Source organism: Chenopodium album, chromosome 23 (genome assembly GCF_948465745.1).
Source record: "Chenopodium album chromosome 23, dcCheAlbu1.1, whole genome shotgun sequence".
NCBI classification, from domain to species: domain Eukaryota; kingdom Viridiplantae; phylum Streptophyta; class Magnoliopsida; order Caryophyllales; family Amaranthaceae; genus Chenopodium; species Chenopodium album.
In genome coordinates this window covers 4,769,225-4,830,172 of record NC_137856.1, presented here as the reverse complement: position 1 = coordinate 4,830,172, position 60,948 = coordinate 4,769,225, and the positions used below count along the sequence as shown (strand labels likewise).

The window sequence follows — 60,948 nt, the reverse complement described above, 5'->3', positions numbered from 1 at the left end:
TGAGATCTCTAGTTTTAGGGTTAGTTTAGGGGTAGATATAGAGAGAGAAAGTGAGAGATTTCATTGGTGATTTGAGAGATTGAAGATTCAAGGTGACAATTGTATTGAATATCTCCAATATCAACCAATGAGGATTCCTAACTCAATCTCATTTTATTGCTTTGTTTAGATTCATGTTTGTTTGATTTGATTTTGATGATTGTTTCTTGATTAGTGTAGTTCCTCTTCAATATTTGTTGATGTTCGATTTTATTTGGTTGCTTGTTGATTTGATGATGGATTGTAGTGAGTAGTTCCTTGCTAGGGAAATGGTGAAGCATGTATGAATGATAGATCATAGCTAATTGGAGGACTTTGATTGATTTGATGTTGTTATTAAATTGGTTGATAGAATTATTGTGCATGTGGTTGAATTGTTAAGGAGTTACTAACCTTGATTTTCAAGCTAGATTGCATTATGATCTCTAATGGCACGAACCATTGATTATTTGAGGATTACATCTATTGATTGAATTTGATTTGTGATTCTTCTTGTTAGTCATTCATATATAGTGAACCCTAGTTTGACTTCTATGAGATAACCTATTGGATTCTCTTGATTGCAATTACTATTTTCCCTTTACAACTCTTGGTTGATTGATTTTCCCTCAATTAGCATAACTATCATGATTGTACGTGGATCCCCATTCAATTCCCTAGTGTTCCATTTATTTGATTGTTTATTTTGATAGTTGTTAGTATTGGTTACCTTACTCTTCACCTTTGAGTTTTACCTAGCTTAGGCATTGATTGAAAGCATTTGAACATAACCATTCCCTAATGGTTCGATCCTCGACTTATCTCCATACTTGTATCTAGGTTTGTTAAGTGATAATAAATTTTGTTTGACACTAGGGAGGATTAGTCAACAACCTAATTCACCATACGTCACATGCCTATATATTCAAATTATTAATTATATACCGTTGAAGTGGAATCATGTTCATTTAGAGTATTATTTAGTTTTGTTCTATAGTAATTGATAGATGGAAACAATTTTTATTGATTTAAAGTCTTAAACAATACTAGCAAGATACATTAGTTTATAAAATTATTACAAAATGTGCCGTATTTCTTTTGAATTCGTACAATATCATCTATCATTTATTTCATTAGTTTCTATAGTCTTCCTCAATTATTGGTGCATTGTTGCAGAAACTATTAGAATGAGGGGTGTGCACATTAATTATTAACTAGTTAGTGACCCGGGCAATGCTCCGGGCTTGTTTATCTTCTTCATATTCAATTACGCATATAGAAAATAATTACATGTATTATATCCTTTTTTTTAAAAAAAAAGTAGTATTGTTTTCAAATTGGATGCACAAATGAATCATCAAACCAATATTCAACCACCGAGCATAAGTAGTGAATAATGAAAAAGTTTACACGCACTAACTTTGGGAGTTTTGAGTGAACTATAAAGAAAATCAACCAATGAAATCTCATATTATTTATATCAAATCCTAGTAATGTTACACCATCATCAAACCAATATGCTACTTATTGCTTAAAACATATATGGCCCATAATCAATTTTTGGGTGATTTATTAAAAGTGTAAATATATGAGTTAAGTATGCCATATATATCCATTGCATTCTGAGTAACGTGGAGTAAACAAATATATACTTACCTAACTCAATACTGGCCCAGTAAAATGTTTCTCCAAGAGGTTTAGATCGTTTAGTGTATCATTTCCTTAGATAGTTAATTTATAGGGATAAATATATTGAATACATATCGGTTACATATTTTACAAATTAAATGGGTCAAATCAATTTTAAAACATTTTAATTATTCATCTTCTCAATTGTGACCAAACTAAATACTAGTCTATTGGTTTGCAAGTAACTCCTTCTCTTTATTTAAATTTAGAATCAATATTTAATTGATCATTAATTCATTATTATAAGGTGTAAATCAAGCACATTTATGTACAATGATATAATTGCAAAAGTGACGTGGCAAAAAATTTATAGTGATGTGGCAAAATAACAAAAAAGAATTGACAAATGGCAAAACGACACTCTTGTCTTGGAGTTTTAATAATAATATAGATTTATACTCCGTAATAATCATGACTTGAAATATTTGCGAATCGCGACATGTGTTCCATATTAGTAGGTGGTTAATTTGGGATCAGTCTAGTAGTATACATATATAAGTTGTATTTTGATTAAAAAAATTTGGACTATTAACAATTTGTCAAACCAACCAATATAGTGAAACAGGGGCAGAGCCATAGGGGGTTGGTGGGGGCCTTGGCTGTTGGAACCCAATATAATGTACATCACTTGTGAGTGTCCCATATTGGAGAAGAAGAGACGTGCTTCCATTTTATAAGGTACATGAGTAACTCTTACTATTGCCCCAATTGGTTTAGTATGGAATCTCCAAAGCCTTATTTGTGGACCAAACTCTCTTTCTCATTGTTTGGGTTGCATAGGCCCATTTTCATATTGTCTCAAAATTTAACATTGACCTCCCTTTTGGCTCAAGATATTTATTAAATTTGCTATAAGAAATTCTGGCTCCGCCACTGTAGTGAAATAACTAACAACTGAGCTATTTAACAACCAAAGTCTGCGACTTACTGTAACACTCCAACCCCAAACAAATTAGGGAAGGGCCGGTTATTACACTTACCCATGGTACAAGAGTATAAGACACGAAAATAAATACTAGTGTCAAAGTATGGCTTTTAAAAAAAAAAAAAATTACTTCCTCCGTTTTATATCGGTAGTTCCATTTTGACTTAGTTTTTGCCACCTTATAATAAATATAATTTTATTTCACAATCTCAAATAACTATATTTTTTATTTAAATATTAATGTGAGTGTTTGGTCAATGTTTTACAATTTTGACTATAAAAAGTCAAAATGAGACTATTAAAATATTTGTCAAGAAAAAAAAAACGATTAAAATAAAACGGAGGAGAAGTACGTTAAATGCATATTTCCTACGATGTAATAATAATTATGAGAAGTTACCACAGTCCGGCTATAAGATTGTACATTCCTACATTATTATTACGTCATTACTACATAGTACATATTCCGCATGCAATAAACGAAATAACAAGTGCCCGTGTGTCCAAAACATAGAATTAACGAGCAGAAAATCTTGCGTGGACCTGATTCACAATAATATTATTGTGAATCTAAGGTTTATCCACACGTAACTGACATTATATTCAAACCCTTAATTTTAATATAGTAACCTTATTTTTAACATAGTAACCTTTTTTAAAACTTATGTGACCATTAATATTATCATGAACTTAAAGTACGAAATTATGTTGAATAGTGAACTAATTTTAATATAGTGATCTTTATTATTCATATTGACCATTATATTAAAAATATCATTAAAAAAATAACCTTTTATAGCTTTTAATGTCCCACTAACTTTTATTTCAACATAATAACCTTTATTTTAATATAGTGACTTTTTTTTATTAACAAAACACTCATATTATCTCTAATGATAGTGGTCTACAATAAATTAGTGTAAACTAGGTCCATTTAAGAATTTGTAATTAACGAGTACCCGAGTATTGAACAATGAGAGCTTAATAGTACATCAATTTCGGCTGTTTGCTTGTTAACACAGTAATGTCCGTGTGCACAACTCACATTTTGTCAAAGTTGATCTGTCAAACTCAATTGTGCTAATTTGCTAAACAAGTAAACTAAACTGGTTCAGTGTTTCAATTATGTGTCTTCACCAAAAAAAAAAAAAAAACGACTGGTTCAATTATGTAAATTTATTTAGCCTACCTTAATTGAACGCAAGATATTTTAAAAAAACGTGGTAATAATGACGTTAGCCGTTACATATTAAATATCTTTCATCGATAACTTACAAATTAGTACTCGTAACAAACCTACCTGCATATGCATGCGTCCAAAATCTAAGCACATACAGCTTACTACTTCTAAGTTCTAATCGTTGTCATTAGGTCCCACGCATATTTTTCTTCTTTTAGTACTCGTAGATTACTCGTAGTTAACAAGCAGAATTAGAACAATAGAAAATACCTATACTAATTCACGAGATATAATTTATGTGATTGATGAAAGGTATACTTTCAAAATATATGTGGCCAATGCCAGTGAGATGATGAAAGGCATCACTTTCCTAAAATAAAAGTATTAGTTGTATTCATTTTTTTAGTTACTAAACTCTCTCTATCTTTTCTCTCCTATTATATGAATCCGTTAAGAAATTATTAAAAATAGTAGAAACAAATCATCAAAACTCATACGACCATGTTTTTTGAGTTGTTTTATTCTGAAATGCTTTGTTGAAATCTGCTCTGCTCTGCTTAAGCTCAAAAATCAGATGCATATTTTACAATAGTTAAATAGGTAAGTGATGCGATTATTACGGACGGACGGAGGTCCCACACAAATATTAATTCATTCCCTTTTTATTAAGACATCAATTTCCCATGACTTTCCTAACAAGCCAACAAACCCACACTCTCTCCTTCTATAAATACCCCACACCCCCTTCATTTCCCAGATTCTCTCTCCTCTCCTCATTTCCCTTCTTCCCCAATTTCCACCCTAATTCCAAAAACACCCATCACACCAAATCCCCATTCTATTCATTTCAATCAAAAACAAACAAAAGATCAGATTTTGATTCTGGAAAACTTCTGGGATTTTCAATCAATTTGAGAAATGGGTGATGCGTTTTGCAGCGATTGCAAGAAACACACCGAGGTTGTGTTCGATCATTCTGCAGGTGACACAGTTTGTTCAGAGTGCGGACTCGTGTTAGAATCTCACTCAATCGATGAAACCTCCGAGTGGAGAACGTTCGCCAATGAATCAAATGATAACGACCCCGTCCGTGTTGGTGGACCCACCAACCCCTTGTTATCGGACGGTGGTTTGTCCACCGTTATATCAAAGCCAAATGGTACTACCGGTGATTATTTATCGTCTTCGCTTGGGCGGTGGCAGAATCGGGGTTCGAACCCCGATCGAGGTCTTATTCAAGCCTTCAAGACCATTGCCACTATGGCTGATAGGTCTGATTTTTATTGCCTTATTGTTATTTCAGCTCTTTGAATTGTTTATTGTGAAAGGGATTTCAAAAGTTGATTTTTTGATAAGATGGTGGGTATTTTTGTGGATGATACAATGAATTTTATTGATTGTTGTAGAATTATATACAGTATTTGTTTTTGAGGGTTAAAGTTGGAAAATTTATTGGGTGATTTGGTGTTAATCTGAGGGAAAAGTATGAAGTTGGGTGAATTTTTGGCTGGAAAAGACTAAACTATGGTGTTTTGGTGTAATGTTGGTTGGTCCATTTCCTTGCATTAATGTGAATTTATATTGGATTTAAAATATGCTGTCGGAAGAAGTGTTGGATTGTTGGTCATGAATTAATGATCCCAATGAATGTGTTCATTTGGGTTGTTCTGTGTTGTAGCGAAATGTAGGGAATTTGAGTATGATTACTTGCACAAGTACTGTTTGGAGTTGGGTGATTATAATGTTGTCGAGCCTAAGTCGTGGCGTATTGTAATATTGTTGGTTGTAGTGAAAATCTTATGCTTACTCTTAAAATGCACAGATAGGATTGAGGGAGGATTGTTGATAACTTTTTGTATAGAAATTGAAACTAAGTTGAGGAGTAGGGGTGAAATGGTTTCTAAATTTTAATTAAGAATGTCGCTGTTCTGTTTACTAATTTTATTTGGAAGGTGAAATTGTGTTTAAGCTGCATTATTTTCAAATGATCCTGGAGCAGGAAATGGTTGCTTGCTTTTGGCTTTCTTGTTTGAGGTTTGTGGTTTTGCAATAGAGAAGCAGACTTAAATAAATGTTGGCAGTCTGCTGAATACGATGAATGTTGAAGTTAATGTTATTTTAGGCCCTCTAGGGTTGCTCTGTGGATGTTTTCTTTAGGTCATACCCAAAAGAAGGGAGATTGTGGCTGGTGGTGTCGCTGATTAGTCCTTATGATTGATGAATGGTGTTTGGGCTATATTGCGACGTGAGAGAGAGAGAAAGAGTTGGTGGATCATATTGGTAACATGGAATTGGAGATGGGAGAATAGTGTTATACTCTAAATTATGTGGGAACAAGTTTATTGTTTGAAACAAATATCCACTTCCTTGTCTACAGAGTACTAATCTTATGCAAGCCTAAATTTCAAAAAGAAGGGACGGGCTATGTTTCTTAGGTTGCTTACATAAATCCTTCTGGGACCTGTCGTTTTTGATGTTTTGTTGTTAGAATTTAATGCTAAAGAAAGTGGGTTTATTTTGTAACTGAAAAGCTGTTTTACTGCTAGGCTTAATATGGTATTGTGTATTGTAGACTTACAACTCTGGCGAATTGTTTCTATGGTCTAATCTCTACCTTGGCTAACAAATTCATATGCTCCTTTTAAGCCTCCCTTTGATTACGTGCCTAACATGAGCACTTCATTGTGGCGAAAAGTGTCAAATTAAAGCATATTGTGCCCCCCTTTCTTTTTAAATCCTCCAAGCTATATACATCATTCATGGTAACATCCTCATGGATTAAGTTATTTATGTATGATTGCCTTGCCTTTTGTTTATTTATTTATTTGTTATTATTATTATTATTATTATTTTTTTCTTTTTGTGTAAGTCAAGGTTTTACTTTTTATTTGCTTTTGAACATTGAATCTGAAATTCTGAAGCTAAAAGCTAATGGGAATATTTTGTTATTTCAGGTTGGGTCTTGTTTCGACCATAAAGGTAATGACTTCAATTTTATCCGGTTAATATTTTTTGGAATTAATTTGCTTTTTAAACATGCTGGCTAGCCAAAGCAACCTTTATTTGTTGAAAATTCTATTGTTCCTTTTGTCTACTAATTTACTTTTTAGTCTTATGTTTTGATTGGCTTAAGTCATTGTTTGCTTGGGTGTAAATCTATCATAGAAGCAATTTGCTGAAAATTCTTCAATAAGACACCTCACAAACAACACTGTATGTTAGATGAATTAATATTACTCAAGAGTGAAGATGGCGGTCATGACTAGTGGTCTAGTGCCATCCCTTTCATTGAGCTATTACTGCACTTATTGCTGTGAGATAATTATTGATCTTTAACTGTAAATAGGGAGGTAATTTTTAAAAATTGTTTTGTGCTTCCACTAATATTAATTACATATCTTTTTGCTGCACTATACTGTACATACAAGGTCAATATTACCTTTGTGGCTGCTTTTGCATTTGACCTTTGTAAATTATTTGTAATTGTTTGTTTTATCTTTAACAGGACCGAGCTAGTGAGATATACAAAAAAGTAGAAGATCAGAAGTCTAGTAGAGGAAGAAATCAAGATGCTATTTTGGCTGCATGCCTATACATAGCTTGTCGGCAAGAGGACAAGCCTCGGACTGTAAAGGGTACAGCCTTAGAATCTTATAAAATATGGATCTTCAACCATTTATTTGTGTCTGAGCTTCATTGAACATGTGGATTTCATATAGAAATCTGTTCTGTCGCCAATGGAGCGTCAAAAAAAGACATTGGTCGTGCAAAAGAGTACATTGTGAAACAGCTGGAGGTCGAAATGGGACAAGCAGTGGGCATGGGAACTATACATGCTGGAGATTTTCTGGTAAGTATCTTGTCTCTCAATGACTATATAATGACTATATATATATACTCTCTCCGTTTCAAAAATCGCTACACTTCGACCGGCCCGATGCACTTTGACCATTAATATTTGAAATTTTGACATTTGCTATCAGGAAAAACGCCTCGATTCACATTCACTACCATTTAAAATTTTTATTTTGCTACCACCTAAATCAGAGTTGGTTAGAAATTACTACCGATGCCTTACACCAGAACAATTTCCGTCAGTGGGGCCCAACCATCGACCAGCCACCCCACTGCCGGCAGCTGCGCCGGCGACCCCACCCCCTCTCTTTCCCCCACCCACGAAGCCAATCTCCTTCCCTTTCCCCACCCACCGAAGCCAACCCCACCGCATTCAGCCTCCCTCCCCCCTCCCTATTCCCTCCATCGGAATCGACCCCCCCTTCTACCCTTTTCGGCCAACCCTAACCCTAAACCACCGTGGGAAAAGGGAGGAGGGGGGGTTGGCTTCGTGCGTGGGGAAAAGGGAGGGGGGTAAGGTTGCTGGCGTCGACCGCTGGCAGGGGGGATGGAGAGGGGGAGGAGGGGGGAAGGGTGGCAATTGGGGGGAAGGGGTGGCAGGGTTTTTTGTTCTTTCTTTTTTAATTTTTTTTTTAATTTTTAATAAACTTAACGGATTCCGTCAAGTGGTACTAATTTCTAACAAACTCTGATTTAGGTGGTAGCAATGTAAATTTTTTTTTTTAAAAACAATAGCAGATGTGAATCAAGGTGTTTTTCCTTGTAGCGAATGTCTAAATTTCCTACAGATTAATCAAAAAATATTTTACTTGGCAATATATGTATTTTATATATTGATAAAAAGTATAGCCAAAGTAAGCATATGAATAGTGCAAAAGTCAAAGTGTTGCGATTATTACCAAACGGAGAGAGTATTCAGTTTGATGTCGTGAGGTTAATTATATTCTTTTGACATGGGATTAAAACTTCTTACAGAGACGTTTTTGTTCAAATCTTGGTATGAACAATCAAGCCATGAAGGCTGCTCAAGAAGCTGTTCAGAAATCAGAAGAAATTGATATAAGGTGGTACTTTTAAATGTATTAGTTCAATTTTGTTTGCTTTGCTTACAAAAGGATATTTTATAGGAATAGAAATTGTTTCTAGCAAGTTAAAATATTTCTATTTGTCAAAAAAAAAAAAAAAAAAGAAAAAAAAAAGAAAAAGAAAAAGCAGCTTAAATATTTCTAAGTCAAGATACTGGTTTGAAACTATTGGAAGTATCATACAAAGAATTTCTGTATCAACAAGACCAAATGCTATTTTATAAAATTAAGTTGCATGAAGCTGGTTCAGATGTTGTCCCTTTATTTTCAGTATGCTATTACACCATACTGAGCCATTTTCTACTGAAGTGCTATATTGAGCTGTGAAAATGCATGTTTGTGTATATTCCATAAAACAAAGCAGAAGAGGTAGAGGATATAAATTATCTCCAGGAATACTTAGCCAGATAGATATACGTAAAATAATTATCTTTACTTTGAAATAAAATAATTATTGATGAAGGTTGTAAGAGTTAGTTTGTGGTGCACCATGTGTCCATGTTAATTCTGCTGCTTCATGGTTATAATATCTTGTTTTATAGACATGCAAGTCACTAAAGCTCTCTTGTGTTATACAAGGAAGAATGCATGTGCCTTTTGTTTTTTTATATTTTTTTTTTTGTAATAGGTACCACGCTACATAAATTTTTAAGCATCTATGTACTAACATGCTCTTTTTCTTGCAATCAATACAGGAGAAGTCCCATATCTATTGCTGCAGCAGTGATATATATTATTACCCAACTTTCTGAGGAAAAAAAACCCCTTCGAGGTTTGTCTTCTGTTATATCATTTTGAAGCTTTTGTTGCACATATAGGATTCTATTCAGATTCTTGTTTTATCAGGAAGATTATGACCTGCTATTGCTATTATGCAATTTCTGAAAATTGATGCACGTACACAATTGTTAAGACTCAATAATCTAAAGCTACCTGGATTTTTTATCCTGGGTTTGGATGTTAAATTTTGTTCACCTTCAAAATGCAGCTTATTTTAGATGTGGTAGATGCTTTTGTGTGTGTGTGTGTGTGTGTGTGTTTTTTTTTTTTTTTTTTTTTTTTTGGGGGGGGGGGGGGGGGGGATGTGTCATTGCTGTATGTATATTTTTCAAAAGAGACTTAAAGGTGTGTCGCAACCTTCTTCTCTAAAGGGTGGCTAGATGTCAATTGGTTAAGGATTAATGCTCTAGAGGGCAGAGACTATTCAAAAATTTGCGGGGACAAAAGCAATAAGGGGATAACATGTGCAAGCATTTAGTGAGAACATTTTGCAGTTTTGCTTCGTTGCCTATTTGTAAGTTGTAATATGGACAATTTCTAATTGTTACTATGTTTGGATAGAGAGAAATGAGGGAAAGGAAAAGGAGATAAAAGGAGGGATACACCATCCTTTTATTCGGATATTTAATGCAAGGAGGGAAGGGGAGGGTCGAGGGAGTTGGAAGGATCTATTTTCTCCCCTTTTAATAAATCAAATTCCTCCATTGTTGCAAGGAGGGAAGGGGAGGGTCGAGGGAGTTGGAAGGATCTATTTTCTCCCCTTTTAATAAATCAAATTCCTCCATTGTTGGAGAGGTTTCAAAATGGAAGATCACTTTCTTTGTTGTAGTGGTTGGAACTTGAGCTTTGGCTTACTTCTCTTTTAGTTATAGCGTTATTTCAATTTTCAGTACCACCAAGGATTTTGAACAGTATTCTGTTTCTATTGACTGTCCAGTTGCTTAAAGTGTTCGAGTTTGTCCATTATAGAGAGAAACTAGGTTGTGGATAGGGAATGGATTATCAACTATTGGCATTGATTCTTGATTTTTGGATTTTTCAGACTACTATATATGGGTGAAATTGTTAATGTTTGCAGTATAAGATTTAGTGGTTTGTTAAGGAAAAGAATGGTCTTGCATGCCGGACTGTTAAGTGGATTTCTCTGGATCGGGGTTTGATGAGAGGAAGAAATGAAAAGTGTAAACAATTCAAATTGAATGATGGTTATACAACCTTGTTTAGGAAGTAACTTTTTGGAGGAGAGCTTTTAGCTTTTTGAGGCCTGTTATAGGTTTGACCATTCCAAAAATGTTAATTTGAGATATGGTAAACAGCTAAACACAGATTTTTGAAAGAGCTTTTGAGCTCAAAAAGTTGTATTGTAAAGAGATCATAGAAGCTATTGAAATTAATTGAACACTTAGCTTTTTGGTTAGTGCTTACATAATGTGGATAACAATTATGTAGTGCTTACACTCAAGTAGTAATTACCAGCTACAAGCTATATTAAAACCAATCAGGGCCGTATTTTCCTTTAATTGCTACTTTCTTTATTAACAATTGTGGATTAGGCCTTCTCTGCTATCGTTGTAATTGAGGATTTTTCCTGTGTGATATTTACGCTGTATGTCGTAATGTAATGATCGTTTGTCCAATCCTTGGTAGTTTGGTTTTTTACTTGAATAGTACCAACGACTAAATGAGTCTCTGTGCTGAAAATGTGTCTGATTTCATGTTAATTTGAGATTGGATAGTAAGGTTGGTTTGCTCATCGTATTAAGAGCATGTTTGGTAAGAGTTTTTTTGGGTTGGAAAAGGATTCAATTTAACTATTACCGTTACCAAGTGTTTGGTTAGAAGATTTAGGTAACAATTACCATAGGGGTAATGGTTTCCACTTGTTTGTTACGTCTCTAAAACTTAAGGTAACAATTACCCTTATCCTCGGTAAACAAAAAGAAAGGGAGTTAGTGTAAGTGATTTCTTTCCATAGTTAAACCAAACAAATGAAAAGGTAAGAGTTAGATGATTCCTTTCTTCCCTCTTATATGTTTCCTTTCTACTTCGTTAACCAAACAGCCCCTAAGCACGAAAAACTTTCTTCTCTTGCAGATATCTCACTTTCTACTGGTGTTGCTGAAGGAACCATCAGAAATGCTTACAAGGACCTTTATCCTCATATTTCGAAGATAATACCCAATTGGTATGCCAAGGATGAGGACCTGAAAAACCTTTGCAGTCCTTAGAAGGAACGTGGGAGCTCTACGGACCGTCTTACAGATTTTTGCCTTTTTGGTGTGGGGAATACAAAATGGAAGTCTGCCCATTACCTTAAAGATATAACTCACATAAAAGTTGGCTTAACTCCTGATCGAATGTGCAATTGTTTTGTCTTAAACTTTAAAGAGGCGCACCCATCTTTGTTGGGGGGTGACATATCAACACACACTTCTCTGTTGCATTATTGTAGCAAATGTAGTATCTGAATGGGATAAATGACAGGCGCAGGTGAAGAGTTAGGGTGTTGGGTGTAACTGTAAACTCTTTGCTTGGAAGAGGGTGATATGAAATCGGAATTTAGATTTCTACACATTTATAAGTTATTTTTTTTTACGGGATTTATTAAAAATGAACGCTATGATTAGTGATGATTCTTAGAAGTTTTTTAGCATTTATATTTTCCCTTATTGATTGCTGATTTTTTTGGTTGTAACACTCTAGTACTCTATTAGTCTGAAAGGATGAGGGTGTTCTTGATTTTGACCTCGTTACAAGATGCAACCACCCTCAATGTCATTGCTGATCACCAGAACAGTTTCTCTTATTCTCAAGTCTCAACTTTTCAGGTTCCGGGGAAGATAGTAAAGAACCCAACTTCATATGGTTAGGGAATCTAGGGATCCCTTGTGTTCAGCGGTAGATCTAGAGAATAATAAACAAAAACATTTTTATGTTATTTGTAGTTCAAAAATGAAAACATGGAGGTTTTGTGTACATAATTGACGCGATGAGACCAGTGCTCCTAGTTAAGGCTTCTTTAAAACCGTATTAGTCTCACCTGAACAGCTAGAACACATCTATACCTAGTATTTAAAAACTCTAACCACAAATTCATACTAAGCCACATGTCACCAATCACTCATATGCCACATGTCACCTTCCTTAATTTTTCAATAGAGTAAAATAAATAATGTTTTAAGTCTTTATGCATTCCAAGACTTGCAAATTTAAGTAATAAGAAAATGAAGAGTTCCATTTCTATCATGATAAACTAAAGTTAAACTAATTACATAGACAATAAAATAATATTTTCATCTCCTAAACTTAAAATATAACTTAAATCAATAAGTCATTTCATACCACGCAATATCTATGTATATATATATACCTAACTAAAATCCAAAACAACATCGACACATATAACATAAATATATATGCAACACATTTCAACAAAAATAACTAGCCCGTGCATCGAACGGGCTAAAATACTAGTTGTGGCTAAGAAAGCGTATTCAAAGGCTATGTTGTGTGCACAAAAAAACAAATGATCGTAGAAAACAGGGAGGATGTGTACCATAATAAATTAAATCAATTATTAAAACCCAAGTTATTCCTGTGCACCAAAAAAGAATAATAAGGAGTATCACCCTTAAAACTTTGAAATCACAATAATCTCACTTGATTTTTTGCAAAAAATATTCTATTTTATAAACTTTATGAGCAATCACTGTTGACTTATCAAAGGTAGGCTGGAGCCATTTCAATTATTTTACAAAATTTATAAAGCAATATTGACTTATCAACTGTTGAATGGAGAAATTACATAAAAACAAATTAAGGGTATTTGTACTTGAGTTGCCTTAACCACTCATTTTTAGAGCACATATTAAGATCGAAGGGAATTACTACACTACTACAGTAGTACACCCTCACTCATCTTCACATGTTTTCTTCTCTTCTTATCTTGTTTTTCCCACCATTTTGAAGATGGCGGAAGCCATCATTTTGCCTATTGCTAAATCCATACTTGGTAAGATCGCTTCCTTTACCGGTGATCTTGCCATTTCCTCTGTTTCCGAAGAATTAAAAGCGGCCAAGTCAGCTAAGAAAGATCTCAATAAGATAGCTGATAAGCTCACTGCTATTTGTGCTGTCCTCCATGATGCTGAAAACAAGCAATACTCGAACGAAGCCATCAAAATTTGGCTAAGAGATCTCAAGCATCTTGTTTATGATATTGACGATCTCTTGGATGAAGTCGCCTTTGATGCTTTACAACGCCATGTCAATAAAGGTCGTTTTCGCCGCAAACTTAGGTACTATCTTTCCTCCTCAAACCCCATCATTTTTTCTTTTCATGTGAGTCACAAAATACGAGACCTCCGTGAACAGCTAGAAGACATTGTGGCTAAGAAAAATGATTTTGGTTTGACTGAGAATCCGGTTGAGTACTCAACTGCTGACATCAGGGATCCTTTTGATAGAAGCTCATATGTCCGTGTACCTGATGTTGTTGGAAGAGAAGAGGCTAAGCAAGATGTTATAAGAAGATTGGGTAGTGTAAGTGATGTTAGTGAGCTCTCAGTGCTTCCTATTGTTGGGATGGGTGGGATCGGAAAAACTACGTTAGCTAAGTTGGTGTATCATGATGCTAAACACTTTGATCTTAAGCTGTGGGTATGTGTTTCGGACACGTTTCACATACCCAAGATCATTGAAGACATTTTGAAAGATGGTACCGGTGACAGTACTCCTAACCAAGATATGAGTATATTGGTGAAAAAACTCCATAGTTTGTTGAGCGGGAAAAAGTACTTGCTAGTGTTGGATGATGTCTGGGTCGAGGATTTTGCAAAGTGGAAAGAGCTTAACGATGTGGTAGCTGTTGGTAATTCGGGGAGTGTAATTTTGATCACTACAAGAAACTCCAAGGTTGCTTCTATCACTCGAACATTTGAATCGTCTTATGATTTGGACAGTCTTCCAACGGAAGTTTGCTGGTCAATCTTCAAGCACCTGGCATTCAAGGATGGCGAGGAAGGCAAATATCCGAGTCTTTGTGAAATTGGCAAGTCTATTGTTAAAAAATGCCATGGCATCCCACTTGTTGTGAAGACTTTGGGGAGTGTATTAAGAAGTGTGAGGGAAGAACGAGAATGGCAACGAATTAATGATATGAAAAGTTTCAATGAATTGATGCAACATTATGGTAATGTTTCACTATTAAAATTAAGCTACGATAAATTACCATCTCACTTAAAATCATGTTTTGCTCACTTGTCCTTGTACGTGAAAGATACTAAATTATATTCAACTTATGTACCATATATGTGGAGTGCACTTGGATTGTTGCCACTGGATAAGAGAAATAAGGACATTGGTGGCTTGGGATATTCTTACTTGAGGGAACTGACATCAAAGATTGAAGAATCAAGTGAATATATTGTGGGTGTATTGTGCATAAGTAAAATGCACGATCTTTTGCATGATCTAGCAGTGGACATTATGGCAGAAGAGTTAGTTGTTTTAACTTTGGATAAGATGATAGATTTAGACCATGCTAGGCATGTTGTTTGGGGATATGAGGAAGTTGATAGTTTAAAAGAAGAACAATTTCCAATAGAGCTTCTCAAAGCAAAGAAAGCCCGGACGTTTCGATTTGGTTATGTAATGAAACATGTAAGCATGTCCTTTCTAGAGGGTATTATATCCAATCTCAGCTGCTTACGCGTCTTGGATCTTCAGTGTCTTTTGTATGAAGAGCTGCCAAAGTCGATCGGGAACTTGAAGCATTTGAGATATCTTGACGTGTCATTCAATCGGATCATGAAATCACTTCCAAATACAATATGTAATCTATTGAATTTGGAAACTTTTCATATCTATGGATGTGAGCAATTAAAAGAGCTACCAAGGGATATACATCAATTGCAAAGCTTAAAGAATTTCATGGTGACAACATGTCAAGAGAGCTTAGTTGACACCAAACTCAATGAATTAAGTTCTCTACAATTCTTACATTTTGAATCATGTAATTGTCTGATCTCATTGTGGGACAGTGATAATATTGGGCACCTAAACTCCCTCAAATACTTGTCCATTGAGGTTTGTCCAAAATTAACAAGTCTTCCAAAAGGTATGAAGTACCTTGTTGACCTTCAGACATTAAACATAAGAAATTGTGAAGAGTTAGATATGAACAAGGGAGATGCCCTTCAAGGCCTTCAAAGCCTCCGAGTATTGCTCATCGAAAATGTGAAAATGGCAAGTCTTCCAAATGACATACAATCTGCTACAACTTCTCTTCAATGTCTTGGTATTGAAAATTGTGAAGGTTTGGTGGAGCTTCCAGATTGGTTACATTGTTTTACCTCTCTCCGGGATATTTATATAGAAGATTGTCCAAATGTGTTGGGTTTGCCCAAATGTATTAGCCAGATCAATTCTCTACAAAAGCTCTTAATTAAGGGATGCCCAAACCTATCAAAAAGATGTGCTGTACCAGATGGAGAAGACTACTCTCTCATACAACACATTCCCACATTCAACCTTGATGGCGTCACATTTACTCCAAATCAAAGCCACTGAAAAAGGTCTCAACTTCTATACTCACCAATATTGATTTTATATTCTTTTATTGTCTCATCTTTGGGTAGTCTTTGATTTCCTCCAAATTTATTTTAATTTTTTAATTTTTTTGACTTAATTATTTCTATTATACCTAAATATTACTAACAACTAAGGAAAATGGGGAAGAATTACAAATCATGATTTTTATTAGTTCTAAGAGTGTACTCTGTAACTATTATGTGTTGTTGATTTTTTTGCAATTATTTGTTTTACAGATTTTGGGACCACTGGGCTGTTGGAGCAAAGTATTGGTCTAATCGTTTATGGCTCATGCTTATTTGAATACTCAAGGCCTTAAGGGTATATATGTCTAAGTCATTCTTCTATCCTTTGAATGCTTTGTAGGAGTTACATGGTTTTACCTTACTCTAAAAGTGAGGGTTTTACATGTAACAAACTTTTTTTTTTTTTTTTTTTCATTGTACTATGTTTATTTGATTGTTTGTTGTACTTTTAAGGATGTTTGAGTTATTGTATTTACGTTGTTCTATGGAATGAGATTATTTACCTACCGATAAACATTTGCAGTTTAGAACACATATAAACTAGTGCGTGTTTGTTTAGATAAACCCTTAGATATGGATATACCTGATTCACAAGGACTCAAGGAGGTGGCTGAAAGTAATTTCCAGAAAATCACTACAATATGTTATCAGTCATAAGGTACAATAATCATTTTCCTATTAATTAGTTTGGTTTATAATCAGTTTAAGAGGAATAAAGGATATCAAGGTGTAACCATTACCAACCATGTAAAAAAATAAGAGATCAAAGGTACCAAGTCAGCTAAGAAAATCTTAAGATTATAGCCAAAAAATTGGAGGCTATGTTTGAAGATGCAGAGGAGGAGCAGTTTGCTAATAAGGCAAACAAAATTTGGGTAAGAGTGTCGTTTATGATATTGATAACCTCTTGGATGAAGTGACCTTTGATATTATGCAGCACCTTGTTAATCATTAATCAACACCAAATTTAATGGATTGGGGCTCTATTCTTTTGAGCTTTTGGGCAGAGCAGAGCCAAGCCGAGCAGAGCCAAGCCGAGCAGAGCAGATTTCGACATTATTATTATTATTATTATTTATTATTGTCATTGTTATTATTATTATTACTATTATTATTATTATTACTGTTATTATTAATACTATTATCATCATCATCATTATTATTATTATTATTATTATTATTATTATTATTATTATTATCATTATCATTATCATTATCATTATCATTATCTTATCATATCATTATCATTATTATTGTTATTAAGTGCATATACCATTGATTTAGGTGAGTGAAAACATAAATAATAATGTACCATATTTAACATATGTTAATAGTAGAAAGATAAAAGACAATAGTTTAACACTTCAAATTATTACAACCGCTTATCAAAATAGGAACGTAATTAGATTAGAGTTTGACATCGTGGTGAATTAACCATCCACTTCCATATGATCGTCATTTTCATCATCTTCATTGTCGCTTTGATCTTCGTTGTTATCACCTTTATTGTTGCTTTCCGATCGATTAGCCCTCCAAATTCAGAGTGCTATATGATGTCGCACTATGTCAATACTATATTTTAAAGTAGACAATTTTTTTTGCAGCTTTTTTTTATTCTTTTTATATCATTGGTTATAATTATTAAATAAAGTTATGTATTTAGTATTATTATTATTATTAAATTTTAAGTATTTCATTTATTATTCTCGGCAAATATTAGAGACCGTTTGTTATTATTATTCTCGGTAAATATTAGAAACAATTTTTTATTATTATTCTCGGCAAATATTAGAAATTGTTATTATTTTTCATTAAAAAAAATAAATTTTTATTTTTATTATTTATGTTTTTGAAAGAATTATTTCAATTATTAGATATTATTAATTAATAATATTATTAAATATTAATTCTTAATATTTTGATTTTTTATTTATTATTATTGATAATTATTATTATGAATAATAAATATTAATTATTATGAATAATAAATATTAATTATTATTAAAATTAATATTAATAATAATTATAATTATTATTAATATTAATAATTATTAAAATTAATAAGTATTATTAATATTAATAATTATTATAATTATTTTTAATATTATTAATTATTACAATTATTTAAAATAATAAATTAATATCATCAATACAATATTAATTATTATTATTGAATATTAATTATCATTACTATTGTTATTATTAATTATTATTTGAAAATAGAGCAGAGCAGAGCATATTTCTTTTGAGCAGAGCAGAGTGAGGCTCAGCAGAGCATAGCAGAGTAAAGCAGAGCAGAGTAGCTCTAAAGAACGGAGCTTGAGTAGTCTAAATTAATTGTGGTTAGTTCAATTGTATTCAATCTGCTATGACGTCTCTTCAATTGTAAAAAAAATGCGCTATTCCAAGTGGAAAAGATTACTATATCTGATACGACGAGTCCCTAAAATCTTGCTTAACAATGTTCTGTATACTTACTATACTATGAAATAATCAAAGTTCTATATGTGTTAAAAATAATGTAGCCATGTGAAATTCGTCTAATCATGTACTTTATTAATATCAAAATTTTATAACCTTTTAACATATGAAAATGGAATTATAAATGTTTGAGATGCTATAAATACCAAAATGTGTCTTCCCAAAATAGAGCTCGATGACGATACGGTTTTAGTTCACGTGATGGATCTAAGAATTCTTGAATAAATTTCAGAACGATTTTGTTGTAGTGCTCTTAACATTTCCCAAGTTATTTAAGCTTTTTCAACAGCCAAAAGTTTTCTTTACCGAAAAAAAAAAAGAACAGCCAAAAGTTTTATATAGCCCAAACAGAAGGTTTTGTGTGTGGCTGGCCACACGGTGTGGCCAGCTAACACATGACAAAAGTAACCCTACCGACTTAGTAACCCCTCCGACCAAGTAACCCCTGCCCGATCAAGTAACCCCTGGCCGACTTAGTAACCCCCCGACCAAGACCGACCAAGTAACCCCTGCCTGACCAAGTAACCCCAAGTAATCCATCTGACCAAGTAACCCCTGCCTGACCAAGTAACCCCAAGTAACCCATCCGACCAAGTAACCCCTGCCCAACCAAGTAACTCTTGACCAACTTAGTAACCCCTCTAATAACCCCATAACCTCTCTAGTAACCCCTTAAGTAACCCTTCTAGTAACCCCTCTAGTAACCTCACTTAATTAAGTAACCCCCAAATAACCCCTCTAGTAACCCCGTAACCCCTCAAGTAACTCATTTAGTAACCCCTTAAAGTAACCCCCGACCTAGTAACCCTTGATCAGATCTAGTAACCCACACCCAAAATCCACCATAACCACCACCAACACCAATCTTTCTCAACCGCCACCATCAAAGCCTTAAACTCCACCACACCACCACCAACTCTTGTACCCGCTGCCCCACGCCACCAGTACCTATTCCCAGCAACCATTCCACCACCAACTCCCGTACCACCGAAAACCACGCCCAAATCAAACAAATACCAAGCCACCACCAACAACCACGCCCAGATCCAACCAAACCTTACAAAAGTTAGCAAGCCCAAATCCAACCAAACCGAATCCACAACCATTAAAAAAAATTAAATCAAACAAATACCTCAAATTTAATATTGGCTTCGAATTTCACTTCAAATATGGCTAAAAAGGCCAAATTCAACCATAAAAACTCTAGATCTAGAGTTTTCATGGATGAATTTGGCCTTCAAAACCTCTAGCTTGTTTTTCGACGTTCGAGTGCAAGTAGCTCCCTTACCCCTACCACCGTTGCTTCATGTAACTTGTTTGGGTGGGCTAAAAAGAGAAAATGTAAAGAGGAGAGAGAAAGAGGAGAGAGGAGAGATAAAAGAGAGCTCGGGAAAGCTAAGGGATGTGTTTGGGGTGGAAAGATGAAAACAGGAAAGACAAAGAGGAGATAGAGAAGAGAGAGAAAAAGTATTTAAAAAAAAATTAATATTGCGGTTGGCCGTACGGTGCGGCCAGCCGCATATGAAACTTAGTATAGCCCAAAACCCTTAGCCCAAAATACACAAACCATTCACTTTAGTTGCTAGAATCAATCAATCAATACTGTTTAGGGTAAAAATACCCCAAGTACGTGGCCCAATCTCATAGTGACACGTGGCCCAATTAATAGGTGACACGTGGCCCTATGAGAGTGGGACACGTGTCCCCATGAAATGGTGACACTTGTCAGCCACGCAAAGAACCCTAAGTCTACAAATTGGCAAGAGAAAAGGGCTCTGATGACCTCAGGCCCAAATCCTGAGAAAAACCTTGAAAGCCGTAAAACGGCACCCCCCATGACACGTGGCGACCTCTGATTGCGCAGCCAATCACGTCCCACGATTTTAGGGTAATAACCCTAAAGGGGCACATGCTCCCACCCCTATAAATACCCCAATCATTTATGATGGGAGGGGTGGAAAATTGATGTGACATAAATACTAGAGCTCTAAAAACGCTCCAACTTCTCTCTACTTTCTCTCTCTAGCCTTTCCGTTTTCCGATCACTAACTTGATCGTCGGAGGCGAATATTCCGATCACCGGAATATTCGTTATTTTGCAGGTGTCCAAGTCCTTTGTCAACAGAGCGTGACCAGTATCCGAGGGAATCACAAAAAACCCCGAAACATTTGGCGCCGTCTGTGGGGATACTCGTCCGTTATGGCAATAGACGGTCAGACACCTAATCTTGGACCTCGTCCAGGCGAGGACGGATATGTAGAGGACATATGTACTACCATACACTCAAGCAATCCTTTGACTGCCTCATTTGAAGAGGCCGAACAACCTACTCAGCTGCCTTAATGGCCGAGCTGACTAAGCTCCGCAAGGAGTTAGCGGCTGTCCAGCAAAAGGGGGGAGGAAGTACCTCTAAGAAAGCCAACAACAAGACCAATGCAACTGATGCCGGCAATACCCCATTCCGTCGTCCGCACGGAAGGTCTCCCCGAGTCCCACGGACCAATCTCTCCGGCCTATTGGCGAAAACACAGTCGGCTGGGGGGAGGGGCAGACAGCCAAAAAGAGTGGAGGCTGAGCCGTCCCAGCGTTTTAAGGATGCAAGGGATTACATTCGGCACAAGCAAAAGGAGAGGGCCACATACTCTGACACGGCCTCTACCCCAACCATGCCGGATGAGGCCTCCAACCCATCTCTCTCCCAATACACCAACACGGCCGTCTCCAGCCATACTGTTACCCCCCGTCTAATTCAGCCATTGCAATATCAGCCTCCTCAAGTACCCAATGGGTTGGTACAACCAACTCCACAAGTCTTCGGTCAGTATGGGCCGTATGGACACATGCTCGGCCAGGCTCCCTATTTGGCTGGAACGTCCGCTCAGCCTCATCCAATTGATTGGCAGATGCGTTTGTTGAATTTGGGTGATAAGCCGCCTCCGTTTTCGCAGGACATATTAGCGTCCCCTCAACCAGCAAAAGTGAAAAGTGTGCTAGTGGGTGCCTATGATGGTACGGGCAATCCAGAAGAGCATGTTACCTCGTACAGGTATCTGATGTACTTGCAAAGTGTAGATGATGCTACATGGTGTAGATGCTTCCCGGCCACTCTCAAAGGGGTAGCTCAGGACTGGTTTAACAGCCTTCCAGCCGGGTGCATCAATTGCTTTACCACCCTCAGTTTGTTGTTTGTGGGAAATTTCTCATACAACATCCCACCAAGAAAGACAAGTCTCAACTTGGCTACAATTGTCCAAGGAAAGAATGAAGGACTACGCTCGTACGTCCAAAGATTTAACCAAGAAAAAGCCCAAATTCATAATCTTCCGGACGAAATGGCTTACTCAGAATTTCTCCGGGGATTAAGGCATAATGGTTTTAAGTTTGATTTGGTAAGAAAAAAGATTCGGTCATACGCAGGCGTGTTGCGGGAAGCCGAAGCCTATATTGAGGCCGCGGACTTCTGTTCACTCACCAAATCTGAACAGCCGGCCAAGGGGGCTGAGAAGAAGCAACCTTCTCAGCAAGACTCGGCCGGCCGAAAGAGAGAAGGAAACAAAAGAAAAGAAATCTGGGTAGCCGATGACAAGCAACCCAAGTCAAAGAAAAGCAAGACGTACGAACCTCAGTATGAGTTCAACAAGGATGGCTATTCCATTTTGATGGAGATAAAAGACAAGTTTGAGTTTGAGAAGCCTCAGCCTTTGAGAGGCTCGGCCCAGTACAGAAACAAAAACAAGTATTGCCATTACCACAAGGATGTGGGTCATGACACGAACGAGTGTATCAATCTGAAGAGGTTGTTGGATAGGTTGGCCGACAAGGGTCTGCTGAAACCCTATGTGACCAAGTCCAAATTCACCTTCAAACGGACGGACAACACGTCCGAGAAAAAGCAACAAAATGAAAAGAATGACAAGGAAGATGATGGGAATAGCACTGATTCAGGCTTTGTGGCCGTCATATCAGGAGGCTTTGATTCAGGCGGCCCTACCATGAAAGGAATTAAGCAGGACGCTCGAAATTTTTCCAATGTGATGCAAACAGATGTTGTTAAGGCCGAGCCATTTCCTGAAGTAATCATAAGTGGGGCTGACCGAGGAGAGGTCAGAGCTTTACATAATGATCCCATGGTCTTTATAATGAAAATAGCAAATTTGAAGGTGGGCCGCATATTGATTGATACTGGTAGTTCGGCTGATATCATAAGTCTCTCGGCCTTGAGAAATTTAAGTTTCCCAGAAGATGCTCTCCAGGACATAACTCACCCCTTGGTAGGATTTGGGGGGAATATCATTCATCCAGTTGGACGGATAGATCTTCCCGTCCGTTTTGGACAGAAGGGTGAAGGAAGAGACATGGTCGTCCGTTTCCTTGTTGTAAAAGAGTTGACTGGGTACAACGTGATCCTTGGCCGCCCTACTCTCAATGCAGCCAAGGCGGTCATAGTGCCCCATCTGATGCTGCTGAAGTTTGAAAGGTCGGACGGAAAAATTGGAACAATTCAAGGAAGCCAGAAAATGGCCAAGGAATGTAATCAGTTGGCTGTGAAGCCAACGGCACGCGGCCCGAAATTGTCCGAAGTTAAAGAAGAAGGAACCTCACTCCCAGCATACCAGGTCGGCCAGAAGCGTAAGGCGACCAGGGCAGAAGAAGCCTAGCAATTAATGACTGTCGGCCGACCAGAAGAGTTGAGGCCTCAGCCGGCCGGCAGCCACCAAGATATAGTGCTTGACTCCAACTACCCAGAACGGACAGTCAGTGTCGGCACTATAGCCTTGGGATTGCTTGGGGATGAGTTGGTTCAGCTGTTAAGGGATTTCAAGGATGTGTTTGCATTTGAAGTTGGTGAAATGCCAGGAATAAGTCCTGACCTGGCCGTGCACAAGTTGGCCGTGAATCCATTGATGAAGCCTGTCCGTCAGAAAAAGAGAAATCACGGAGAAGAGAGGAATCAGGCGGCCGCAGTAGAAGTGAAAAAACTGCTGGACGCCGGTTTCATTCGGCAATGCTTTTACCCAGATTGGGTGGCCAATGTAGTTCTTGTGAAAAAGCCGAATGGAACATGGAGGATGTGCGTGGATTATACGGACTTGAACAAGGCGTGTCCAAAGGATAGCTTCCCCTTGCCTAAGATTGACCGATTGGTTGACTCTACGGCCGGACACGCCCTTATGAGCTTCATGGACGCATACTCCGGATTCCATCAGATTCCTTTGTGGGAAGAAGATCAAGAGAAAACAGCGTTTGTGACTGAGCAGGGGTTGTATTGCTACAAGGTTATGCCATTCGGCCTCAAGAATGCCCCTGCTACATTTCAGAGGCTTGTAAATACGGTCTTTAGAGATCAGCTCGGCCGGAACATGGAGGCATACATAGATGACATGATTGTCAAGTCAAAGGAGCCGGCCGACCATCTCAAAGATTTACGAGAAACGTTCACCGAACTCAGGCGGCATAAGATGATGCTAAACCCAAAAAAGTGTGTATTTGGTGTTGAGTCCGGCAAGTTTCTCGGATTTTTGATTGACCAACGTGGAATTGAGGCCAACCCTGAAAAAATTCAAGCCGTCCTTGACATGAAGTCTCCAAGAACAATTAAGGAAGTGCAAAGACTGACCGGCTGTTTAGCAGCCCTTGGGAGATTTTTGTCAAGGTCAGGGGATAAGTGCCGTTACTTCTTTCAAACTATCAAGAAGAAGGCTATGTTCGAGTGGACAGAGGAGGCCGAGGAAGCATTCGTACAGCTGAAAAATCACTTGCATACATTGCCTCGCCTCGTCAGTCCACTCAAGAATGAGAAGTTATATATTTATCTTGCCATCTCCGAACACTCTCTAAGTGCCGTCCTCCTTGCTGAAAGGGACGGCCACCAGGCCCCGATATACTTTGTAAGTCATGTGCTCCATAATGCCGAGTTGAAGTATCCCCCGGTAGAGAAATTCGGCCTTGCCTTGTATATGGCGTCTAAAAAGCTGCGGCCCTACTTCTTAGCCCACTCAATTGTGGTCTATACAGACCAACCTTTGAAGAAGCCGTTCTCAACATTAGAGGCAAGCGGCCGTATGCTTAAGTGGGCCCTGGAGCTCAGGGGTTTTGATCTTGTGTTTGAACCCAGAAAGGCAATTAAGGGGCAAGCCTTTGCGGATTTTTTGGCTGAAATGACACGGCCTGATCTTCAGCCGGCCGGGGACCAAGTCTGGAAGGTGTTTGTGGATGGCAGTGCAACAGCGACCGGGTGTGGTGCTGGTATAATATGTGAATCTCCGGAGGGAGATAAGTATGAGTACGCATTGAGATTTCAGTTCCAAGCGTCCAACAACGAAGCTGAGTACGAAGCATTGTTGGCCGGCCTGCGAATGTGTAAAGCGGCCGGGGCAACCAAAATTGAAGTATGCTCGGACTCCCGGCTGATAGTCCACCAAGTCAATGGTGGCTTCGAGGCAAGGGAGCCGGCCATGATGAAGTACATGCAGCTGGTGAAAGAAGAGGCCGAGGGCCTGGAACTTTTTTCTCTCAAGCAAGTTCCCCGCTCTGAAAATCATCAGGCGGACGCCCTTTCCAAATTAGCTTCCTCGGCATCATGCGACACACCAAGATCGGTGTTTTGGGAGGTAAAGGAAAAAAGGAGCATTGATGCTGAGCCTGTTCAGATCATCGACAGAAGCTCAACATGGATGGACGGGATTATCTCCTACTTGAGAGATGGAATACTCCCGGACAATCCAAAGGAAAGTTGGCTATTGAAAAGGAAGGCGGTCTGGTTTGAAATGAAGGATGGGGAGCTATTTAAAAGAGCTTTTGTGAAGCCCTACCTTAAATGTATAACTCCTGAAAGAGGGCATGATGTATTGGATGACCTCCATCAGGGCCATTGTGGTTCACATATTGGAGGACGAGCCTTAGCTGAAAAGGCTACACATTTGGGATATTACTGGCCGAGCCTAAAGTCGGACGCCATGAAAATGGTGAAAAAATGTGACAAGTGCCAGAGGTTTTCAACTCTTATCCATCGTCCAGCAAATAGTCTATCAGCCATCAGCAGTCCGCTCCCCTTTGCCAAGTGGGGCATGGATATCTTAGGGCCGTATACTCCTGCATCCGGCCAGAGACGATATGTACTTGTGGCAGTAGACTACTTCACCAAATGGGTTGAAGCTGAGGCCGTCCGGGGCATCAAATGGACGGATGTGTCAGCCTTCATTTGGAAAAGCATAATCACTAGGTATGGAGTACCTCAGTCAATGGTGTTCGACAATGGACCCCAATTTGAGACGCGTCAACTCAAAGAGTGGTTGGGAGACCAAGGCATTGCTTATTGTTTTGCCTCAGTCGGTCGACCACAAGCCAATGGCCAAGTTGAGGCTTATAACAAGTTAATCTCAAATGGGATTAAACGCAAGCTTGAAAGAGCAGGCGGCCTATGGGCAGATGAGTTGGTTAATGTACTCTGGTCCATACGGACAACAGCAAAGAGTTCTACCGGAGAGACTCCATTCTTTTTGGTCTATGGAGCTGAGGCTGTACTTCCAATTGAAATGTATGAACCCACTTTGCGGGTAATGCTCTATGATGAGGCGGCCAACTGGGAAGCCATGAAGACCGCCCTAGACTTCCTTCCAGAAGCTAGGGGCAATGCGGTGCTTAGACATGAGATTTATCGTTTAAGGATGACAAGGGCATATAACCGCCGAGTCTCTAAGCGTCCGCTCAAGATGGGGGATCTGGTACTGAGAAAAATGGAAGCTGTTGGCCGTGCCAATGAGGACGGCAAGTTGACTCCAAACTGGGAGGGGCCGTACAGAATCAGAGAAGAAGTCCGAGACGGCACATATCGCCTCGAGGCAATAGATGGCCGTCAGATCCCACGGACATGGAACACTGATAACTTGAAGAAGTATTATGTTTGAGTTTCGTTTCTCTAAGTACTTAGCCAAAAAAGCTGTTTATGCAGTTAGGTCTTTTGACCGAGCCTTGTAATTAAAGCCATACGGCCACAACAATGTAATTTTGACAACATTAATGAAAAGTCAGACATTGTTGAATTATTTGTTACTTGCTTTTATTTGCTTGTTTTTATGATTAGTGGCCGAAGCAAAAAGGAGGCAAGATTGCTCCCAATATAGCAATTCGGCCATGTAAAAAAAAAAAAAAAAAAAAAAAAAAAAAAACTGAAACTGATACAATTTCAGAGAATAATGCGTCCGCCCAAATTCTAGGCGGACGATTAAGGCATGGTATTCTAAACTTGTGTAGAAAGCAAGTGTCCTTTACAAATGAGGCAAGGGCATACCAAGGCGTTTGGCCCGGCCGATCAAGGAACTTCTAAGTTGAGATAACACTTAGGTTTTCTAGGGTGCGTCCGAGCGATAGATTCAACGGACCGCTCGTACAAAAAGCCACACGGCCAATTAAATTGATTCGGTGCTTCGCCTAGTCCAAGGGCAATCATTATTATGATTTGATTAACTTATTAGTTGTCATACCCCTTCTAAGGTATAAAAACTATTAAGTTAATCAACTCATTGTGGAAATGGACTAGGCGAACACCGAATAAAGGGGCATACCCCTGGGAGCGTACGAAAAACATAATATTGAGACGTACGAAAAGTTTGTAACAAGTAGAAAATTGCAAAAATTACTAAGTATGAAATAAAAGAACCGCTCAACAGGCGGACGAAATTGATGCATTAATAAGACCGCATAAATGCGGCCGAGTTGTTTACAAAACCGCTCTAAAAGGCGGCCCCAAAATGACAAAAAAAAAAAAAGAAGAAGTACAAAATAAGCTAAGTTAAGCTGCATAGAATGAAAGTTGGGAAGCTGGTTGGACGGCGGTTGGAGGACCTGAGCTCTACTTAGCCGTATCGTCTTTGGCAGGCTCCTCCACTTCCTCGGCCTCCTCCTCCACCTCTTCCTCTTCGTCCCCGTCCTCTCCGGACTCGGGGGAAGTAACTACCAGCTCTGGAGGAGGCATGCCGGCCTTCTTCGCCTCTTCTCGAAGGCAGACGTATTGAAGCCGCTTCTTAAAGCGTTCCTCGTAGTAGGCGGCTTCACCTTCGTCCACCATTAAGTCGAAGGCATCAAAGAAGTATGCCTTAAGCCTGTCTTCCGCATTTTGCTCGATGCGGATAACTTCTTCCACGCTGAGTGGCCGAGGAGTTTTAAGTTGCTCCTCATAGTCCGCAAGGGACTTCTTCAAGGTTTCCACCTCGGCCTTCAGCGCGTCCGCCTCATCTAGCGCAGACTTAAGGTTGGCTTGGGCCAACTGCAGCTCACTCTTCAAGGCTTCGGACGCCTCGAAGCCCAACTTCCATTTTTCCTTCTCCAGGACGGCCTCGTCCCTTTCAACCCTCATGGCCTCCCTGGCCAAGGTCTCCTGTTGGAGTGCCTTGCCCAGTTTGACCAGGTCTTCAGTTTGCCGCGCCGCTTTGTCGGACAGCGCGGTTATCTGGGTCTCAAAGTGCACCCTTTGGACGGCGGCCGTCCCAGTTACAGCATCCTCGGCCTTTCTTATTTCGAGCCAAGCATTCTTCAGCCGTTCGTTTTCCTTGTCCTTCCAATCTAGGAAGGCGTTCAAACGGAGGAAGAGCTGCGGACAGAAGGAGGAAACTTAGTCAAAATATGGAAAAATTGGCTAAGTGTTGAAAAACAAAAAACAAAGAGAAAAGAAGTATACCTCGGCACTGCAGTTTAGCATGGGGCCGAGGAAGCCCTCGTTGATCCCCCGCAGCTTGTCTCGCTGCGCTTGGGGGACCGCGCGAACCATAGCCTCGCGCATGGCTTTCCTGTCCGCACCAGTCAGAGACTGGCCGGGCACCTTCAGCTGCATCTCCTCTGATATATCTGCGGACGACCGTGTAAGAAAAGTTAGCCAAAAATCACAAGTAAATGAGAATTTATGAAAAGGAAGAAGAAAGAAGGTTTACCAGTGGAGAAAGCTGGAGGAGAAAGGTTGGTGGGGGGAGGCGGCAGAGGAGTTTCCTCCTCTGGACGACTCCCTTCAGCGCCGCTGAACGGTGGGTTGACAAGCACCGTCCCGATGTAGCGGCCGGTCATTTGTTCTGGGGTGAACCTTTCCCCACCGTCCGATTGGACGGACTCCTCGTGGACCTGATCAGCAACAGGTTCCACGGGCTTGGAGGCCCCGCTTTGTGTCAGCCGGGGTTGTTCTCCTTTAGACTGCGTAGATGCAGTCTGCGGCTTTGCCGTGGCCGCGGCCTTTGAAGACGGCTTGGTAGCAACCGTCTTTCTCCGTTTTGGAGCGGACGTGTCCGGAGTAGACGTGGCCGGTTGCTTCCGCCTTGCCTTCGGCGAGGAAGACTTGGTCTGCAAAAACACAAAGTTAGAAAAATTTTGAAGTTCATAAAGAGTGGTGTCCGTGCAATTTGGGAAAGAAGCTCCTTCCCAGCATGCATGAACGGACATAAAGCGTCCGTGCAAACTCAGGAAGAGAGCCCCTCCCAATATATCAGAACGGCCACATCAAGGGGAGAAAAACCCGAAAAATAATCTAAGTGTTTACCTCCTTGATTTGCTCGTACATCTTGAAACGAGCCTTGTACCGAGCCAAGTCCACCTCGGACATCTCAACCTGAGCCTTTTGGGCCGAGTCAAGCATTGCGTACGCCTCCGCTGCAAAAACTTAAAGCAAAAGTGTTAGAATATTTTTCTAAAAAATTCTACGTACGTACAAGAAGTTTTATATTTCTAAGTGTCCACCTTGGGGCATGTTCTGGTACAGGCCGTACGCAGACATGAAGACAGGGTCCCTAAGCCAACTGGCAAGAGGAACCCAGTGGCTGGGGACCCGTTCGGTTTTGTTTCCCCGCTTGACTCGCTTGACTTTGAAGTACTCAAGCTGGTGCTCTTGCTTAGGATGGATGGGCGGCTTGTCAGGTTTGTGGTCGCCGCGTCCGAGTTGAATAGGTTCTGGACGGCACCTGTTCATACGAAGATTGAACTCCTCGTCTTTAGTTTTGATGCGGTAAAAACGGTGCTTCCAGTCCCTCCATTTGCTGACGCGGTCAACCACGACCATATAGTCCCTGTTTGAACTCAAGATGAGCCAACCGTCCACCTCCTTTTCCAGCCGAGTAAGTGAGTGCATCTCACAGAAGACCGCAAAGTCCGGCTCAAAATTTTTGGCGATGCACGTCACCAAGTACCCAAAAACGTTCAACCAACTGTTTGGCGTCAGTTGGAAGAGGCCGATGTCGTATTCGTCCAGGAGAGTCCGGACGAACGGGTGAAGAGGGAAGCGGAGCCCCACGTCCAAGGCGGCTCTATACACACAGAACGCGCGTTTGCGCGGCTTCTCCTCATCCCAGGTAGCCACGGCCAAGGGCTTCCTGGGGACCATGATCTCGAATCCCTCCCCCAAATGGAGGGACTCCTTGTACTTCTCAAAATCTTTTCTTAAAAACTTCAGGGCCGTCTCCCCAACTGAACAGGCGTAGGGGTCCTTGAAGTTGTCTACATTGGCGACCTCTGCCTCGGCCGCCACCTCACCTTCGGCCACCGCACCTTCGGCCGCCTCATCCTCAGCCACCTTCTCAACTTCTTCTTCTTCCATTGGGTGAGAAGGGGCATTCCCAAATTCTGAAGACAGCACCCTATCCAGGTCTGCTGCCTCGGCCGAGCTTCGGCCCCTTGAACTAGGAACGCCCATGGGAGAAGGGGCGTTCTCTTCAAATATTGGACCCTTGCCTTTGTTTTTGGCAGCGTCCGCCTCATTCCCCGAAGGAGGGGCGTTGCGAATAGGCAGGACGGACGGCTCTCGAATGGAGATCCCGGTTAAGGGCCTGTCCGCCCCACTCAAAGGAGGCCGAGGTCGAGAAGAAGAAGAAGTGGGAACGGACGGACCAGCTGCGTCCGACCCAGGATTGGAAGGGTTCTCTCTACGAGCTACCAGCTCGGCCCCGTCCATGACCGAGTTGGCAAATTGGGGGAACCTGAGTTCCGGGGCAGGAGCGGACGAGGTGCCTTCCGCTTGAAGGCGTCCCTCAAAAGAAGAAGTGACCTCCACGGCCAGGTGTTGAGAGCCAGTGGAGGCGGTCGCAGTTTGGGTAGTGAGTTAGTCTCCACCATAGTACTGGGGTTACTAGGGTCATAGGGGACCCTTGGATGAACCAGACTGCCGTCTGGGTTCCTGGCCGCATGACGCTCTCGCGTACGCATGGTTCTTGCCATTGCCTGTTGGGACATAGAAAAATAAGTGGGGGTGAGTATGTGCTTATTAGACATAGACTCACTCCAAGGAGGAGACATCCCTTCTCCGTCCACTCTAGATTCCTCAGTCCCAGGCGAACGGCCGGCCTCATGAGAAGAGTCGGACGAAGCCGAGTATGGATCTAGAATTGAAGTAAAAGAAAGAAAAAACAAAGAAAAATAAAAATAGGAGATGTAGGCGGCCTACCTCTGTACGTTCTGAAAACTTTGAAGGTGGTGGTGAAGCCCTTGAAGATTGATCGGAAAACTCAAATATGCCCGGAAAATTCAACGGAAAACTCAAACTCACGGCGGCGCTCTTGAAGATTAGGGAAAAAAACACTTTCTCTCACTAGAAATGCTCTGCCTTCTCTCTAGAATTCACAATTGGGTAAAGTGTGAAAATGAGAATTTACCTCCCATATTTATAGAAAGAATTTATGGGGGTAAAATGGTAAAATCATCTTTCCCGCCTAAACATTCAAACAGTAATTCCTTGAGAAATTACTAGAAAGAAGTAGGTGGACGACGTTAGGATTCTGTTAACTGGTGAAAAACATCAGACGGACTATAACGGCACGTTAAAGTGAATGAAATGAGTTAAGTGGAAGATTCGAGAATTTTACACCTTCAGCACTTAGTCTCCACAACAAGAAAATCTAAGTTGAAAAGCGTACGCCTGAAATCAGGAAAACCCAAGTCACTCCAAAGGAAAAAATATGGCCGTTCTGGGTAGTTAGGAGATAAGATCCTCCCAGAGAACCAGAACGTCCAAGATCATTTTTATGGCCGTTCTGGGTTGATAGGAGATAAGCTCCTCCCAGAGTACCAGAACGTCCAAGTTCATTTTTATGGCCGTTCTGGGTTGATAGGAGATAAGCTCCTCCCAGAGTACCAGAACGTCCAAGTTCATTTTTATGGCCGTTCTGGGTTGATAGGAGATAAGCTCCTCCCAGAGTACCAGAACGTCCAGTTCCTTCTGTGTGGCGGCTTTGGGTAGATAGAAGATTAACCTCTCCCAGAGTATCAGGACGTCCGTAATGCAATATCAGAGGAGGCGGCCAGTAAGTGTACGAGCCACCCCCTCTGAGGGGCAAATGTTTAGGGTAAAAATACCCCAAGTACGTGGCCCAATCTCATAGTGACACGTGGCCCAATTAATAGGTGACACGTGGCCCTATGAGAGTGGGACACGTGTCCCCATGAAATGGTGACACTTGTCAGCCACGCAAAGAACCCTAAGTCTACAAATTGGCAAGAGAAAAGGGCTCTGATGACCTCAGGCCCAAATCCCGAGAAAAACCTTGAAAGCCGTAAAACGGCACCCCCCATGACACGTGGCGACCTCTGATTGCGCAGCCAATCACGTCCCACGATTTTAGGGTAATAACCCTAAAGGGGCACATGCTCCCACCCCTATAAATACCCCAATCATTTATGATGGGAGGGGTGGAAAATTGATGTGACATAAATACTAGAGCTCTAAAAACGCTCCAACTTCTCTCTACTTTCTCTCTCTAGCCTTTCCGTTTTCCGATCACTAACTTGATCGTCGGAGGCGAATATTCCGATCACCGGAATATTCGTTATTTTGCAGGTGTCCAAGTCCTTTGTCAACAGAGCGTGACCAGTATCCGAGGGAATCACAAAAAACCCCGAAACAAATACTATATACTAAAAGACACACCAGCAATGACACGTGTCATTTCCTGGTGTGTCCTTAGTTTTTTTTTCTTTATACTAAAAAAAAAAAATATTTCAATTAAGGAAACAAATCATTTACATTATTATTATTTTTTACATATTCCATATTAACATGTAGTAATTATTATATTTAAAATAAAAGATTTATTCACAAATCTTTCTAAAAAAAATAATCAATTATATACCAAAAATCAAAATTTTAAAATAATCTTACAATAAGAAAAAATATTGCTCAGTATCTCCTATATCTAATTGCTGTAAGTAGTTGCTTTTAGCTGTATGTAAGTCTTCATTATTTCTAGTTATTTTTAATTAGAGTGGGCATTAAGAGTGGCAACATGGACTAAATCACGTACCTAGTAAGCACTACTTCACTTTAGCTGGCCGCTTTTGGGTAGCTTATTTACAGGCACTTTCGATTAGTTCATTTTGAGGAGAAGCATTTCCCACTTCAAATTTGAGTTGGTCTACAATACTGGCCCAGTTCACAACTTAACTCAATCCGGACTTTAAATTTTTGATACAATGTTAAATGGATTTGGACCGCATTCATCACAAATATCTACTTTCATTTATAAGTCTATGAGATTTCATTACAAAATTATATGACAAGAAAGTACCCCCTTAACCTTATAAAGTGGACATAATATTAACTTTTTCTTCGTGTGGTATACGTATCCCGTTCTGACCATTGTCTCAATACTCTTTCAATGTGGACAATACTTCCACTACATGTGGATTTGTTTATGGGATAACACTTCCATACACTCACGTATTATCATGTTAGTTTGTTGGGCCCATATTTTGCTTGCCCATTTCTGAAACGACAACCAAGAACGAACTTAGCTGCAATCTACAAGAATAAAGTATGGCAAGAGAATATTTAACCAAGGCAACTTAAGGAAAACCAAACAAAATAAAGGAAATACACAATCAATCAAGATCAATTTGAATTATGTGATCGTCATTATTTTGAACAATGTACGAAGTCCCTAAAATCTCATATGTATAAATAGGCTAAAACATGTTACATGTAATAGCTTAGCTTCATTCATTCACGCATACAATCACTTATATTCTACTGTATTTTCAAAAGAGATCGGTCATTTCTCAGTTCTGTCATTTATAATCAGTTTTGTTCCCTTAATTTCTTTGATTTTATTGATTTAATTACTCGTTTATTATTGATCTTAGCTTATTATATCGCGTTAATTGGTTTGTTGTTGAAGCTGCATTTTAATTGTTTTTGGAGATTTGATTATTATGTTGGAATTTCTTGATGAAAACAAAGAAAAAGAGTGGTATAAGAGTGAGGTAAATGTCCCACATTTAGCACTGTCAAAACGGTTTGACAGTTCGGTTTCGGTTCGATTTGAAATCGGTTCGCTAGTTAATCGGGTCGGTTTGGAATCGGTTTAATTGTCTCGCGGGTCGGTTTTGGTTCGGTTTAAATAGTTATCGGTTCGATTCGGTTTCGGTTTATTCTTAAGCGGTTTTAATTCGGTTCGGGTTGTAAACAGTCCGGGTAGTAAACGGTTCGGTGCAGGCGGGTTGCGGTTTGTTAACGGTGCGGTGTAAACGGTTTTTATCCCGGTTCAAACAGTTTCGGGTTGGAAACGGTTTCGGGTTAGAAACAGTTCGGTTCTTTTTGGGTTCAGTTTATAACTGGTTCGGATCTTTTTTTGTTCAGTTTTTAACTGGTTCGGTTCTTTTTCGGTTCAATTTATAACTGGTTCGGTTCTTCGATGGTTTAACCACTTTAACTTATTCATATCGGTTCCATTTTAAGTTTACTAAATTACGGTTCGGGTCGGTTTTCGGTTTCAAAAAATAAATTGTTTATCGAGTTGTTTGGATTCGGGCAGTTAAATGACTTTGGTTTGAAATTTGAAAGTACTTGCTAACCTTTTGCGTTCACAAGTTTTATATAAAGTCGGCAAGTCGCGAATCATTTCATATTTAGGCAACATATTATAAATAAATTCTCATTGATTTTATAAATACATATTATGTCCTGTTTCAAGTTTAGTCATACTGATTTTACTAGTTTATTACGAAGTAGATTATAAGAGTTAGTGTATTAATGTATAATTGTTATACAATTAGGTTATTATATGCTTCTTATTTAATCATTTATATACTACGCATACAATCATAATCATGATTTGATGAGTTCTTGACTTCTTGTGAAATAGAAATTTGCAGTTTGGTTCATAAACGGTTCGGTTTATAACCAGTTCGTTTTACAATCAGTTCGGTTTTTAAATGGTTCGGTGCAAACGGGTAGCAGTTTGCTAACGGTTCGGTGTAAGCGGTTTTTTTTGCCAGTTCAAACGGTTTCGGGTTGGAATCGGTTTCGGTTTAGATACGGTTCGGTTCTTTTTCAGTTCGGTTTTCATTCAGTTCGGTTTATATTCGGTTCAGTTTGTTAACGAGTTCGGTTCATAAACGGTTTACCATTACTCGGGTCGATTCGGTTTCGGGTTTACTAAAATACGGTTCGGGTCGATTTTCGGTTTCAAAAAATTCGGTTTTTAATCGGTTCGGTTCTCATTTGGGTCGGTCGGTTTCGGGCAGTTAAACGGTTTCGGTTTGAAATTTGACAGCACTACCCACATTAAAGAAAGTGAGTGATCTCCCTTGTTTAAATAATAAATATTGTAGTGCCTTTCCCTCAAAAAAAGATTTTAAAAAAAGAAAAAAAATAATAATGTGTAGTGGCTTAAACCTACTTGGGGCCTGTTCACATTTACAGAACAGAGCTGAACTGATTGAAGCTAAACTGAACCGAACTAAACTGATTGGAGCTGAACAAAACTGAATTGAATATTTTATGAGAGAAGGAAATAAATTAAGAGTTGAGTTAAACTGATTGGAACTGAACTGAACTAAATTCAAATTAAGTAAATAAGAACAAGCCCTTAGTGTATAATTTTATGGTGCAATATATATGTATATGTATGTATATATATATATATATATATATATATATATATATATATATATATATATATATATATATATATATATATATATATATATATATATATATATTTATATATGTTATAATTTTACTTCCTACATTTTTTAATAGTTGCAACTAGAGGTGTCAATTCGGGTAAACAGTTCGGGTTTGAGTTGGATTTATCAGTTTCGGGTTATAACGGGTTGAAATGATTAGCTGGCCGGTTTGGGTCGGTTTTAATAATTACCGGTTCAGTTCGGTTTGGTTTATTTTTATTGGGGTTTCCATTCGGGTCGGGCCCTAATTAAGTCGGGTTGTAGTCAGTTCGGGTTAAACCGAGTCGGTTTGAAAACGGGTTTAGCCCATTTAAAGTGGGTTTCGGTTCAAAACAGTTCTGGTCCTAAACGGTTGGGTGGTAATTGGCTCGGGTCATAATTAGTTTGGGTTAAATTGGGTCGGTTTGAAAATGGGTTTCGGTTCAAAACAGATCGGTTGGAATCGGGTCCGGTCATTATCGATTCAGGTCGTAATCAGTTTAGATTGAACTTGGTCGATTTGAAAACGGGTTTATCCAATATGAAGCTGGTTTCAGTTCAAATCATATCGAATTAATGCTATTCGGATCATTATCGAGTCAAGTTAATAAGATAATGGGTAGGAACGGGTCATGTTATAATCAAGTAAAGTCATAAATAAGTTGGTTTTATCGAGTAGTGGGTTGAATTGGTTTAGATAATAAACATATTGGGTTACAAGTTGTAAACGACTTAGTCATTGTGGGTTACAGATCGTAAATGGTTCGGTCTCAACGTGTTACAGGTCGAAACAGTTCAGTGACTTCGGTCTCAACGGGTTACGGGTTGAAAACAGTTCGGTTACAACGGGTCATAGGTTATAAATGGTTCAGTCACAACGGTTTACGGGTTAGAACAATTCAGGTTTATCAGATTTTTGCTGGGTATAAACGGTTTTCGGTTTAAAATGGGTCGGGTTACTATTGGTTTCAGACGTGATCGGTTCGGGTTGTTTTCAATTTCTGGTTGTAAAGATTTGGCTTGATAACGGGTCGGGGTAGTATCGGTTCACACAAATTCGGTTCGATTCAGTTTAGTTTTGGGTTGGAAAAAATTGGAACGAGTCGGTTTTTGGTTCCAAAAAAACGGGCTTTTAACGGTTCAATTTCTTTTCAGATCGGTTCGAAACAGTCGGGTTTAACGGTTCGGGTCAGAAACTGACAACTCTAGCTAGTTGCAACACACACTTTTTCACGATATTTAAGAAACGTAGGGTTCACATGATAAAATACACTTTAAAATGAACTAAAGTATTAAAAATTAATTTGGGATTTTTTTCTCTCTCTAGTTTTTAGAGAGAGATTGATCCCTCTAGGGTTTTCCCTTGGGAGGGTTTTTCCTAGCCTCTTTTGCTAGGGTTTTTCCTTTGTTTTTTCTTCAATCCTTCCCTACTTCTCTTCATCTCCTTCATTCTTGATTTTTTTTGTGAATTTTGTAGGGGCTTCCACTTGTTTTTACCGGTGGAAAGCCCCAAATTCTCTTTAATTGCTTACAATAAAAAGATACCATCTTTAAGATGGTGTTCATGGTAGGGATTTTAATTACTTGTTTAGTGAAGAATGAAGATCGAAGGTTTCGCAATTTCTACCGGAGTTTAGAAGACCACGGAAGTATGTTCATCAAAAAAATTATGCATCTGCAGATCTTATGCCAAATTAGAGCGAACTCACAGGTTGTATTGCTTCGGATGAAATTTTTTGTTAAGGCTATTATCAATCGATTCTGCGATGTTATTTTTTTGTTGGAATTTAAAATTTCTCAAAAATTGATTGTAAGTGCCGTTTGGCTATTTTATAAATGAAATCTTTAGTCTTCCCGTCAAAAAAATAAAATAAAATGAGTTGAGTAGTTAATAAGAGTGTAATTTAATGGGCCATGTGCTTTAAATTAGGGAAACAATACAACTTTTTCCCAAAATAACTTTTCAATTATAGTGTGTTGCAAGTATTGTGACATTTTTATTTTAGAGAAGTGTTGCAAATATTAAAAAACGGAGGAAGTACATATGGAATTGGATATTTTGCGAGCATTATTTATGAAAAAAGGTAAGGTTTTTTATAATTAAAAATTGTAGTACTATGAAACTTTATATTGATACCAATCAAACAACATTTTTTTGATGATAAAATATGTTTTTTTATTATGTTAGTAAAATATTATAGTCAAAGTTAAACTACGTATATGAGTAGTGAAAAAAGTCTAACATATGAACATATCAGTTATTATGGGACGTAGGGAGTGTGAATTAAGATTTGAACCTAAATTTGCAAGTTGATAGACGGTGTATCATGTATGACTAGTGGGTGGCATAAATAGCGTTGCTTTACTTTTCTAGTTTTCATCCCATAGTTAATTAGAGTAGAGAAATAAGAAAATACAAGCAAATCAATGTTTGACTTATCAACGGCTGACTTATGCAATTACAAAAAAACCCATTTTCAATACTTCAACGGAAAAACAAGTCAGAGGGCATTTGTGTCAATATAACGATGACAACATGTAGTACCTTGTACGGATATTTTTTATCTTTGGACATGATATTTAAGAAATTGTCAGTAAATTATTGTCCTTGAGTTGCCACAACCACTGCTTTTTACGAGCACAGCTAATAAGGGCCCCACTACAATAACTTAGTTCAATCTCACTTCACTAGTTCATTGTTAGTTTCACTCGTTTTTCTTACTTCACTACTCTGTTGTTTTCCGTTACAATAATTTAGTTCAATTTCTCTTCACTACTTCATTGTTTGCTTCACTCGTTTTCTTCTCAAAACTTCACTCTTGTTTTCTACCCATTTCTCTTTCTTTCTTCGTCACAAATTAATGTGTAAATGGCGGAGGCAATCATATTGCCGATTGCTAAATCCATACTTGGTAAGATCGCTTCCTTTACCGGTGATCTTGCTATTTCCTCTGTTTCAGAAGAATTAAAAGCGGCTTCCTTTGCCGATAAGCTCACTGCTATTTGTGCTGTTCTCCATGATGCTGAAAACAAGCAATACTCGAACGAAGCCATGAAAGTTTGGCTAAGAGATCTCAAGCGTGTTGTTTATGATATTGATGATCTCTTGGATGAAGTCGCCTTTGACGCTTTACAACGCCGTGTCAATGAAGGTCGTTTTTGCCGCAAGCTTAGGTACTATCTTTCCTCATCAAACCCCATCATTTTTTCTTTTCATGTGAGTCACAAAATACGAGACCTCCGTGAACAACTAGAACACATTGTGGCTAAGAAAAATGATTTTGGTTTGACTGAGAATCCGGTTGAGTACTCAACTGCTGACCTCAGGGATCCTTTTGATAGAAGCTCATATGTCCATTTACCTGATGTTGTTGGAAGAGATGAGGCTAAGCAAGATGTTATAAGAATATTGGGTAATGTAAGTGATGTTAGTGAGCTCTCAGTGCTTCCTATTGTTGGGATGGGTGGGATCGGAAAAACTACGTTAGCTAAGTTGGTGTATCATGATGCTAAACACTTTGATCTTAAGCTGTGGGTATGTGTTTCGGACACGTTTCACATACCCAAGATCATTGAAGACATTTTGAAAGATGGTACCGGTGACAGTACTCCTAACCAAGATATGAGTATATTGGTGAAAAAACTCCATAGTTTGTTGAGTGGGAAAAAGTACTTGCTAGTGTTGGATGATGTCTGGGTCGAGGATTTTGCAAAGTGGAAAGAGCTTAAGGATGTGGTAGCTGTTGGTAATTCGGGGAGTGTAATTTTGATCACTACAAGAAACTCCAAGGTTGCTTCTATCACTCGAACATTTGAATCGTCTTATGATTTGAACAGTCTTCCAACGGAAGTTTGCTGGTCAATGTTCAAGCACCTGGCATTCAAGGATGGCGAGGAAGGCAAATATCCGAGTCTTTGTGAAATTGGCAAGTCTATTGTTAAAAAATGCCATGGCATCCCACTTGTTGTGAAGACTTTGGGGAGTGTATTAAGAAGTGTGAGGGAAGAACGAGAATGGCAACAAATTAATGATATGAAAAGTTTTACTGAATTGAAGCAACATTATGGTAATGTTTTACCACTATTAAAATTAAGCTACAATAAATTACCATCTCACTTAAAATCATGTTTTGCTCACTTGTCCTTGTACGTGAAAGATACTAAATTATATTCAACTTATGTACCATATATGTGGAGTGCACTTGGATTGTTGCCACTGGATAAGAGAAATAAGGACATTGGTGGCTTGGGATATTCTTACTTGAGGGAATTGACATCAAAGTTCTTGGTTGAAGAATCAAATGATTATCATATTGTGGGTGTAATTTGCATTAGTAAAATGCACGATCTTTTGCATGATCTAGCAGTGAACATTATGGCAGAAGAGTTAGTTGTTGTAACTTTGGATAAGATGACAGATTTAGACCATGCTAGGCATATTGTTTGGGGATATGAGGAAGATGATAGGTTAAAAGAAGAACAATTTCCAACAGAACTTCTCAAAGCTAAGAAATCCCGGACGTATCGTTTTGGCAATAGAATGAAACATGTAAGCATGTCCTTTCTAGAGGGTATTATATCCAATCTCAGCTGCTTACGCATCTTGGATCTTCATAGTCTTTGGTTTGAAGAGCTGCCAAAGTCGATCGGGAACTTGAAGCATTTGAGATATCTTGACTTGTCATTAAATCCCATCATGAAATCACTTCCAAATACAATATGTAATCTATTGAATTTGGAAACTTTTTGGATCGTTGGATGTAAGCAATTAAAAGAGCTACCAAGGGATATACATCAATTGCAAAGCTTAAACAATATCAGGGTGACAACATGTCAAGAGAGCTTAGTTGACACCAAACTCAATGAATTAAATTCTCTACAATCCTTACATTTTGATTTATGTGAGAGTCTGATCTCGTTGTGGGACAGTGATAATATTGGGCACCTCAATTCCCTCAAATACTTGTACATTAGAGATTGTCCAAAATTGACAAGTCTTCCAAAAAGTATGAAGTACCTTGTTGACCTTCAGACATTAATCATAAGAAATTGTGAAGAGTTAGATATGAACAAGGGAGATGCCCTTCAAGGCCTTCAAAGCCTCCGGGTATTGATCATCGAAAATGTGAAAATGGCAAGTCTTCCTGTTTCTGTCTGATCCCAACTCCTCCAGGAACTCGGAACTGAGATTCTGATACCCCTATCGGCAAGCTGAGAACCTACACAATGAGAAGAGGTTAGCTAACCCCGGGGTGATCCGGGGATAACCACTCCGATGATAAAGTCAGAAAGTATTTGAGAAGAGAAGACAAGTAAGAGAAAGAAAGTAGAGAGAGATTAGAGAGAGAGAGTCATTCAAAAATTGTCCCCCTTAATGAGGTCTTACCTACTTATTTATAGTAATCTACCTTGACAGGTGGCTTTCACCCATGCACAACCTTTCGCGCCAAGTGTCGAGTTTCTGTTGCCACGTGTTAAATTGCGGCAGGCCGACATGTCCTCGTTCTGTAACATATCGGCGTCTTCTCGTGATCTGGTCACGTGCTTTCGCAAGATATCGGTCATGCCCGGATATCATCCCATACAATTAGCCCCCCAAGTGAGGACGTATGATCATTCATCATCGTGCTCAGTTAATCATGGGAGACATGCTGAACGTAACAGAACAAACTTTGGGTTCCACATCTCATTCTTCAGACTCTTCCCTAAATTGGAAATTTTGTTGTAATAACGTTTCTTGCACTCTGTTAAGTACTGTGTATTAATAAAGTTTCATTAATAATGTTGTCGTTTGTCAAAATTCATTGTAATCGCTTGGCCTGTATCTAGGCAAATTAGTTTCTACATATTCATATATTTTCAAGCTCTATGTTCTTTTGCTGAGAAGTGTCATTTTAATTTGCTACTTTCAGTACTTTTTGTTATTAATTCGGCAGAGGGTAAGTTTTATTAAAGAACCTGGGAGCGAAAAACTCCGTTTTCCTCCCCAAGTGACCTTGTATGCTTGATAACATACAAGGTCAGCTCATTATAAAGAACCTGGGAGCGAAAAACTCCGTTTTCCTCCCCAAGTGACCTTGTATGCTGATATCATACAAGGTCAGCTCATTATAAAGAACCTGGGAGCGAAAAACTCCGTTTTCCTCCCCAAGTGACCTTGTATGCTGATATCATACAAGGTCAGCTCATTATAAAGAACCTGGGAGCGAAAAACTCCGTTTTCCTCCCCAAGTGACCTTGTATGCTTGATAACATACAAGGTCAGCTCATTATAAAGAACCTGGGAGCGAAAAACTCCGTTTTCCTCCCCAAGTGACCTTGTATGCTTGATAACATACAAGGTCAGCTCATCATAAAGAACCTGGGAGCGAAAAACTCCGTTTTCCTCCCCATGTGACCTTGTATGCTGATAACATACAAGGTCAGCTCATTATAAAGAACCTGGGAGCGAAAAACTCCGTTTTCCTCCCCAAGTGACCTTGTATGCTGATAACATACAAGGTCAGCTCAGTGCAAAGTGGACGTTATGGTAGTGTAACCGTTTTTCTTCTCTCTTTTTTTTTTGTTTGCTTGGGCGGGAAAATTTTTACACGTGTCACAAATCCTGCCGCTGCTTTTTGAAAAAGCTTGTCAATTAACAGCCGTCAGATCTCTGAACCGCCTTTCACTTCAATTGGCCTTTCAGTTTCTTCTCTTTAGATCAAAATTCCGCCATTTCCTCATTACTTCGCATTTTTTCCTAGTTTTTTTTTTCCTGTCGAAAAAGTTTAAGTTACCGACCAAAGTTCTTTCCTTTCTTATCTTCTTCGCGTTCGGTTTGTGCATTCCGTCTCCTCAGGCGTATCTTCTCTTTCTTCGTCGTTTCCTTATCAGTTAGAGGCGTCAAATCCGCGATTTTCATCGAAGGTATTTTTGTACCCTAACCTCTGATTTTTCATGCCTTTTTTTTTATTTTCTTATATTCAATTAAATGTCTGAAGATAGTGTTGAAGAGAATTTTCCTAACCTTAGTACTGCTAGGCGTCGTTTAATTAGGCAATCTTTAGGCAAAGAAACCGGTAGTAATCAGGGTAATTCGTCTTCCCTTTCTGATAATATTGACTATCCTTTTGAGACGTTATCTTCTGAAGAAGAAAAACGCGCTTTTATGATACATAGGACCATTGCCCACCGTGAAAGTGCCCTTCACCCTACTAACCCTGATATCCCTGCCGATACCGAAATTCTTGATGTTGAGCCTGTTAATGTCCGTTATCACTTACGCAGCTTTACTGGGAGACGATATTTTAATCAATACGGCACTAACGTTGGCAATATAGGTATAAACACTATGCCAAGGGTAAAGAGTACAAGTTATCAACCCCGAGCCGCCGCCCGTGAAGCCGCTGAGGCCGCCAAAGCAGCTGAGGCCACCAAGGCAGCGGAATCTAGCAAAAGACCTGGAAAAGGTCAGGTTGTAAGTTCTTCTGAAGAAGAACTTGAGGACGATATCCCTTTGACACCTGAAGAAGGTCCGTCATCTCCTGTTCATGATTCTGCCGTCAACTCAGTTTTAAGAGATGACGACGCTCAGGAAGACAGTGTAAATAATGAGAGTAGGGATAACATTGTTGATTTAACGGCTGAGGTTATCCAGGAAGAGAATCTGGACGAGGGGTATAATTCTGAGACTGATAGGGCTGAGTTCCGACGACCTATGGTCCTTGCCAGCGGCGGAAAAGTAGCAAAGGAAAAGATAAGTGAAGCTTTTAGGAAAACGGCAATTACAAAGGACTATTGTCGTCGTGCGAAAAAGTTCTTTAACTTACCTGATGGGTATGAGTTGTCTCTCCCTCCATCTGGAGCTTCAGTGTTGGATTGTCCAGCTGGTTCCGTTGCTGTTTATATGAAGCATTTGGATTTCGGCCTCCGCTTTCCTCTACATCCCTTTGTTGCTAAAATCTTGAAGGCTTGGAACGTTTTCCTGGTCTAGTTAACCCCTCAAACCATTCGTGCCGTTATCGCTACAGTTTGGGTTATGCTATATCGGAACTTCCCTCTAACCCTTAATGTATTCAGGCGGCTTATTACCCTAAAGAGAGATGGTCAATCAGATGGGTGGTGGTCTTTATATACCCTACCTCATAAATATACCGTCCATCCTAAATTATCTAGCTGCAAAGGTTGGAAGGATAAGTTTTTCTTCATGTCAGTCCTAGAGGATTTTCCTTTGAGGAGAACTTTTTTCAAGCCTCATCCCCACTTTGATTCAGTCCCCGAGAGAGATCTCGGGAAACATGAAGAGAGGGCTGTCAATTACTTTGACATCTCTGAACATGATGAAGGTGACGGCAAGGTTCGTCTTATTCCTGCGGTGTGGGTGCCGAATGTGAGTTACATTCTGGGCAACGCGCCGCTTTCTCGTGTCGGTCTTTATTGGACTGACCAGCATGGTATAGCTTATCCTTCTTGGCTTTATTATTCTTATTCACTAATTATTCATTTTCTTTTTTCATAATGAAAACGGCGTAGCCTACTTGTTTGGTGCTACCTTCTTTTCCCTTTTATTATTATTATATTTTTTTTTATATATATTCGCATTTAACTGATTGAATTTACACTCCTTTTCACCAGGTATTGATAAGTTGGATAACAGACAACTCGGCCTATCTGCTGACGGGACAAGGGTTATCAGGCGCTGCCCCAAAGCTTCCGACCCCTACGATACTCTTGCTTCCGTTTGCGGGCGTGCTCCAGCCATTAGTGCCAAGAGAAGAGCTGAGATCATGGCCGATGAAAATACCAAGAAAAGAAAACTAACACCTCTAGCCAATCGGCGAGGCGGCATTGCGATCTCCAGCCCCAGGCAACCTGAAGGGCGAGCCGAAAAGAAAAGGGAGCAATCGGCGCCCGAGAAGAAGAAAGACCAGTCGGTGTCTGAAAAGACCCCGACTGCTAACAAAGCTAAAAGCCCTGAGGCCGTTGTGAAGAAGGTTATTCAGGGTATCGAGGTCGAAGATCTCACTTCTGCTGAATCTCCCCGTCTACCTCAGGCAACCACCGTAATTGCTCCTACAACGGTTGGGTCGGATTCTAGCATCCCAGCCTTGACTTATCGGTCCAATCAATGGATTGAACGTGTTTCTGGAAGGTTTCCAGATGAAGTTCTGAAGGAGTTTGCTGTCCCTCCCGGCCATTCCGGCGACCGTTGGCAACCTGCCATGGATGTCGGCCGGAACGAATCTATGATAACCGATGACCCAATGCAAGGTGGGAATCTCGGTTATCGGTTGTTGAGCAATTTGACACTGCCAATGGACAGACCTGCTGGTCCAATCGGCCCCCTTGCTGCTGTTCACATGCACAACATGATGAAGGTACGTATATATGTTATTACTTTATTTCTTTATATATATCTTTATGTAGCGTTCTCGGCTTTCCTATTTTCACGTATATACATTTCTGTAGGCCGTCATGTCCGGCACAGAGCTGGTTGAGATGTATCGTTACTATCAGGAGAAGCATCATCAAGCCTCCGCCAGCGAAAGTGCTATGCAAGAAGTCATCAAAAATGCTGAAAAAGCTTTGGATGACTTAAGGAAAATAAAAGAGAAAGACGACAGAGAGATGTCGGAGCTGAAGATCAAGGCTGAGAGGGTTGCCAACCTCGAGCTAGAGGTGCAAAGTTTAAAGACTCAGATCACTGAGAAAAACAAGGTCGTTGAGCGGCTCCCCTCAGTTGAAAAAGATCTCCGGGATGCCAGGATTAAAATTAAGAGCCTTGAAGAAAAGGTTCAAAAAATGGAAGCCGACAAACCTGGTATTCGTCGGAGAGCGGTCGGCCGTTATCTAGCCTCTGATGAGTTCTGCTCCAAGCTCCAAGATCGTTTTGATGGAGGTTGGACCGCTGCTCAGAGATGTATTGCTCACGCCGTCGGTTGGAAGAAGGATGATTGGGCGAAAATTGAAAAAGCTTTCGGCGAGGAAGCCTACAAGATCCCTTCTGGCTTTGAGGCGCAGCAATTTTCTGATGAGGACTTGTATAACCTGGCGCCAACTGTTGATGACGGCCCTAGCAATCCCAGCATTTTAGATTCCCCTGTGCCTGAGAATGCTCAATCTTAAAGGGGCGGGCAGTCATCACCGACATCCTCTTGTGGGTCTTGTATCATTGGGCCTTACCAGTCGTAACTCTTTTATTGTTTTTGTATGTATGAACATGTTTTGACAGTGCTGTTTTATCGGCATATACCCCTCTTTTGTGGTGATGCCTGTCGGCTGTTAATTTTATCTGTTGTGTAAACTTATTTTTATTTTTACCGTCTGCCGTTTGCCTTCAAAATTCTATACTTTTATCATAACTGTGTTACTCTTTAGTTATCATTTTCTAGTTTGCCTGTTTTTAAACAAGGTTATGATAATCATGTTGCCTCGCCTTGCTAGTTTTCAACGCATAAAAAATTGCAAACAATAGTTACTTACCTAATGCTTTGTCTGAAATCAGAAAACTTCCAGTTAGAAACCTTTTTAAAGACGCCAGCTTCCGGAGATACCAGATCTAAAACCTGGCTCGAGAAATTGCATATAAAAATTACTAGCATATTTTAAAAACTTATCAGCATACTATGGATATCACAACGCATTTGAACGCCATATCATTCCTCGTGCCCCCCAGTGTACATAGTTCACGCTAGAGCTATGCACACTGAGCTGCGAACATGAAAGCGAACGGTTATTGCTGGTTCAGATTATAACACTGGTCACCTACTGCTGTGTTGTTATAGCCAGTTAGGTACCCTCTCGGCGATCATTTTCTGAGCTACGCCTCATGTCGGCGTATACTCGAATTGATTTGGCCGGTATTTATATTTTGAACCAGCAACCTCATGAGTTAACATATACAACTGATCAGGTTGTATAACTGTTATCTTCATGGAAGCGGTTTTTAGCTGTCCATCCCACTTAACGATGTTTTGTTAAATGGAGGATGCCTATTTCAATGCGTATTGTCTGAATACTTCTTCATTCATTACCGATATCTTTTTCGATATCAGTTTCAAAAAATAAGGATTTGTTCATTACACATAGTATTTTTTCAATACAGCGGAGTTCCATACATTTTTTAGAGGTATCCCATCCGGGGTTTCCAGATAAAATGACCCTTGGATGACGACATCTCTTATTCGATAAGGCCCTTCCCAGTTTGCAGTCAGCTTCCCGTCTTCATTTCCCTTACCGGTTGCTGCGGTTCTTCGTAAGACTAGATCTCCTTTGCTTAACGGCCTATATGATACTTTTCTGTTGTAGGCCCGTGACATTCTTTCTTTAAAGGCAGCTGACTTAACTGCCGCTTTTTCTCTTAGCTCTGGCAAGAAATCTAACTGTTGCCGTAGGAGTAAATCATTTTGATCTGCACAATAATGCTGAATTCGGAATGTCGGCAACCCGACTTCTGCTGGTATGACTGCCTCCGTTCCGAAAACTAGAGTGTAAGGGGACTCACCTGTGGCTTCTCTCATTGTTGTCCTGTTGGCCCATAATATTTCTGGTATCAAATCTGCCCATAAACCTTTTGCGTCTTCGATCTTTTTCTTAATTGCCGTTATTATCTGCTTATTTGCTGCTTCTGCTTGGCCGTTAGACTGTGGGTGGCATACTGCTGCATAAGCAAATTTTACCTTATACATCATTAAGAGATCTTTGACTGGCTTACAGTCAAATTGAGTTCCATGATCAAAAACCATCGCCATCGGCAGTCCGAACCTCGTGAAAATGCTTTTCCATATAAATTTTTTCACTTCCGATGCCGTTATCTTCGCTACTGGTTCTGCTTCTATCCACTTAGTGAAGTAATCAATTCCCACTATCAGATATTTTCTTCCACCTGTTGCTGATGGGAACGGGCCTACTATATCCATTCCCCATTGGGCAAAGGGGACTGGATTCAACATCGGAGTCAGATCATTTGGGGGCAAGTTGATAATTGGAGCAAACTTTTGACACTTTTCGCATTTTTTAACATAAGCCGTCGCATCTGCAATCATTGTCGGCCAGTAGTATCCCCTTCTCATTGCCTCTCTGGACAAAGCTCTTGCTCCGAGGTGATTACCACAACTTCCCTCGTGCAATTCTTCTACTAATCTTGTGGATTCAAAACCCGTTATGCACCTTTGCAACGGCAATGAAAATCCCCTTTTGTATAACTGGCCTTGGTACATAACGAACCACACACTATCCTTCTGTAACCTTCTCAGCTCCCCTTTATCGGTTGGTCCTACACCATGAACGATGTATGCCAGTATTTTATCATACCACTGATCCTCCACTTCAACACAATTGACATCTGCCGGCATCTCATCTATGCTTCTCTGCTTTAAAATCTCAACCATAACCGTTCTTTCCAAGTCATTGAAGCTTGAACTTGCCAATCTTGCTAGTGCATCCGCTTGAGCATTTTTTAATCTCGGAACCAGTTTGATCTCGAAGTATTGCAACTGAGCTGCCAATTGCTTCATCTTATCTAAATACTTTACCATTGCTGGCTCTCGAGTTTCGTACTCCCCACTAAACTGGCTTGATACCAGCTGGGAGTCAGTTGTCAAAACTAACCGTTTTGCCTCTGCCGCTATCGACAGCTGCATTCCAGCTACCGCAGCTTCGTACTCGGCCTCATTGTTTGTTGCCTTGAATTTAAATTTCATGGCGTATTCAAATATTTTTCCATCTGGAGTCGTTATCACAACTCCGGCCCCTGCCCCCGTTGCTGCGGCTGATCCATCAACTGATACCTGCCATGTTCCCAACTCCTCTTCTTCATCCGTGTATGTGGTTTCAACAATAAAATCTGATAACGCTTGAGCCTTAATTGACGTCCTAGGCCTGTAACTTATTTCATACTCCGATAACTCTACTGCCCATGTCAGTAGTCTACCAGACGTATCCATTTTTCGCAGTGACTTCTCTAGGGGATGATTGGTGAGTACTTCTATCGGATGTGCATCAAAGTAAGGTCTTAACTTCCTAGCTGCTACCAGTACAGCTAAAGCCATTTTCTCTATCACTGGGTATCTGCGTTCTGCTGCATTCAAGACATGGCTGACAAAGTAAATCGGTTGTTGTTGCCTCTTCCTTTCTACCAACAAAACGGCCGCTATTGTTTTTGGTGATGCTGAGATGTATAATTGTAACACTTCTCCCTTCTCAGGCCTAGCAATTGTGGGAAGAGATTTAAGATGATTCCTCACTACTTCTAAGGCATCACTTTGTTCTTTTCCCCACTCGAATGCCTTATTCTTTCTCAGCACCATAAAAAACGGGAGTGCTTTATCAGCTGATTTGCTGATAAATCTTGTTAGCCCTGCCATCCTGCCCGTTAACCTCTGTATATCACGAATGGTTCTTGGTTGTTTCATTTGAAGCACCGCATTTACCTTATCGGGATTTGCATCTATCCCCCGTTCACTAACCATGAAACCTAAAAACTTCCCTGATCTCACCCCAAAGACACACTTCTCTGGATTCAACTTCATTTGATATTTTCTCAAGGTTTCGAATGTCTCCCTCAAATCGGCTATATGGTCTTCTTTGTTCTTACTCTTTACTATCGTATCATCCACATACACCTCAACATTCCGCCCTTTCTGTTTCTCAAAAATCTTATCCACCAACTTCTGATAGGTTGCCCCTGCATTTTTCAGCCCAAAGGGCATTGCCTTATAACAGTACACACCTACATCCGTTATAAAGGCCGTTTTATTTCTGTCGGCCTTATGCATGCTGACCTGGTGATATCCCGAGAATGCATCCAGAAAACTAAGCATGGCATGACCAGAGGTCGAATCTACCAACCTATCTATCCGGGGTAATGGATAGCAATCCTTAGGGCAGGCCTTATTCAAATCTGTAAAATCCACGCACATTCGCCATTTCCCTGTCGGCTTCCTCACCATTACTACATTTGCCAACCATTCGGGATATGTACAGGGTTCTATAAACCCTGCTGCTAAGAGTTTATTCACCTCGGCCTGGATTGCTTCTATCTTCTCAGTCGAGAAATTACGCTTCTTCTGCCTTATCGGCCTAAACTTTCTATCAACATTCAGCTTATGTTCCATTACCTCAGGATGTATGCCTGGCATCTCACTGGCCGAGAACGCAAAGACGTCGGCGTTCTCGCGCAATAAACTTATCAGGTTGCATCTGGTCTCCACATCCATATCTGCCCCAACTTTCACTGTTCTACTGGGGTCGCCTGGCTGCAATTCAATTTGGACGGTTTCTCCGCCCGGCAACGGCCGTGGTGTTTCTTCAGGTCTTGCGTCAAAGTTTTTCATTGTCAAATCTTACACTGTCGGTTCATCTTCCCTTGTTGGGTTGCATGGAACTGTGGCACTACCAACGGGGTTCTTTAAAGCTGTGACATAACAGGCTTTTGACATAACCTGGCCTCCATACACCTTCTCCACAGCTCCCAAGTTTGACACATAGGCTATTGCCAAGTGGTAGGTTGATACAACAGCCTGCATGTCATGAATTATCGGTCTGCCGATAATTGCGTTATACGCCGACTTGACATCCACCACCAGAAACTCTGCCATCACATCTCTTGCTTGTGGTCCATCACCCATCCTTACAGGCAACACAATACTCCCCTCCGGCCTCACAGTTGATCCATTAAACCCGATTACTGGATACGACACCGGTTTCAGGTATTGCCTCCCGATATTCATCTCATTAAAAGCTTGAACAAACAAAACATTTGCTGAACTGCCTCCATCTACCAGCACCCTTTTGATGTCGGCACCATTTATCTTGATTATCAAGACTAACGGATCGTCATGTGGGAACACTACACCTCGTGCATCTTCTTCCGTAAACACAACTTGTGGTATTGATGCCGGCCGAGGGCGATTATCTACATCCAAAGCACAAACCAGATGCCGGTGCTCCGTTAAATGCTTCTTTGCCCCACTAATCGTTCCTCCGTGAATCGGTCCTCCCGTTATCACATCTACCCTTCTCGTAGATAACGATGGTATTCCTGCGTCCTTTTGTCGGACTATTCTTCCTTGAGCTCTTTCAGGCCTTGCTTCTATTTGTTGCCTCTCAACGGCCTGTGCCGGTTGTTGATTTCTACCGGTATTCAACCGGTATTGTGTTAGGTGCCCCCTCCTGACCAACTCCTCGATGTTGTCCTTCAATTGGGTACACTCTTCTGTATAATGCCCCACATCCCTATGGAACATACAGTACTTCTTCATGTCCCTCGACCTTGCTTTCATGGGAATCGGCCTTGACCAATCTTCTCTGTTCTGATTCACTGAGTAGATTGCAGCCCTTGGTGTATTCAGGGGGGTATAGGTGCTGTATCTCATTGGCAGCCTTGTCGGTCTGGTATCTTGCCGGCTTCCTCCTCCCCTTCCCGAGGCAGGAGTTCTCGGCCTGCTCCCTCCAGACGAGGTCCCCTCATTTTGAATTTGCCCCTTTCCTACCACCATATGCCTGCTACTCGTCTTCAACAGCTCCTCACTCTTTATGTAATCGTGAGCTTTGCTGAACGCTGCCGCCAATGTCGGCAGACTCTTCCTTGTAAGATACCTTTTGAAATCTGAATCAACTAATCCATCCATCAGAGCCATCACAGCTATCTCCTGTTGTAACTTCGGAATAGTGTTTGCTTCATTATTAAATCTCCTGATGTAATCCCTCAAAGATTCATCTGATTTCTGCTCCACAGCCATCAACTCTCCAGAAGTTTTCTGCCTCACGCTGTTACTGACATATTGCCCTACAAACATCTCAGTCAGTCTTTCAAAGCTATCTACTGATCCAACTTCAAGGTTGTTAAACCAATCGGCTGCAGCCCCAATCAAAGTTGTCGGAAAGACCTTACACCAAACTGCATCTGAGTTTGTGTACAGCATCATGTGTCCCTCATAAGACGTTATAAATCTTGCCGGATCCCCTCTTCCATCATATCTACAAGTCGGCATTTTCACTTTCTCCATTGGTTGTTCTAAGATGTGCTGGGCAAATGGGGATGCCCTTAGCTGCACTACCGTGCGTACTGCTTGACCTGCCACTTGTGAGCTTCTTTGCTGCCAAGTTCTAGTACTCGCAACACGGCTCGAGGATTGCTCATCTTGCCGTGATGTTGTATGCGTCCTTACTGGCGACTCATGTCGGGGTCTCCTTGACGAGTTCTCCAGCTGATTGTGTTGTTCCTCCTGATGATGGTGCGATGTTCCTCTATCGGCCTGGGCAGCTTCTCTTTCAGCCCGTGCTGCCTCAGCCTCCTTTCTCTTCTTGCTCATTGCACTCATCACCCTTGCGGCTGTTTCCAATTCATCTGGAGTAAATGCCGCCATAGGATCCTCTGCCTCCCTTCCTCCTGCAGGGGGGGTTATCGGCATATGGAACTGATTACCCTCTAGGGTATGGGTTTCATCCACTATTTCCACCTGGGGTTGTCCTTCTGGTATCCCATTGTTTAAATTGTTTCCGGCCATGATTATTGTTGTTGTGTATATATTTTGTGTGAGGTTCTTAGGCGATAGAAGTGATCAACAGCCCCTCCTTCTAGCGCCAAATTGTTTCTGTCTGATCCCAACTCCTCCAGGAACTCGGAACTGAGATTCTGATACCCCTATCGGCAAGCTGAGAACCTACACAATGAGAAGAGGTTAGCTAACCCCGGGGTGATCCGGGGATAACCACTCCGATGATAAAGTCAGAAAGTATTTGAGAAGAGAAGACAAGTAAGAGAAAGAAAGTAGAGAGAGATTAGAGAGAGAGAGTCATTCAAAAATTGTCCCCCTTAATGAGGTCTTACCTACTTATTTATAGTAATCTACCTTGACAGGTGGCTTTCACCCATGCACAACCTTTCGCGCCAAGTGTCGAGTTTCTGTTGCCACGTGTTAAATTGCGGCAGGCCGACATGTCCTCGTTCTGTAACATATCGGCGTCTTCTCGTGATCTGGTCACGTGCTTTCGCAAGATATCGGTCATGCCCGGATATCATCCCATACACTTCCAAATGACATACAATCTGCTGCAACTTCTCCGGGTATTGGAGATTGTGAAGGTTTGGTGGAGCTTCCAGAATGGTTACATTGTTTTACCTCTCTCCAGCAATTTAAAATTGAAGATTGTCGAAATGTGTTGGGTTTGCCCAAATGTATTAGCCAGATCAATTCTCTACAAAAGCTCTTAATTAAGGGATGCCCAAACCTATCAATAAGATGTGCTGTACCAGATGGGGAAGACTACTCTCTCATAAAACAAATTCCCACATTCGTGCTTGATGGCGTCACATTTACTCCTAACCAAAAAGGTCTGAACTTCTATCTCACTAATTTTGATTTTATATTCTATTGTTGTCTCATCTTTGGTTAGTATTTGATTACCTCTAAATTCATTTTAATTTTAACTTTTTTGACATAATAATTTCTACTATATACCTAAGTATAACTAACGGCAAAGGAAAAGAGGGAAGAATTACAAATTAATGATTTTTATTATTTCTAAGAGTACACTCTGTAACTATTATGTGTTGTTGATTTTTTTGCAATTATTTGTTTTACAGATTTTTGGGACCACTGTTTTGCTGTTGGAGAAACTAGAAAGTATTGGTCTGATTGTTAATGGCTCATATTTATTTGAATACTCAAGGCCTCAAGGGCATATATATGTCTAAGTCGTTCTTCTGTATGATATAATGATTGAAGCTATGTATCTATCTTTTAAATGCTTTATAGGAGTTACATGGTTTTACCTTACTCTTAAAGTGAGGGTTTTACATGTAACAAACTTTTTTTTTGTTTTAATTTTTTTTTAATTGTACTTTGTTTATTTGATTGTTTGTTTGTACTTTTAAGAACGTTTGAGTTATTGTGTTAAAGTTTTTGGGCGGAACGAGATTATACTTCCCTACTGATAAACATGAGAATTTAAGAACACATACATACTAGTGGGTGTGTTTGAATAGGTAAACTCTTAGATATGATAGACATGATTTACAATAATTTGTTATGGATCACTAATATTTGAGTCACCATGTTTAATTGTTAGTACTATTAAAAATTTAAAATATCCTGTTGACACTAGCAATTGCAGCCACAATTTCAAATCTTCAATATATAGGACTATGAATAACTTGTGAATATTTTTGGCATTAATTGTGAAGGATGAACTACTGCCCTTTCAAATCATCACAAGGAGTAAGCTTAATGTAATTTCCAAAAAATCACTACAATATGTTATTCAGTCATAAGGTACAACAGTCATTTTAATTTCCTATTAATTAGTTTGGTTAATAATCAGTTCAGGATCAGAGGAAAAGCAGAGAAAATATGTCCTTGTAATCGCGCTTGATGGCTATCTAATAATTTAAGTAGTAACGTAAAAAGTTTAGTATACTTCATGCTCTTGAGTAGAGCTGTCAAAAGTTGACCCGACCCGAAATACCGACCCCAACTCGACCCGAACCCTAACCCGTCTGAACCCAAAAAAAATGGTGACCCGAACCCGACCTGAAACCAATCCTAGACCCGAGTTGACTCGAGTATTTGAGACCCGAACCCGACCATGAACCGACCTAGAGAGGACCCGACCCGAATGTGACCCGTAAATTATTGACCTAAATCGAACCCGAGAATGACCCAAACCCGTTTTAACCCGTCAAAACCCGAATTCAACCCGACCCGAGTTCAACCCGACCCGTTCCTAACCTGACTTGAATTTAAACCCGACCCGAAATTAACCCGACTTGTTATTGACCCGACCCAAATTCAACCCGACTTGTTATTGACCCGACCCGAATTTAAACTCGACCTATTACTAACCCAAATTTTAGAATTTAGGAATTTTTAGGATAAAAAGAGTACTCCGTATTGACTATTAAGTTTCAGGCTTTCTTTCAATTTATTAACATGGATTCCAATTATAAAACAAAAGTGGCCTTTCTCATCTTACTTGACTTATCTTTTACATAATCCTCGTCAAAGAAAAACTGAACTAGACAGCAGCCAAAAAAAAAAAATTTAAACAAAAATATAAAAAATACACGGGACCCAGACAATAGCAGGTCTTTCTCATCTTACTTAACTTATCTTTTTATTATTATTATTATTTTTTTTAAGGGAATTCAAATTTTATTATTCACTTGTCTGTTTAATATTTTTTTAGAAAATGTTTTAAATTACGTAATTTGATTTGGAGTTTTAAATAAATTAAAAAAAAAAATTAAAAAAAATGTAAGTGGACCGAATATGACCCGACCTGATATCAAACTTAAACCCTATTGATCCAATATTTGATACCCGAATTCAAACATGAACCTACTTGATTATTATAACCCGCAAATTATTGACTTAAATAGAACCCGACTCAAACCCGATAATGACCCGACTTGATTATGTCCCGTAAATTATTGACTTGAACCGAATTCGACTCAAACCCGATAATGACCCGACCTGATTATAACCCGAAAATAATTGACTTGAACTGAACCCGACTCGAACCCGAACACGACCCTAACTCATTTAAACCCGTAAAAACCCGAATTTAACCCGACTTGTTTTTCACCCGACCCGAATGTAACCCGGCCTTTTATTGACCCGACCTTAACCCGACTCGAACCCGAAAAGAGGTATGACCCGACGTGATCCGACTCAAGCATGACCCAACCCGAACCCGACCCACATAGGTCCTGACATTAACCCGTAGTGACCCGCCCTGAGATGACCCGATCCACACAAACCCGACCCATTTACCCGAATTGACAGCTCTACTCTTGAGTAATTAGCTAGAATACTAACGTATAAAGTTTAAGAGAGTAGTGAAACATATATATGCGTAAAGTCATACGACTTTCGCATGGGTACTAGTAACTTATTTACTTGTGTGTAATTTTCCTATATAAATGACGAATTGTGTTTGCGAGGTATATATAAAGGCTAGCAATTTGGGTTTACTATCAATTGGTAAAAGTCATTTGCTAAAACGCAAAAGGTTGACATGATGGTTTGAATGTTATGGAGTATTAAAGAATGAATTAACATGATTACCTCAATTGATTTGTGTTTTTGTCACGAACTCTCAAAATCGAGCCATTTTATTAAAATGACGTTAACAAATCACAAGTTGAAACTAGTTAAAGTGACTTTCTCGGGTTCAAATCGGGTAGATAAAAACATATTGAGCTTGAATCAGTTTTGGGTCACGTCAGTTAGTTTGTTTCCCCGTACAATACTAAGACGTGTAAACATGATGCGTCTTGATTTAGTTTGGTTTCAGAATAACTAAAAACAGTTTGGGTCAATTTTTGGTTCCAAATAACCGGTTTGCAAATGATATGAATCTCTTAAAGTCTATTTATAAGTGATATGTATCTCTTTGGGTCTGTAACTGACCGTTTTTAGTTTATTCCACAAAAAAATAGATTTTTTTTTTGAGGGCACCACAAAAAAATAGATAGCGCTACGTACAACTAAGTTGCTGGTGGAATTTCGTTGCGTCGAGTCCATATGCGCTTATATTTTTTCTTTGTAAATATGAGGGTAAAATAGCCATTTGACATCTATAACGGTACTCGTACTTTTTATGGTTACAAACTTACAGATAGTGAAACATTTTGTGTACTATTATGCATGTATATTATACTTTTAGATTATAGATTGTCTTATAGCACTATTACATCTCACATTGGTATAATATTTGATGTACAATTTACATACTTATTTGTACCATTAGAAAAATATTTATACAACTACAACATTTAATAATGTTTTTTTTTTTTTTTTTTTTTTTTTTTTTTTTTTTTAATTTTAATAGCAAAAATATTTCATTAATCAAAAGTCATACGACATTTACAATAGAGATTCGACGCTAACAAATACATAAGATATTGAATCAAATAAAATTTTCCTTTATAAAACTAAGCTATGATCGTCGAGTAAATCTTGCACTGTAAAATACTTTCCGCTTATGTAGCTGGAAAATATTGCCTTGTTGAAGAGACAATCTAATGATCCTTTGTAGCCGTGAGGATGTTTTCCTTCTGATTCATCCGTCTTATTCGAAAACTTAATAACTTTTTCGCTAACAAAATAATTTCACGACAATCCGTTAGATCTAATATCATGGATTCAAAACCAAGAAATTACTCATTCGAAAAGAGGAGATAAACATTGCTTTCGAAAGAGGTCGAAAAACCCTTATCTTTCGAAAGATGAGATCGAAAACTCTTTTTTTCGAGGGAGAAAAATTTCTTTCCCAAAGGAGAAAACATTATTATATAACCTAATTTTTTTTAAAGAAACAAGAATTTTGGGGCTTTTCACCGGCTAAAACCGATTAAAGCCCCTTTAAAATTCAACAATGGAGGCTAGGGTTTGAAGAGAGGAAGGAGATACTATTTACATACTTGATGGTACTTTATACTCATGTTAATATTTGCAACTTAGCCATCCTAGTTGTTTCAAAACAAATACTTCTTCTGTTTTTTTTACTTGGAACACACCTTTTATCATGCTTTGTAAACGGGTAGTTAAACTAGGTAAACGAATGAATTAAGCTATGAAATTTAAACTGTAGCAACTTATCCATTTTTCTTATAGGTGGTAAAATTTTGTAAATTATTTATCCGTTTACCTAGTCTAATATTTTCTTTGAAATGCGTGCCGAAAGGGTGTGTTGCAACTAAATAAAAACGGAGGAAGTACGTGTTATGCACCAAGAGTTATTCTGCTGACTTTTTTTCCCATAAATTACAAAAATTAAGCATTCTTTATTGAATTATCAAGGGTTGACTTGTCTAATTATAAAGAGAGAATTTACTAGTCTTTATTTGTTCTATTTATTTTGTATATTAGGGAAAATGACTTTTTACCCTCCTATGAGGTATGACAATATGCTTCCTCCAGTCTTCCACATTTTAATATACTTGGGTAGTTGGGTTGCCTCAAGTCAAGCCCTCAACCACTGGCATAGTACACGTAACTACTCCATCGCCTTTTGTGTTTGCTAGACTTAAAATAATTTCTTGTCTTTACTACTTTCTTGTTTTCCTCTTTCTCACAATATAAATGTGTAAATGGCGGAAGCAATCATATTACCGATTGCTAAATCTATACTTGGCAAGATAGCTTCCTTTACTGGCGATCTTGCCATGTCCTCTATTTCTGAAGAAATAAAAGCAGCCAAGTCGGCTAAAAAACACATCAATAAGATAGCCGATAAGCTCACTGCTATTTGAGTCGCAAAGTAAAAGATCTTCGTGAAACACTAGAAAGCATAGTAAATAAGAAAAATGAATTTGGTTTGACTGAGCGTCCAGTTGAATTCTCAAGGGATAGTATTAGGGATCCCTTTGATGGATGTGCCTATGTGTGTGAATCAGATGTTATGGGAAGAGAAATGGCTAAGCAAGATATTATAAGAATATTGATAGATGTGACCGATGTTAGTGAGCTCACAGTGCTTCCTATAGTAGGAATGGGTGGCATCGGAAAAACTACATTAGCTAAGTTGGTGTATCATGATGTCCACCACTTTGATCTTAAGCTATGGGTATGTGTTTCGGACAAGTTTCACATACTAAAGATCATGGAGGACATTCTGAAAAGCGGGGCAGTCGGGAGTAGTGACAATACATCCAATCAACAATTGGATGATCTATTAATACAAAAGCTCCATGTTTTGCTAGGTGGGAAGAAGTACTTGCTTGTGTTGGATGACGTCTGGGTTGAGGATATTGCAATGTGGATACGGCTAAAGAACGTGTTGGCCGTTGGGAATCCAGGGAGCGTTCTTTTGATCACCACAAGAAGCTCCAAGGTTGCTTCCATCACTCAGACATGTGAGTCATATGACTTGGACAGTCTTCCGATAGATGTTTGTTGGTCCATTTTCAAGCAGTTAGCATTTAAGGATGGCGAAGAAGACATATATCCCAACCTTCATGAGATTGGTTGGTCTATCAATAAGAAATGCCGGGGCATCCCTCTTGTTGTAAAAAGTTTGGGGAGTTTGCTAAGAAATGAGAGAAATGAGCAAGAATGGAGACGAGTTGATAGTATGTATAGTTTTGCGGAGCTAGAACAACAATATGATCAAGTCTTGCAGCTTTTAAAGTTAAGTTATGTTAAACTTCCGTCCCACTTAAAACCATGTTTTGCTCATGCTTCATTATTTCTTAAGGATTCAATTCTTCATTCGAATGTTGTACCATATATTTGGAGCGCAATTGGTTTATTGCCTCCAGATAATAAGTACAAAGGAATTGAAGACTATGGATACTCTTACTTCATGGAATTGGCATCAAAGTCTCTTTTTGAAGAACCGAGTTTGTGTATTGATGGAATTTATTGCCAAAGTAAAATACATAATCTTTTGCATGATTTGGCCGTATACATTATGGAGGATGAATTGGCTGTTGTAACTTTGGATAAGATGACAGATATAAGCTTTGCTAGGCATATTGTTTGGGGATACAATAGTTCAGATTTAAAAGATACAGAATTTCCTATGAAGCTTCTCAATGCAAAGAAAGCCCGGACATTTCGATTTGTTTATGAAATGAAACAACATGTGAGTATGTCCTTTCTTGAAGGAATTATATCTAATTTCAGCTGCTTACGTATCTTGGAGTTTGGGAGTCTTTGGTTTGAAGAGTTGCCAAAGTCAATCGGGAACTTGAAGCATTTGCGATATCTTGATTTGTCTTATAACCCTATCATCAAATCACTACCAAGTACAATATGCAATTTATTGAATTTAGAAACACTTCGTATTCATAGATGTGAGCAATTAAAAGAGCTACCAAGGGATATACATAAATTGCAGAACTTAAAGAATTTTCAGGTTACAACATGTCAAGTAAGCTTAGTTGAGATCAATGAATTGAGTTCTCTGCAACACTTGTTCTTTGATTCATGTAAAAGATTGAAATCATTTTGGGACAACGATAATACTGGTCACCTAACTTCCCTCCGAAGATTATACATTGAAAACTGTCCAAAATTGACAAGCCTTCCAAATAGTATGAAGTACCTTGTTGGCCTCCAAATACTATTTCTACATTGTTGTGAAGGGTTAGATTTGAACCATCAGAGAGAGGCCTTTGAAGGTCTTCAAAGCCTCCGACTATTATACATCAACAATGTTAAAATGACGAGTCTCCCAAGTAGTATACAATCGGCTGCAACTTCTCTTCAATATCTCATTATTGTAGAATGTGGAAGTTTGATGGAGCTTCCAGATTGCTTTCATGGTTTTACCTCTCTCCGAGAAGTTTCAATAGGAGATTGTCCTAATGTGTGGAGTTTGCCCAACTCATTTCGCCACCTTACTTCACTACAAAAGCTCTACATCGTTGGTTGTCCAAGCCTATCAGAAAGATGTGCTGTGCCAGACGGTGAAGACTACTCTATCATATCACATTGTGCCAATTTCGAGCTTGATGGTGTTACTTTTACTCCAAATCATAGTCGTTGAAAAAAGGTTGCGGTTTCTAAGCCCACTATTTGTGTATTTTGTTTCTTCAGATCATTGGAGTATCATTTTTAGTTTTTTACATGACATGATATAATCATAATTCATAAGCTGCCATTGTTATTATTAAGTAATCTTCAATGTTGACACAAAGAATTGCAGCCACACCTTTCAAAAAAAGAAAAAAAAAAAAAAATATTGTAGCCACAATTAAATTTCACATCAATAATGTAGGTAGTATATGTTGATCCTTGTTGACAAAAGATACCAATATGTACGTTGTAAACATAAATCGAATCTTATACTTTCTCTGTATTTTTTAGTCGTATTATTTGGGATTTCACACTATTTACACAATATTGTTTGACTAACTTTTGTGACTTATCTAAATGAAAAATATTATTATCGTTTGAATATATTTTGACTTATCACAATTGGTATGGAGTACATGATTCAGGAGTATATAATACTAACTCTCATCTCAAAATCTACTTTTTAAATAGAATAATTTGTAATTTTTTTTATAAACAAAATAGAAAAATTCGTATTTTACCACCTCTTAAAACACTATATTTTGAACTAAACACCAATTTTGATAGTTATTTAGAAATACCACCCAAAAAAGGGGGGGGGGGGGGGAATTACTCCATAAATTTCACCACTAGTTAATCAGTTAACACTTCATGTAAAAAATGTTAAATAAAAATATCATTGATTTTCGTGCTGAAACTTATACTATCAATGTTTTGTGGGTCACTTACCAAATGAGACTTGCAATATCAACGTTTTGGGGGCCATTTATTTCTTATCTTTTGTGAGAAGTTGTTGCAAATTGAAATTTCCATGAACTTTCACTTCCTCCATAAATTCAACCACCCAAAACTTCAAGCTAGTCAATTCGTTGTATTAAAAAGATAATTTAGCAAGTACTC

The 60,948-nt window shown here is 39.2% G+C and overlaps 6 protein-coding genes across 6 annotated transcripts; 4 read left to right on the top strand and 2 right to left on the bottom strand.

Moving 5' to 3' along the window:
• The first annotated feature begins 4,595 nt into the window (after positions 1-4,595).
• LOC145608048 (transcription initiation factor IIB-2) lies at positions 4,596-12,174 on the top strand. Its single transcript, XM_081663652.1, has 7 exons — positions 4,596-5,083; positions 6,767-6,791; positions 7,318-7,447; positions 7,532-7,662; positions 8,643-8,731; positions 9,448-9,524; positions 11,627-12,174. The coding sequence occupies exons 1-7, from the start codon at positions 4,731-4,733 to the stop codon at positions 11,758-11,760; spliced, it is 939 nt and encodes a 312-aa protein (XP_081519778.1). The 5' UTR covers positions 4,596-4,730; the 3' UTR covers positions 11,761-12,174.
• Positions 12,175-13,444: 1,270 nt separating this feature from the next.
• On the top strand, positions 13,445-16,663 carry LOC145608450 (putative disease resistance protein RGA3). Its single transcript, XM_081664064.1, has 2 exons — positions 13,445-16,107; positions 16,360-16,663. The coding sequence occupies exon 1, from the start codon at positions 13,502-13,504 to the stop codon at positions 16,100-16,102; it is 2,601 nt and encodes an 866-aa protein (XP_081520190.1). The 5' UTR covers positions 13,445-13,501; the 3' UTR covers positions 16,103-16,107; positions 16,360-16,663.
• A 21,748-nt stretch (positions 16,664-38,411) lies between these two features.
• Positions 38,412-40,700, top strand: LOC145606898 (putative disease resistance protein RGA1). The gene has a single exon (XM_081662736.1). It carries the CDS (start codon positions 38,412-38,414, stop codon positions 40,698-40,700), a length of 2,289 nt encoding a protein of 762 aa, XP_081518862.1.
• Positions 40,701-46,599: 5,899 nt separating this feature from the next.
• LOC145606896 (uncharacterized) lies at positions 46,600-49,854 on the bottom strand. Its single transcript, XM_081662735.1, has 5 exons — positions 49,370-49,854; positions 48,358-48,727; positions 47,947-48,309; positions 47,285-47,889; positions 46,600-47,047 (listed from the first exon to the last, which is right to left on the bottom strand). The coding sequence occupies exons 1-5, from the start codon at positions 49,852-49,854 to the stop codon at positions 46,600-46,602; spliced, it is 2,271 nt and encodes a 756-aa protein (XP_081518861.1).
• Positions 49,855-49,863: 9 nt separating this feature from the next.
• Positions 49,864-51,318, bottom strand: LOC145606895 (uncharacterized). Its single transcript, XM_081662734.1, has one exon. The coding sequence runs from the start codon at positions 51,316-51,318 to the stop codon at positions 49,864-49,866; it is 1,455 nt and encodes a 484-aa protein (XP_081518860.1).
• Positions 51,319-57,940: 6,622 nt separating this feature from the next.
• On the top strand, positions 57,941-60,019 carry LOC145606894 (putative disease resistance protein RGA1). The gene has a single exon (XM_081662733.1). The coding sequence runs from the start codon at positions 57,941-57,943 to the stop codon at positions 60,017-60,019; it is 2,079 nt and encodes a 692-aa protein (XP_081518859.1).
• The last annotated feature ends 929 nt before the right edge of the window (positions 60,020-60,948 follow it).

Excerpts from the sequence above, each read along its gene's own strand:
- LOC145608048 (XM_081663652.1), top strand. The coding sequence starts at position 4,731 with ATGGGTGATGCGTTTTGCAGCGATTGCAAGAAACACACCGAGGTTGTG. Across the intron at positions 8,732-9,447 it reads TCAGAAGAAATTGATATAAG|GAGAAGTCCCATATCTATTG; the intron begins GTGGTACTTTTA and ends CAATCAATACAG. Across the intron at positions 9,525-11,626 it reads GGAAAAAAAACCCCTTCGAG|ATATCTCACTTTCTACTGGT; the intron begins GTTTGTCTTCTG and ends CTTCTCTTGCAG.
- LOC145606896 (XM_081662735.1), bottom strand. The coding sequence starts at position 49,854 with ATGAAAAACTTTGACGCAAGACCTGAAGAAACACCACGGCCGTTGCCG. Across the intron at positions 48,728-49,369 it reads CCATTACCCCGGATAGATAG|GCCTGAGAAGGGAGAAGTGT; the intron begins GTTGGTAGATTC and ends CACAATTGCTAG. Across the intron at positions 47,890-47,946 it reads CGGATGCACTAGCAAGATTG|AGAAGCATAGATGAGATGCC; the intron begins GCAAGTTCAAGC and ends ATTTTAAAGCAG.
- LOC145606894 (XM_081662733.1), top strand. The coding sequence starts at position 57,941 with ATGGCTAAGCAAGATATTATAAGAATATTGATAGATGTGACCGATGTT.
- LOC145606898 (XM_081662736.1), top strand. The coding sequence starts at position 38,412 with ATGGCGGAGGCAATCATATTGCCGATTGCTAAATCCATACTTGGTAAG.
- LOC145608450 (XM_081664064.1), top strand. The coding sequence starts at position 13,502 with ATGGCGGAAGCCATCATTTTGCCTATTGCTAAATCCATACTTGGTAAG.
- LOC145606895 (XM_081662734.1), bottom strand. The coding sequence starts at position 51,318 with ATGTTTGTAGGGCAATATGTCAGTAACAGCGTGAGGCAGAAAACTTCT.